The sequence below is a fragment of the Cavia porcellus genome, unplaced genomic scaffold (genome assembly GCF_034190915.1).
Source record: "Cavia porcellus strain 051 isolate PalLab524CR breed Dunkin Hartley unplaced genomic scaffold, mCavPor4.1 scaffold_61, whole genome shotgun sequence".
Taxonomy (NCBI): Eukaryota; Metazoa; Chordata; class Mammalia; order Rodentia; family Caviidae; genus Cavia; species Cavia porcellus.
This window is the reverse complement of record NW_026947544.1, coordinates 3,239,073-3,311,161: the sequence shown is the minus strand read 5'-3', so window position 1 is coordinate 3,311,161 and position 72,089 is coordinate 3,239,073.

The following is a 72,089-nucleotide window of genomic DNA, read 5'->3' as shown; positions in this document are numbered from 1 at the left end:
AGGTAAACAAAATCAACCCATCAAAAGTAAAGCTTGATTTTAGTCCTGCTGGTATTAGTAAATCTTTTCAGAGCTTTCCTAATAACTGGAACATGCAACATGTTACAAGGATGTGCTATAATTCCCAAAATCAATCAATGGTTGATCAAAGTCAATTTACATTAAAAAATCATTTAGTGAAATAAAGCCAAGGAGTAATACAGAGTCAGAACTCAAATATATTCAGATTTTGCTACTACCATTTTCATTGTCTTACTGGTTGACAATGATTTTACACTGCTGACAGAAAACTGACCATTCTCTAAAGTCTCTCCCCTCCATCTTGCTGTGATTTTCAAACAATTTTTGGAATGTTCCAGCATTAATCTTAAATTGAGACTGAGAAGATGTTTGTATGTGCATAGATACATAATGGAAGACATGATGTCTATCAGGGTTATGATAAGGACAAAATCAAACTCACCTGCACAATATGCTAAGTCTTCTTCCAAGACCAAAAAGAATGAAATTGACAGCATATTTATGCATTATCCTGGGAAGGTCTTTGGTAGACCATTTGTGAGGCTTGCCACCTATTTTACAGCCAGGATTTGGTTCAATCACCTGATGATGTTTTCCTTGTATTATTTGCTATCTTAGCTCCTGCAGCATGTATTCCTAAAGTACTAGGAGAAGAGCATAGGATTTACATACCTAACAGTGCTTACTTAAACTACTTATGTGGATATGTTTCTGGCCCTCATATTTTTATGTATTTACAAGAACAAGATAAGCTAACATAAATTGTCATTTTAAATATCTTTCTTTATAGGTAGTTCATCCAATGCAAGATTCTAACCATTATGTGTCAGCTGTGACTCTGTCTTGGAAAGTACAATTATCTAATGGAAAATTCACATTAACAAAGTAATTTCCATTCCCTCAAATGATAACCTTGTAATAGATTTTAAACCTAGCATTCCCATCTGTATTCTAGAATCTCACAATACTTATTTCGAGGAAAGTGATTTGCGTACTTCTACAGACATGCAGGAACACATACTATATGCAAATTTAGTAATTTATTTGCACAACAGTAATTTATTTGCACAGAGAGTTCTGTATGGGAAAAGATTTATATTGGCATCAGATTTCCCTAAAAGGTTCCCCTAACAATATGCTAAATTCAGAAGCCATTTGTAATGTTACATAGCCAGATACAGGTTTCCATTCTCAGATTTATTATCAATAAGAGAGATAGACCCATACCCCATGCATTACTGAAATTAGTCATGTTTTCTGTTGACTGCAGATTGAATATCTGTAGCTGTTAGATGTAGGAAAAGTCAAAGTAACATTAATATGAATTGGTGAATAAAGGTAAACAGATGTGTTTATGATCCTTATATACCCGTTGGCAGGGAAGATAGAGTGGCAACAATATATGTTCTCAAGTACTAAATGTTATTTAAGCCTTGTATTATACCTACTATTCTTCCTAAGAATTTCACAATAGTCATGATTAGCAAGATACAGTTAGGCTTCTAATCTACTGAATGGCGTCTATATCATTCATCTACTTCTCTTTGTACAAACCTTAATTAAAAGATTTAGCATTAGTACCAAGAGGATAGTTGGACTATTTATTGCAGGAAATACATTTCCTTAGTTTTTTAATAGCTAGAATAACTACTAGCTTCTTGGTATTAGCTAATTCAGTACAAATAGCTCCCTTTTAGACAACTGAACAAGAATTGCTGATGAAAGCTGGATAAGCAAGAAATTGATATAAAGTCACAAATCTAAGTGAGCATTTTGGAAACTTTCATTCTTTGGATGGGGATAAATTTGAAAATTTGTAATTGCAATAAAATTTAAAATGTCACTATGATATATCTTACTTTTGTATCATTACATTAACATATAACAAAGGCCTTAATCCTTGGAGAATGATCATAAAATATATACAAGGGGCAATCCATCAGAGTTTATAGATGTTTTTCAAATAGATATTTTATAGATACTAGTGATATCTATGTCACAACAAACATCTACATTTGCTACCCAAAGTATTGAGTTGGGACAAGTTTTCTGACACTATATACATAAGAATCCTGTTTTTTTTACCTCAAGATTCACTTTTGACATTTTATTATAATTAGTGTGCTCATTCTTTTGTTTATACTTCTTTTTGCTAAAGTCTGTCATAGAGAACATACAACCCAGAATTAGCATGAGATTCCCTGCCATGAAACTGGAAGCCATGTAGCCATTACTGACAATTCTAGTTTCATCAAACAGGCAAGGGGGTATTGTAGGGGATGGCTCTCCTTCAATAAATAGTGATTACTTCACCTTTAGATAGTTCTGACCCTATCTCCATGTACTAATATGAACAGATCTGGCTAAACTATTTCTCTTTTCCTTCACCAGGCTCTAAACAATGTAAATAGGACTAGCATAATTTTTGAAGTCAGACTGCAGTTGTTCTTTCCTTGTGTCAATGTTTTTCTCTAAAATGTTAAACCAATTGAGACAGAAGAGACAATGCTCCAGATTTTGAACTGTGTTCAAGTCTTGAGATAAGAGGCATCAACTTTCCAGAGCAGAAAGTTTTGCACATCAGGATTGAAGTACAACCATCTAGACACTGAATATCACCTCAAATGTGTTATGCAGGTTTTTCTATATATTGTCTCTCTTTATGTTTCAGAGGAGCTTCCTACCCCTTAGAAAGGTCTGAAAGGTCCTACCCTCTTAGAAAGGTCTCAGAAAGGTATCCTAAGCTAACCGTATTCATGTAACCCCTGCCATTGTTAGAGTTGTGGAACCTCTAGGTACTCCCTTTATCATTAATTAATGAAATCCAGGTTGGGTCCTAAGTCATGAACTTTATTCCATGAATTCTTATTGGGACTGAACTCAGCATGCCTTAGCTGAATATAATTAAATGTACCATAATGTCTTTATTCTTGTGGTCATTTCATTGGAGGTGGCAGGTTGGAGTTAACTCACCAGAATTCCAATGTTTCAAGTATAAACTTCCTAGATTAAGATAAGCATGGAAAAAATACACTATATACTGGCTTAAGAGTGGATGCTGATGATTGTGGGGAAATATTAAGACTTACCATGAACATGCACCAATTTCCTAAATGTTATCATATGCTACAACACATGTTCAAAAAAGAAATAAAGGAAGGATTTATGACTCAGCTATCTAAAAAGCTTTGTTAAGAACATGAGGAAGGTTCTTTGGGACTAATGGTGAAATTCCTGCTGTATCCAAATTGGACCATCTGCTTCATGATTTACTCTCAGAATATTTTATTGAGGTCAGGAGGCTTAAAGATCTGAAGGAGACACTAGGCAAATTTGGGCTTGAAGTGTGTGTGACACTTGAAGGCAAATTACTTCTACAAATTCTCTGAAATTTAATTGCATAATATAATACACATCTTAAGACAACTGCTCATTTTAACAGATCAATATATTCTCTATACTAGAAAACCGTGTTTGCAAATACTTGTTCATGATTTCAACATATTAGAAAATCTAATTACCATCAGTGTCCACTCTTAAACCAGTATAGAATGCTTTTCCATTCCTTGTCTCAATATGGGAAGTTTATCTATTTTCTTTTCTTGTTTATTTTATTTGATTTGTTTTATTTCTTTTCCATGCTGCTTGATTATTAATTATTTTTTGAGTGTGAGTGAGTTTCCTAATTTACCTGTGGATGTGGTTTTGTTGTGTTCAACCTTTTATATCTCTTAGCTCTGTTTTCCCTCAGTTTTCTGTATCAGATTCCCCAAGTTGGTGGGTCCATCTTTGTTATTCAAATTAATTATAATCTTTTTCTCTTTTCCCACTTCTTTTTCTCTGTAATCCATTTTGAATCTTAGCCATTGAGGAAAGAATTTACATATTTCTGACATATATTTCATATAGTTGTTTTACATTCTGTTATATGGTCATGGTTCACTTCATATGGGTAAAAGTTGCAAATCAAGGGCTGACTCAGTTTAATGATTTATTGGTTGTGTTTGATGCTATTATTACAACTACAGCCAAATTTGTTAAAATATTCTAAATAGGTGTTGCCTCTGATAATTCATGACTGATATTGACAAGGAGTCATACAGATTTCTGTCACATGGTGTCAACTAAAAAAGTACTAGGCTAAGTGAGGAATAATTTTTCATCTCTAACGAAGAAACATCTTCCAACAGACTCAGAGACCAAAAATGAGTTACATCTGGAAGATAACAAGAAAAATGATCTTCACCTTGGTGTACTAACTACCACCAGTAAACTAACTCATGATAGGCAACTAACAAATATCACTTCAAGAATTAAACTTAAAAAAGAAATGAAAAGACATTTAAATAATACACAACTCCAGACACCCAGTATAATAAAGGCAAATGCAGGGGGAATGAGGCTGGAAGGCCCTACCAGGAATACCTGAACTGATAACAAAGAAACTGAATGAGACTCTGGAAAAAAAATGAAACCAGAAATAATCACTCAAATAACTACAGAGATTAGTACAATGTACACTATGATGAATGATGTTAGAACAAACAGGTACAAAAAAATAGGTGAGGTTAACCAAATTACAGAACCATAACATAGGAAACAAATGAATTATAATGAAGATTCAAGCAATATCCAGGAGAATAAAAACCCAATTTTATTAATCAAAGCAGGTTAGGCCAATATGAGGGGAGTCTCAGACATAAAAGACAGAATTGCAATTAATGACCATGAATAGTAGAAAATACGTAGGAAGAACAAATATAGTAAAGTGTTCATACTTGCAAAATTTTTAAAATCCAATGCAATTCCTATCAAAAATTCAAATCATATATGTTACAGAAGTAATGAAAGTGACACTAAAGTTCATCTGGAATCATAAGAGACCTAGAATACCAAAAACAGTAATAGGCAACAAAAACAAGACAGGGTATATCACTATACTTGACTTGAAATTATAATATAAAGATACTGTGTTAATGACTATGTGGTAAGAGCAAAAAATAAAAACAGAAAAAATAGCATTGATCAAAAGATGCAGATACAAATGTGGGCACACTAAGCTACTTTATCTTTGATAAAGGTGCTACACACATTCATTGAAAGAGATAGTTTCTTTTATAAATGATGTTGGAAAAAGTGGCTTTCCATACATCAAAGATTAAAACTGCACCTATATGTTTCATCTTGTACTAAGCCAAAATCTAAATGGATCAAAGTTTTTCATATTAAAACAGAAACATGAAATCTGCTGGAAGATAGAGTAGGTAAAAATCTATAAGACATTGGTGTAGGCAAAGACTTTATGCTTAAAACCAGAGTGCAAGACTTATTACAACCTTGTACTCTGTTCTACATCATGTGCTATGTCTATCCTTGGTTTTGACTGACACCTTTGTTTTGAAATATTTGACTTTATTCTCTCCCCCCCGCAAAAAGTAATAAGAACTAAGGAGTAATAAAATCCAAAATGTGTAAATTTTGTTGTAAAAAGAGAGGGAGGAAAAAAAAAGAGCTCTAACGGATATAACAGCAAGTGTGTTTAGGGGTGTTAAATAGCTGACTATATTAATGTTTTTGGATCATTGAACACAGCTGTTTGCAGTCTCTCTGTTTGAATGTCCACTTTGTATCCTTTGATACTGTGATTTGAGCAACTATTTCCAAGATGATAATATGTAATCTATTAACAGGTGATTTCTTACTGTTAGGTTTTTTTGGGGTTTTTGTTTTTGTTTTTTTGTTTTGTTTTGTTTTGTTTTTTTGTAGTTCTGTATTATGTGTAACCTTACACTGCTTTGTTTTGTTTTGTGTTTTTCTCTTTTTCCTCTTAAATAAAATTTTAAAAAAGACTTATTACAAAGAATCAACTAATGGGAACTCATTCTAATGAAAAGGTTTCACCACTAACAAAATGAAGAAACCAACCACAATGTGGGAAAAACTGTTTCTCAGCTGATCCTTAGATAAAGGATTATTATTGAGAACACATGATGAACTAAAATAGCTACTTGTACCAGATTTAAAGATCCAGTCCAAAATAGGAATCTGACATGAACAGACACTCTCAGATGTAGAAGTACAAACAGCAAATAGATACATGAAAAAATATTCAACAGCACTAACCAGTTGAGAGATGCAAATTAAAAGGAACACTTGTTGTTTGGAGACATAGACTACCTCAAAGTGGATAGTCAGTGTTGTATGACATTGTTTCCCATTTCAGCTTCTTCCTCACTCCCTCTCTTCCTAGTCACTTTTACTTTGGTATTTTTTTTCCAGCACTGTGCTTTCCTGCCATACCAATCTGACTTGGAGATGGCCATCTCTATGAACTATGAGCTCAGGTCAACCTCTCCTTTTTTAAGTTGCAGATATGGAATATAATGACTTAGCAACAGAGATAACCATCCTAATTCTAATGGGTAAATATTGAGTTCAGTAAAATTTATTCTTCATATTTTAAAAATATTTATTTTATACAGTACAGAGACATATAGCACAAAAGATATAAATGATAATAATAATTTCCCATACTTAAAAGAATGATTCCTCAATAAGTCCATTTTAATTATAATTTCAATAAGTAATTTTATGTGAAACTATTTATACTTTAAGTGTTATTAAAAAGTGGTGGAAAAATTAATTTTGAAATATTCATAAATAGCAACATAACCTAATTACCATTGGAATATGATACATCATATATCCTCATAAAATTTTGAATATAATTGAATGCTTAAATATTGAATCTATAGGTTCTTATTAACCACATAAATATTTATATTAGATTTAAAATCTAGCTAAATATCTAAAGATTCTGTATTATCAGATTTTTATTTAATAAATAAATAATAAAATATAAAAACTACATGCAATTAGATTGGATCTACAATAGAATTCATAGTATCTTTTAAACTATTAAAAATTAAAATATGAAAATGTTGTGATGATGTAATAGATGTTTCTCTTTTCCTATGGCATTCAGCCAGTTAGTGGTGCTTACCCTGAGTTTTCAAAACCACTGAAGTAGATATTTTTCCAAATCCTCTAACCTCTACCTGGTTTTCACAGATTTCTTTTGGCACCTCAGTAAAATTATAGGTTGAATAAATTTCTGTGGCTGTATTTTTGTTCTTTTATTCCAAGGTTAAGTTATCTATCTGGCACTAAAATTATTATATGTTGTATAATATCTTTATGTCTAGACTGATTGTTCTTTCTTGTTGTGCCTCTTGATTTCAAGACTGCTTAGTTAGCATAATGAGGTATGAGATTAGATTTGGGCTGTTGGAGACCACTACGAAGTGGATATGAGCAGGATTTAAATTTTACTAATTGGCTTCCTATGTTTATCTGTGAGTTTGTCCTAGGCTTAGGCTCCTTGTCTGGTGATGGGAGTTGGTTCATAGTTGTGACTGTATCTTCTAGTCTATTCCATTAATCATCAGAACTGATTTTATTCCAGCACCATGTTGATTTTACTACAGTTGCTTTGTAGTATAACTTTAAGTCAAGGATTGTGGTGCCTACTGCCTTGCCTTTGCTGCTTAGAATTGGCTTTGCTATTCTAGGTCTCTTCTGTTTCCAGATGAATTTTAGGAGTGATTTCTCTATGTCCATGAGGTAAGTTGATGGTATTTTCATTGGGACTGCAATCAATCTGAACAGCAATTTTGGGAGATTGATCATTTTCACAATATTTAGTCTCCCTAGCCATGAACAAGGGATGTCTTTCCACATTTTGAGATTTTCTTCAATTTGTTTTTTCATGCTATTATAGTTTCCCCTGTGTGGTTTTTTTCTTCCTTCATGAAATTAACTCCTTATTATTTCAATCTTTTTTGAATACTGGCGTGAACATTGTGGCTTCTCTTATTTCTCTCCATAATTTTGTTGTTAGTGCATAGAAATGCTATTGATTTCTGAGCACTGATTTTGTAGACAGCAAATTCCTGAATTTATTTATTGTATTTAGTAGTCTTTCAATGGAGTTTTGGGAGTCTCCTATATAGAGTATCATGTCATCTGCAAATAATGATAATTTAACCTCTTCTTTTCCTATCTTTACGCCTTTTATTTCTCTCTTGTCTAATTGCTTGGGTTTTATTGTTTGTGCTGAGAAGTGTGCTGTGATTCTGATAGGTTTTCTTTTATAAGTGATCTGTCTTTTCTCTCTGACAGCTTTTAATAATCTATTCTTGTGTTGGATTTCTGGGATGGTGATTATTATATGTCTGGATGTAGTTTTATTTTGGTTATGACTATTTGGAGTTCTATATGCTTCACTGATCCTGATGTCGGTTTCTGATCTCATGCTTGGGAAATTTTCAGCTATTCTCTAAATATCCTCTTGACATCCCTTATGTTGTCTCCTTCATTTTCATTAATCCCTATCATTCTTATGTTATTTTTCTTTGCATCACCTTACAGTTGTTGAATTGTTGTTTCCTGATTCCTTATTATTTTTAATTGATCTTTCCTTTCTTGTTCACTAGCTGCAATCCTGTTTTCAAGGTCTGAAATTCTATCTTCACTTTCATTAATGTTGTTTTTACAACTTCCAGTGGAGTTTGTTTTCCTGTATATTTCTGTGCATCTGCATTATGTATTCTGTTTGTTTCTTATATTGCTCATCTAGGGATTTTATCTTTTTGTTTAGTTCCTCCAATTTTTTATCTGTGTTTTCTTTAGATATATTCAGAATCTCTTTCATTTCTTTTATCATTTCTTCTTTTACCTGGGTGATTCTTTCAAGTGTGAATTTTTTTAAAGCTTCCCGGAGTTGCTTGTTAATTTCAGTAGCTATTGTGTCCGATATTTGAGGTGGATGGCATATATTTTCTTCTATATACATTGCTCCTAGGGTTTCTTGAGATGGCCTGGAGGTTTGAGGTTGTAATTTGGTTTTTTGTTTTGTCATTTTCCTATATTTTTGTGTTTCAAGTGTTATTTGAATGCTTCCTCAGTATCTGTTGGAAATCCCCTTCTATGTTTGCAGCTCCTGAGACTCTGGCACCACGTCACCCCAAGCCACTGGGCCTGCAGATCCAATGGCTGTCATCTGGCTGTTCAGAACTCTGCAGTTCCGGATAAGCTGGGCCTGAGGGACACTGTGCATCCACCAGCCTGTTGGAAGCTCCACAGCTCTCCATTCTCAGCCGGGATGTGGACGTGCATGCAGACACCTCAAACCCACCTCTCCACTTCACTGCACCCAGAAGCCTGGAGATATCCGAACAGTCTGGGCTTTGGGCAGAGTGCACTGAGCACTTATCACAGGCTGCGTTGCCTCTGGAACCTGCGATCCTTTCCTGCTTGCTGAGATATCCACAGTCCTCCAGACATACAGAGAGGCTGATGCAGGTGCCCCAGATCCACCCAGCCCCTCTTCTGCACACCGATGGCTAGGTGTGCAAGTCCCCAGAACTGCAATCTTCAATGTGTAGAAATTTATTTTCTTCATGAGATTGATTTTCAAGTATTTCATGATTTAGGTGCTGCTGTGAAGATGTAGTTTCCTTAATTTCTCTGTCAGTAAGTTTGATTTTTTGCATATGGTTATGCTATAGATATTTTAGTGTTGACTTTGCATCCAGTTATGCTACTGAATTTTTTATTAGATCTACAATTTTTCTATGGAGATTTTGGGGTCTTCAAAGTAGAGTATCATGTCATGTGTAAATAATGAAATTTTTAACTTTTTCCTTTCTTCTCCCTATTGTTCTTAGTTCTCTCTGTTGTCTAATTGCCTCTCTTAATGTTTCTAGAACTACACTGATTAGCAGTAGTGAATACGGACAACCTTGTCTTGTTCCTGATTTTAGGTTGAAAGTCTTCAGTATTTATCAATTTAATAAGATAAGATATTGTCTGTTCATTTGTCATATATGACTTTTATCAGAATGAGGTAAAGTCCATCTATTCTGATTTTCTGTAGGGCTTTCAACACAAATGAGTGTTGGGTTTTATTAAAAGCTTGCACCTACTGTGATGATCTTGTGATTCTTGCTTTTGCCTCTGTTGATATGGTATTATATTTATTGATTTGCTTATGTCAAACCATTCATAAATTTCTGAGGTAGCCCTACCTTGCTGAGGTGTATAAGTCCTTGGTTTGCTCTAATCTGTTCACTTGTACTATATTGAGAAGATTTTTACATCTATGCTTATCGGGGAGACTGTCCTATAGTCCTCTTTCTTGGTTGAATCTTTACTCTGGCATTGGTATCAGAGTTTCTTACTTCCATGAATGTGTTACAGAAAACTGATTCCTTTTTCAATTTCATTAAAGAATGTGAGGAATATTGACATAAAATCTTCTCTGAATTTCTTGTAGAATTCATCTGTGAATCCATCTGGACTTGGTCTTCTCTTCTTTTTTCTTTTTGAAAAAGCAAAACAGAAACATGGATAGAAATAAAATAGAATATTTTAAAAGGTAAGAAATCAACACTAGTCAATATATTGCATATTGCTATTTTTGAAATAGTTGTTGAGGTTACAAAAGCTGAGCATAAAAAATGATCAAACAGTCAAACACTGACAGCACAAATTTTTCTTTTTGATGAACTAACAGAGAATTACTACTATAATTATCCATCTTGCACACATATACATACATACAATTACATACATGCAGTGTATCTACATACATATAATTTTTTCCTTTCTTCCATTTCTCCTTTCTCCTATCCCAGTCACTTTCCTTTTGAGCACTTTCCTTCATTATTATAATATTTATTGTACATTTTGAGTGTTTTACACTTTCATCTGTTTATGATGATGATGATGATGATGATGATGATGAATGTTCTATATTAGGGGAACAATATGATATATACAAATTTGAGTGTGAATATAGTCTCAAGTTGCCTCCATTTACCCATAAAGGACTGAAGATTACCCTTTTTATATCCAAGTAATATTCTTTTGGAGAAAAGTACCACATCTTTTTTATTCAGTCTGTGGTTGATAGGCATTTTGGTTGTTTCCAAGATTCAGCTATTAAAAATTATGCTGCTGCAAACATGGGTGCACATATATCACTGTGACATAGCATTTTAAATTTTTTTTCTGGGAAAATATCCAGGATGGATATAGCTGGATTAAATTGGACTTCCAATTCTAGTTTTTTGAGGAATCTCTGTACTTTTTCCACAGTGGCCAAACCAGTCTAAACACCCCCTAACAGTGAAGTGTTCCCCTCCCCCAGTCTAGCCAACATTTGTAATCAGTTGATTTCCTGAGGGCAGTGAGATGGAATCTTTCTGGAGTGAGATAGAATCTCAATGTTGTTTTAATTTGCATTGCTCTAATGACCAGTGATAAACATTTCTTCATATATTTATTTGCCATTTGAATTTCTTCGTATGAGAAGTGCATATTTATCTGAGATGCTCATTTTTGGTTTGTTTCTTTGAATTTGGGTACTTGATGTTTCTCAATTCTTTATATGTTCTAGATATAAGCCCTCTGTCTGAAGGACAGCTGGCTAAAATTATTTCCCATTCTGTGAGTTTTCTTTTTCACTCTTGGAGATTTCTTTCCAAAAGTGCAAAAACATTTTAATAAGAAGAAATCCCAGTTGTTGATTCTTTGAAGTACTTTCTATGTGGTTTGCATTGTGTTCATGAACTCTTTGCCTATCCCTATGTCATGATTTCTACGTGCCTTGTCTCCCAGTTGGTTTAATGTTTCTATTTTAACATTTATATCTTTGTTCCATTTTGACTTTAGTTTGTTGTATGGTTAAAGTGATAGACGTGGGTATACTTTCAGTCTTCAGCATGTGGAAAGTCAATTTTTACATCAACAATTATTAAAGAGGCTATCTTTTTTCCAGTGAACATGTTTAGCCCCTTTGCCAAATATAAGATGACTGAGTGTTATTGTAGTTGTGTTTGCATTTTCTATTTTGTTCCATTGACCTTCTTTCACCTGGTGTTTTCTTTGTGGATAAGTTTGATATTATATCTTCAATTTCATTCACTGACAGTGGGCTTTTCAGAATTTTTATATCTTCTTGATTAAGCTTTGGTAATTCACATTTATAGAATTTTTCCAGATTTTCAGAGGAGATATTGTGATATCCTGTATTTTCACAGGATATGGAGTGATTTCACTCTTTCCATTCCTTACTGCATGGACTTGAGTTTTTCTTTAATCTTTTTTGAAAAAAATCAGCTTATCAATTTTATTTATTCTTTGAAAGAACCAACTCTTCAGTTCACTAAATTTTACATTGTTCACTTAGTTTCAATCATGTTAATTTCTACTTTCATCCTTAAAATTTCCTGGAGACTTTTGGCTTTGGCCTTGAATTGTTTATCTTTTTCTAGAAGTCTGAGGTGTAGCATCAGGTTGTTTATTTGTGCTCATGTGTTTTCCTGATGTGAGAATTCATGACAACAAATATATTCTGAGCAAAGCTTTCAATGTGTCCCACAGATTCTGGTATGTTATGTTTGCATTTTAATTAGACTGTGTATGTTGTTTAATTTTTACTTTAATTTCTTTTGGGTTCTATTGGGTTTTCAGTAGGTTGATATTTAATTTCCATGTGCTTATCAAGTTTTTGTCATTTCTTTTGGCATTGATTGACTGATTTGTCTAGTACTGTGGTCAGACGATATTTATGGGGAAATTTGATTCTTTTGCATTTAATTTTACATGTTCTAAGCACTAGTATGTGGTCTATGTTAGAGAATGTCCCCTGGACAGCTGAGAAGAATGCATATTCTGATGTTGAACACTCTATACACATCTGTTAAGTTCATTTATTTACAACTTTGATTCAGTACTGTCACTTGTTTGCTGATTTCTTTCTTTTAAGTTGCTCTATCTCTTTCTGACAATAGGCTGTAACTTCCCCTGTTATAATTGTTATTGATTATTTGATTTTTAATGTCTATTAACATTTGTCTCATACAGTTGGGTGCCCCTGAGTTTGGTACATATATATCTAGAATATCTCTTATTCTTCAAAATTTGCCCTAACCAGTGCATAGTATTCTTATTTATCTGTTTTAGGCATTCTTGGTTTGAAGTTCATTTTGTCTACCAACAGAATCTGTACACCCCCTGTGCACTACCCTTTTTCTGAGTTCCTGTGTCATGGAGTATTTTTTCATCCACTGATTTTCAGGCTATGAATTAAATTGTGAGTTAGATGAATTTCTTGTATATAGCAGAGTGTTGGATCTTGTTTCTTGATTCTTGTATGCTTGTCTGTTTGTCTTGATTAGGTCACTTATATTAATAGTTCTGTTATAGACACCTGAGTTGGATGGAAATATTAAAGGCAGTCAGACAGAGCTACGTCCTCAAAGAAGCCAGTGCAAAATAACAGATTCTTGCAACCTTGGAGGAGACCAACACCTCTACTGTATGCCAGATCTCAAGATAGAAGGCAAATCAAATGTAACCACACCTTAAGTATAAACATCAGGAATTGATATTCTAAATAAGGAATTGATATTCTAAATAAGCATCAATCACCTTGAGAAAGGCAGAAGAAAACAATAACCCAACCCCTGACTAGCAAAGACCCTATTTGCTATTCATGCCTGTTTATTATGTGACTCACCTCCCCATTGGATCTGGATTTAATCAATTTTACCTGAGCATTTAACAGTCATACACTTATTGTTTGACTATAGTTCTGTCCTATCTCATGCCTGCCTGCCCTGTGACTTTTGAGTTTTCCTCATCTTGGACTTCCCTCACCTGATGGTTTTGCTTTATAAAAATCCCTGGAAAAAGCAGGATCCTTGGCAACCCACTTGGGACCCCCCCCCTTCTCTTTTGGTTTCTCTATCATTTCATTCCCTCTCTCTCTGTTTCCCTATCAACTCTGTTTCTCTGTCATCTCTGTCTCTCTATCACCTCCGTCTATCACCTCTGTCTCTGTCTTTCTCTGACAGAATCTTTCTCTCTCAATAAATATATTCTGTTTGTAACCTCCATTGTTACTAAAAACTTATTCTTTGATTTTAGTGATCATGAACTCATACCAGGCATCTAGAGAGCACAAACTCAGACCAGGCATCTAGCAGTTTGGAGTTTCTTTCCCCTGTATCATTTACAAGTGATGTGTAATAGTTTATATGGCCATGCTATCTTTCTGTTGTTGGTTTTTACTTCTGCCCTCTGTAAAATTGTTTTCCTTGCTTGGTGGTTTGTTTTTGCTATGATTCTTGAAATTGTCATTACTTTTTATCTCTTTCTGGAGTATTTCTCAGTAATATTTGTAGGGTTGTTTTGGTGGTCATGAAGTTCTTCATTTGTTCTGTGACCTGGAAGTTCCTTATTTTTCCTTCAATTTTGAAAGATAGTTTTTCAGAGTACATCAATGTGGGTTGGAAGTTGTTTTCTTTCAGGACTTGAAATACTTCACTCTGTGCTCTTCTTGATTTGATGCTGTTTGTTTAGAAGTCTGCTGTGATTCTGATAAGCTTTCCTTTAAAGATGACCTGTTTCTTTTCTATAACAGCTTTTAATATGGTTTTTAATATGCTCTTATGCTCAATTATTATTATATATCTGGGTTTAGACCTACTTTTGTTTTGGCCAATTGAAGGTCTGTGTGCTTCACTTACTTGTGTGTCTGTTTCTCTCCCCATGCTCGGGATATTTTCTGCTGTTACTTCTGCAAATAATCTTTTATGTCACTTATTTTTACTTCCTTTTTTGACTGACATCTATCAGTTGCATATTGTTTCTCTTTGCATCACATTGCAACTATTAAGTTGTTACTTCCTTATTCCTTGTTACTTGTAAGAGATCTTTTCCCTCCTGATGACTATCTGCAACCTTGTCTTCAAAGTGTGAAAGTCTACTTTCACTTTTATTCAAGTGGTTTTGCCAGCTTTCGATTTATTTTCTGGATATGTCTTTGAATGTGTTTCATGCATTCTGATTCTTCCTCTACTGCTCAGGCAAGGTTTCCATCACTTTCTAATGCTCCTATGCTTTAAAATCTGTGTCTCCTTTAGCTATGCTCAGTCTTTCATTATGGTTAGCATTTATTTACTTTTACTCAAGAGACTACTTGTGGTCTGATTTCCTTTACAACCTCCTCTAGTTCCTTCTTTTCTCCGGTTGCTATCAGACATTGAAATATTTTGGGCATGTGACTTCCACTTCCTTATATGTCTACAACTCTTGGACTTGATTGGAACTGGCTGGAGGTTTGATATTACATTTTGCTCCTTTGTTTTAGCAGTTTATTGTATTCCTCCAGAGAAACCAGATGTCAAGTCCCAGAACACCAAGCCAGGAAGGTCCCCAGCTGGATAGGATTCTCTGGACTGGCCTTTTACTGGGCCCAGCTGGCTCATCAAGCATCTCCAGCTGGTTGGGGAACAGTGTTATATTATTTTTCTTTGAGTCATCTTGAAATTGTTGAACAGTTATTTTCTAATTCTTTGTTAATTTAAAGAGATCCATCCTTTCATGACTGCTAGTCACACTACTGTCTTCCAGGACTGAAAATCTGTCTTTACTTACTTTCAAGTGCTTTTGGCAGTTTAACAGAATTTTTAATTTTATAGATATTTGTTTCCTACATGCTATTTATATTCTATGTTGATCACTCTTGGATTTCAAAATTTTTCTATTGTATGCTGTTGCTTTTTTCTATTTCTACTCTAGATTTACTGAGGAATTCCTTTGTAATTGTTGCCATTTCTATATTTACCTCAGATATTATTTCTGATGTTCTTTCCTCTATGCACTCAAGAATTTGTTTCTTTGCTTTGGTTGCTATCATTTCACAAATGTCAACTGTGTGTCTATCATTTTCCTCTGCCTCATTATCTCTTGGACTTGTTCTGGATGGCCCACATGCCTGAGGTTGCATTTTATTTCTACATCTTGTCATTTTCTTTTCTAGATATTTTGTTCTTATCCATTTAAGTTTTTTGTAGCAGAAAGCTTTATCATTAGTATGGATGCCTGTCTAGTAAATTCTGCTCTTCAAGGGTGGCATCTGTGTGTAGGAGGTTCTTGGTTTGTTACTGTTCTAAGATCCTATGTTCCCAATGAATTAAGAGCAAGGTATAGGTGTATGTTTGGCTTAGTTCTCAGTTATCTGATGCTTGGTTGTGGTGAGATTATTACCCCAGAGCTTCACAGTGTTGTTAAGCTGTGAGAACAACTGATTACAACAGACATGCCATCCTCATTGCTATTACAGTATAATTAGCAATAACAATAGCCTCAAATACATGTCAGTGGAGATTTATCAAAAAGCTGGGGTTGGAAGTCCCATTTGTTCCATCTTTTCGAGTTCTAGGCATATTCCCAGAAGAACTGGAAGCATCATACCAAGTGATATATGTACACCCAGTTTTATAGCACCACAACTAGTAATAGCCAGACCTTGGAAGCAACCTAAGTGTCCATCAGTGGAGGAATGGATAAAAAAGTAGGGGTATTTTTATACAATGGAGTGCTACTCAGCTATAAAGAATAATCACACTGAGAAATTTATAAATAAATGGGTGCAGATTGAGACCATATTCATAAGTGAAATAAATCAAACTCACATGTATAAATACCAAATAGTTTCCCTAGTGTAAAAAATGATAAGAATACATAAAAGTATATGGTAATCATGATTCCCATTATATTGCTTTAAAGCCATATAATCATTTCTTTCATTAATTGGAATTGCTTTATTCTAGGTTTTTTTATTTTATTGTCTATGATGATGTGAACAGCTATTTTGAAGAAAACAGGACATCATGATATCTAGTGCGAATTTAATATCATCTTGCTCTGAAGTCACATCAAGCTTTTATTCTTCTGTCTGCTTCAGTTGTATCATGTTGTATCTTATTGGATTTTATTATATGTGATAGTGTAAACAAAAAAATTTATAGACAAGGAGACAATATAAAAAACATTGTTTGTTTTCTGTTAGTTGGTTCTAAATACCCTGTAATACTTTTATTTTGGTGAATGATTTTACACTGTCTTGATTTGTTTTATGTTATAGTATATGAAGTTATACTCCCATATTCAAGGAAAGAGTTATTTTGGGTTATCTTGTGGTGATACACTATGTTATTAAATTGTTATATTTTGACCTGTGTTGTTATCTTGTTATGTCACCTTTTATTTCAATCTTTCTTTTTTAAAATTTTTAATTAAAAATAAATTAAAAACTAAAAAAATTGAGATTATCTCTCATTTTATAAATATGAGCATCATCAAAACATCAGGCAATAGAGTTAGGTTTGGGGCTATGAGCAAAGGGAAACCCTTATGCAATGTTAAAGGCAGCCACTGTGGAAACAAGGGTGGAGTTTTCTTATACAACCAGCATTAGAGTTCTCACAGTGACTAGCTATTTTCCATCTGAATATATTTGAAAAGCATTGACAGTATCATATCAAAACAATATGAGTATCCATATTTAGAGTGGTAAAATGTGAAATAGCTAAATATTGGAAATAGCACTATGGCCATCAACTGAGGAATGAATAAAAAATGTGATATTTGTATGCAATGGAATATCACTCAGCTATAAATATGATTTATAGATAAATGACAACTAGAGAGCATAATCAAAAGTGAAATAAATTAGATTTGTATGTATAAATATGTTGCCTCCCTAGTGTGAGAAAATGAAAGAGTGAATAAGATCCAAGTGGAATAATAGATATATGAAAGGGAAAGAAATTGATTCAAAAGGAAGACAATTGGAATGATTATAAAGGGAAATATATATGAATATATGTACATATAAAAGTATCTAAGAAAATTGTACTGTGCATTTAGTACATTAAAAAGAACAGTTACTGCATATGTAGTTTGAACAATTTCACTTGCCTGTATCTAGTAATCTGAGCAAGAATTTTTAAGGCAAAAATGTGCATTATATTGACTGTTGTTAATTTCCCATCATCTTTTTAAAAATTTTACTTAAAGAAAAACAAAACAAAATGGTAAAAGTGTAAAAGTAATAAAGAATTTCAAAAAATAAACAGTAGGAAATCACTAGTTAATAGATTACATATTGTCATCTTAGAAATAGTTGTTCAAGTTACAAAACTAAAGCATACAAAGTGGATATTCAAACAGTGAGACTGCAAAAATTTGTGTTCAGTGATCCAACAAAAACTTAGTAATATGGTCATCTATCTTACACACCTAAACACACTTGCAGTTGTATCCTTTAGAGCACTTTCTTGTCCTCTCTTGTAATTTCCCATCATCTTGTTTTGATATTCTCTTTATTTATTATCAATTTTTATTTATATTCATTAAAATAAAAAATTAATGGTTCATATGTTTCCATAAGGAAACCGCACTGTGGCAACCTCAATATGGCAAATGCAACATATTGCACAATCTTCCTCACTCAGTGTGTAAAATAACTGTCACAAGTACAGTCTACATTCTTCTTAGAACCCACAAAGAAGTAGAAACATATCATGAAGAGAACTGGTAATATGAATTTTCTCTTATGCCAGCAAGTGTAAGGATATAAGCAATTATTATGTTAATAATATTTTAATGTTTGCTCTAACACAATGTATCTATGGAGATTAGGAAGGTAGTCAATGTGTTCTACAAAACAACCACCCCCAGGATTACACAAAAGACTAGAGATTTTAGCTCCTTTGTATGGAAGTGGGCACATTTTACATCATAATTAACATTGGCTTTATGGATAGAGAACCATATGCATTTTCAGTGATAACATCTGCTTTGATAAATTGACTGAAACACCAAATACCAAGATAAGGTCTAGGAAAACTCTGATTATTGTCAGGTGTCCATATACAGATTTGGAAAACCTCCAAACACTAAATAAAGGCCCACTTGAAATGTTACATGGAAGACATTCTCTTTCTTCTGATTTGGTGTTAGACACAGATGTCACTTGACAGTATCAGTGTTCTATTAAACTAAATCAAACACAACAATTTATCCACTTATATAGAAAAATCCTACCAGATTTGGATCCTGGGAGATTACCTACTCTTTTTCTTGGAAACAAGAGCTCATTAAAAAATGAAACTCTTCCAAACAAATGAGAACTAAAATTTTAAAGATGAAAACCGACCTCATCATTTCTGTCTGAGGCAAAGAGAAAAATTTCCTGTGATCCTCAGTCAGATTGGTGATAGCTCTTCAAAAAGTAAGAAATCAGTACTGTTTCAAGTCAAGAGAAGTGAGTCAGTAATGTTGTCTGATCCATTATAGTTTTAATAGGCACCATTGTTGAAATTTCTGATCTTACTTAGATTCACAGCATGGTCAATCTTGTGAGAGAAACAACTGTAAGCTTCTTGGTAGCTTATCTGATATCTCTTGTGGTGATGACACATTTTTCTCCACATGAAACCTAGAAAAGAAGCTCACTGAAAAGTTAATCCAAATAACAACATGGTATAAAGAGCCTACTTAGACTTTAGAATGATCACATCGTTTTATATTTTCAAACCTATGGAAAAATTATTGGAAGTCATTGGAGTTAATTTGAAACTACTCCTTCAAGTGGAACTTAGGCAAAAATAATGACACAGAGGCATATTTGTAGCTGTACAGATTCAAGGGTATTATGTCCAGCTTGGGAGAAGGATAACTGGACAAAACACATTTAAACAGTGCCAAATCTGGATTTTATTCAGCCATGAAGAAGGAAGCATCTCAAGGTTGAGTGACTGTGAGAATGGTGGCAAGTGCCTTACTGCTGTGAGCCAGCATTAGTAAGTGGTCTGAAATCACCTCTGCAATGTGAATAGAGAATATGCAGGCAGAATAAAATGAATAAGCCTGTTTAGGATAGTATCTGATGCTTTTGTGGTCCATCCTTCAGCATGGATGGGTAACACTTTATGGCTTGGAAGTCATAGCCTCTTAGATCAAGACTCAATATTCAGCCAACAGTGTGGAGGATAGCTTTCCAAGACACTCAACTCACAGAAGTTTTTTGAGACCTGCAGAGGTATGTTAAAAGTGACCTACCTCCTTGCTTCAAAGAGTACCCATCAGCAATCAACTATCCACTTTGCATTGTTCAAGGTTAACTGATGGATTAAAAAGTGTCTTAGTCAGCTCTTTATGTAGAAATACATGACAATAACCAAATGGAGATAACTATTTTTCTTCAAAAAATTATCCAGTTGGTCTTCCACAACATGGGAGACTAATAGTCTCTAAATGCTGGCCTGTTTTCAGGCCAAGTATGAAATATTCTGATGTGCTCTTTTAAAAATGTTTTTATGCTGATTCCTCAACTAAAAGTGAAGTTTTTCCAGTCAAGTATTCAGATGGTGATTCACTATCATGATCAATCTCCTGAAAAATTCATCAAGCTTTCTCCCATTGAACAGGAAGCTCAACAATTTTTGAAACATAGGCATTCATTTACCATTGTTTTTTGTCTGGTTATCTTCAATGTCCATTTAGGTGTTCACAGAATATTACCATGCAGAACCAACATTGGTTTTCAGCAGTATGCAGTTGTATAAAGAGAGGAATTTTATACCCTCATACACCATGAAAAATTAAAGTGTTTCTGTCACTTAGAGGGGAAATTAGATAAAAAATTAGGGCTGGAAGAAATGGTCAAAGATCTGACAAGCAAGTGTCTAAGTGCTGAGACTAAGAGGACAGTCACTGAATATAGGAATCAGGATAATTATGAAGTTCCTGAGACCCATATGAGAAACCAATGAGAAAAGTGCTAATTTAACTCTTCAAAAATATCAGGTATAAAAACAATTTGATCTTTAATATTGCTCTTTCAATCTGGTGTCAGGCCAAATTAGTTTTTGACAAGTAAATCATTTCAGTGACTTATTTTCATGAACCACCTTTGGAATTACAAATGCTAAAGACCCACTCTCATTATCTTATTGGCTGATATTACTCTGTTCTCCATTGGCTCTGACCTTGCAAAGTAACTTTCTGACTTTCAGTGTATTTACACATTTCTTTTGGGTGTGCTTTGTGTAATTGTTTATTCAGGGCACCAAGAAACAGGACAGAATTTCTATGATGATTGCTCACTATTGGACAATACATGATTACAACAGTTTAAAAGTGAGTTGTTTCAGAATAATCTCTAGACTTCTGTTAGAATGTTACCAACTCTAAAGGATGAGTTGATTTTAGTGATTAATAATTTTTTCTTGGTTATTCTAATCAACAGAAGTTGACTAAAACAGAGTCTCTACAACTTTTTTTTTTACTATAAAGAATGAAATTAATAGGAACTTTCTGTTTAGTAGGCCTTGTCTAAATAGTAAGTAAGCCTACTTGCTAAATCCTTGAGAAGGAATAGGTAGCTTTGTCTAATGTATTACAACCTATATCTCAATTAATTTGGCCTACCTATTGTCTCAATTTCCTGGGCCCCTATTTTCATGGGTATTAATATGACTCTGGATGATGAAGCCAGAGGCACTCACCTGGGATGATTATTTCTGTCTTCAGCTTTTAGATATCTGTTATAACTTGGGCCCCGGTATAAAATCCAAGGAGGCAAGAGACCAAAAATTTAGGTGGCAAAGGCTTTATTTTCAGGCCTGGCGACCAGTCTCTGGGAGCCAATTTGGAGACTGTCCCCCAGAGGCTGAAGGGAGGACTTTAAAAAGGGGCTGGAGGAAAGGGTGCGGGGGGGGGGGGGAGGAAGAAACAAAGAAACCTGTAGAGCCATCAAACTTGTTGACCCGAGTCTGGAAACTGTATTGCTGTCCACTTAGCTCTGACAATCTAGGGAGTTCCTGGTGTTTTTTTAAATTACTCCCATCCTGCAGACTGACATTATCTCAGAGTGGCACATCTGCAGCAATATTTGGAGAAGGAAGTGGAGAGTTAATTATCTCAGGACAGCTTGTCTTCACTAGTGAGTGCGAAGGGGTCACGAGTTATGAGACGCTGGAACTTAAGTTTTACAAAGACCTGATATCTAACTCATTTGATACATACAGAACAAAAGGAAAGCACCGATTGGGGTTTGGGCCATAGTATTACCCGGTAATTTCTTTAAGCTAAGCAGTTCTTAAAATTGGGGCAGGCTCGTTTTATGACAGATCACCACCGGGTCGGGGGGAGGTCACCAGAAACCCAAATTCTTTATGGCCTAGATAGATAGGTGAGGGGAGAGGGAGGCAATAAGGGGCCATACAGAACAGAAAATGGTGGTAATGTGTCAAGGTCAGGGTAAAGGGTTAAACTCACACGCAAATCTCTCTGCACACAAGCAGGTTACTTTAAACAAATGTAAATTAATTGCCATTCTAGTTTTCCTTAGCTCTTTAGCGGAGAATAGAGGCGCCTAGCAGTGATTAACAACCCTTGTTAGCTTGTTTTAGCACAGCTTCTGTAGTTTGTAGAGGGCAACAATGGTTAACATATCAATTAGGTGAGATTCTTGCAATTCTTTACAAGGGAGAGTGTTGCTCAACATATCAATTAGGTCACTTAACATATCAGTTAGGGAAAAAGGATAAAACAAACACATTTAGTAAGCCCCTATACAGGTTTGCTATAATACACATATAACGAAGCTATTTTCTTAGAGTACAACAATATCCAAAATCTTCTGAGACTTGCAGTTTTAGATGCCATAACTAGAACATCCTTTTGTTGTCTTGTAAGAAGACTCATAATGACTATACTTATTACATAGATAATTTCCTTTATTGACATTAGCACTGACTTATAAAAACCTTCATGTATACATTGGAGTTATTGTATATATCCAGGATCAAAACACAAGAACACACTCAATCATATTTAAATAGCACTCTTATTTTGTTGTGTTTGCATGTTCTTTGCATATGTATTGACTGAAACTTATGAAATTTTTCCCTCTGGAGGAAGAAACACACTGAAACTTTAACATGTTTCATGAATCATGATCGATGTAAAGATAACTTTAATATGTTAAGCAGATGGGTATGTAAGTAAAACATCTACGTTATTTATAATGCCTTTAAATTGCTAACACAGGGCAAGACATGTTGGCCTTCTCCTGTAATCTCAGCACTCCAAAGACGGAGGCAGCAGGATCATTACAAGTTCAGGACAAGCCTGCTCACCAAAATGAGTCCAAGGATAGTCTGAAGCACATAGCGAGAGACTGTCTCAAATACTCAAATAAATAAATAAATAAATAAATACAATTAAAATTAAAACATTAACACAACAAGTAAGCATAAATTTATGTATTGTATGCTTCTTTAAAATTATTGGTCTAATTGTGTAACTATATAAATATCGACGAGTTAATTTTACATAACTAAAGTTATTCTTGTATCTGTATATGTGTGTATGTGTATATACATATGCATGTCTGTGTATGTTTAGATGCATAAGCAAGTGAATAATATTGATATAAATTCAAAAGATATCTGATCAATTATTAAATTTCAGAGTAATTTTTCTAGTTGAAAAATAAGTATATAACAATGCAGGCTTATGTCGAAATTTATATAATTAATAAATAATGAAAGAATACACAATGGATATTTTGTCTTGATTTGGTGACCATTTCTTCTTTTTATTTTAAAGATATTAAGACAAAACAGGACATAACACAGCAGATCAGAACACAACAATGTAAGCAAAACAGTATTTCACCGGACTGCCCATTGTTAACAGTAACTACCACGATATTTCTTTCTTTTAAATACTTGGGTATAACTTTCACCTTACAATAGTATCAAACATAACAAAACAGTTTTAAAACATTCAAGAAAATGGAGTATTACAGGGCTTTCAGAACCTAGTAAGAGAAAACAATGGCTACTATATTGTCTCATTTTCTATAGGAAATTTGTTTATACTTTCACACATAATATAATCCAATAAGTACAACATTTAGAACCAGCTAGCAGAAACCAAACATCAATTTCTATATTACCTCTTTGTCTATAAAAAAACTTGCTTATACTATCGCATACATTAAGATATAATAAGGTACCACATGTTAGAACCAATGGAAACAAATGAACAAAAACTTGATGGGACTTCAAAACCAGATGATATTAAATCAGCGCTAGCTATTATGCTCTTATTCTCTTCAAAATAGTCATTTGCAGTATCACAGACAATAAAATAAAAACACCCAAATTCTAACCATTCCAAGTAATGAGTGAAAACATTATATGGCTTCAAACCAGTGTGACTGGGAATCATGATTACCATGTACTTTCATGTATTCTTATCGTTTCTTACACTAGGGAAACTATTTGGTATGTATACAGGTGAGTTTGATTTATTTCACTTATAAGTATGGTCTTGAGCTGTGTCCATTTATTTATAAATGTCTCAATGTGATCATTCTTTATAGCTGAATAGTACTCCATTGTATAGAAATTTTTACCACAAAAAAATTTGTACCACAAATTTTTTTATCCATTCCTCAGTTGATGGACACTTAGGTTGTTTCCAAGATCTGGCTAATACAAATTGTGATGCTATAAACATGGGTGCACATATATCACTGTTGTATGATGCTTTCAGTTCTTCTGGGAATATGTGTAGGAGTGGAATTACTGGATCAAATGGTGCTTCCAGTCCCAGCTTTGACCTCCACAATGGGTTGCACCAGTCTACACTCTCACCAACAGTGCAGGAGACTTCCTTTTTCTCCACAGCCTCTCCAGCATTTGTTATTGGTGGTTGTCTTGATCTTGGCCATTCTTTCAGGAGTGAGATGAAATCTCAGTGTGGTTTTAATTTGCATTTCTCTAATGACTAGTGATGCTGAACATTTTTTCATATATTTATTTGCCGTTTGTATTTCTTCATCTGAAAATTGTTTATTCATCTCCGATGCCCATTTTTGGATGGGGTCTTTGAATTTTGGGGGTCTGATTTTTTAAAATTCTTTGTATGTTTTAGACAGAAGTCCTTTGTCTGAGGGACAGGTCACTAGGATTTTTTCCCAGTTTGTAGGTTTTCTTTTCACTATGTTAGAGATTTATTTTGATGTACAGAAACTTTTTAATAAGATGTGATCCCAGTTATTGACTCTGGGAAGTATTTCCTGTGCTGTTTGAGTGTTGTTCATGAATTCTCTACGTACCCCTATGTCTTCAAGGTTTTTACCCAATTTGTCTTCCAATAGAGTTAGTGTTTCTGTTTTAATATTTAGATTCTCTTGAACGGTCTCACACTGTCTTGATAAATTTGATGCTATAGTATACGAAGTTAGACTCAAATATTTCAAGGAAAGAGCCACTATGGTAACTACTATTAATGTCAAGCTATCTGGGAGTGAAACAAAATGATGATTAAATTTTTCGATTCTGACTGGTGTTATATTGATACATTTTTAAAAAAATCTCAGTCTCCCCCTTTTTCTTTACTTTTTAAAAAAAATTAATTTACTTCTTAGTATCTTTTAACTAAGGGAAAATTAAATTAAAAATAGTGTGAAAGATTATAGTAATTTTTTTTGTTTCCCTATTAACCTGATTTGAACCCCTGTAATGTTCTCCATATCTTGTTCTGACTGATTTTATTATATTCTGTTTCGTTTAATAGTATCAAGTTTGAGGGTATAGGCAACCATTTGGAAGGCAACCAGATATTCTATGATGCCCTTTAATATTTGACTATTATCTTCTTTGGAATCCTGTAAGCTCTCTCATGTGGTTTTATTGGTTTTATGTACAGTTTTGTTCAATTCTTTTATACTAGCTGATATAGGCTACTCTTTTTAGGATAACAAGAGGCATAATGGTAACCATTGTAGATCACCTAGTAATCCCCCCTTTATTTTTTTATTTTTATTTTTATGTTTTTTCATTTTATGCTATGTCCATCCTCCTTCTAAATGACTCTGTTTTGCTTTGTCACATTGGGTTTTTCTTTGGTCCATCTTGTTTTGTTTTTGGCCTTTTTAAAAATCTTTTTTCTTTTCCTCTTCAAAGAAAAAGTTAAAAAAAAACCATGGAAGTAATGGAAACTAAAACGTGTGATTGTTAGTGTAAAAAAGAGAGGAAGGAAAGTGATCTCAAGGATATAACTGGAAGTTTATTTAAATGTGTAGGAAAGAGAACCATATTGCTAAGTTCTTCTTGTATCATTGAAAAGAACTGAGTGCAATCTCACTGTATTAATCTCCACTTTGTATGTTTTAATTTTGTAATCTGGACAGCAGTTTGTAAGTTGACAATGTGTGATCTATTAACTGGTGAACTCTTACTGTATGTATTTTCTCTTGAAATTCTGTGTTGCTTCTAGCCTTTTACTGTCTTGCTTCATTTAGTTTTGTTTTTCTCTTTAAATAAAAAAAATAAGGCACAACACGATAGAGCCAATGGAAACAAAAGAGCAACAGCATGGTAGGACTTCAGAGTAAGATGATATTATATCAGTACAGGGTATTCTAATGTCTTGTTTCTCTCAAATTAGCTGTTCATATCATCACAGCTAATAAAATCAAACAAACAAAGACAAACCCATTACAACTAACCAATGCAATCATTATGAGGCTTCAAAACAATGTAATGTGGAATCATGATTACAATAAACTTTTATGTATGCTTACTATTTCTTACACTAGGGAGACTGTACAGTGTTTAAACATGTGAGTTTGGTTTATTTCACTTATGAGTATGGTCTCAAGATGCACCCATTTATTAGTAAATATCTCAATGTGATCATTCTTTAGAGCTGAGTAGTCCTCCATTGTATAAAAATATCACATCTTTTTATCTATTCCTCAGATGATGGACACTTAGATTGTTTCCAAGATCTGGATATTATAAATTGTGCTGCTATAAACATGAGTGCACATATATCACTGTGGAATGATGCTTTCAGTTCTTCTGGGAATATGCCCAGAAATGGAATAGTGGTGTACAATAGCACTTCCAACACCAGATTTTTGAAGAATCTCCAGACTGACCTCCATAGTGGTTGCACCACTCTGTAATTCCACGAACAATGGAGGAGTTATTTTTCCCCACAGCCTTTCAGCATTAGTTGTTGGTCATTTTCTTAATGCAGGACATTCTTTCTGGAGTGAGATGGAATCTCATGGTTGTGTTAATTTGTATTTCTTTAATGACTAATGATGATGAACATTTTTTCATGTATTTAATTTCCATTTGTATTTCTTCATCTGAGAACTCTGTATTCATCTCTGATGCCCATTTTTGGATTGGTTCCTTGAGTTTCAGGGATCTGATTTTTTTTTAAAATTCTTTATGTTTTAGACAGAAGTCCTTTGTCTGAGCGATAATTGACTAAGATAGTTTTCCCAGCTTGTGGGTTTTCTTTTCACTATGCTGGAGATTTCTTTTGACAAGCACAAATTTTTAATAAAATCTGATAATAGTTATTGATTCTGGGAAGTAGTTCCATGCTGTTTGATTCCTATTTATGAATTCTATACATACCCCATTGTCTTCAAGATGTTTACCTATTTTGTCTTCCAATTTAGTGTTTCTGTTTTAATATTCAGATCTTTGATCCTTTTAGATTTTAGTTTAGTATATGGTTATAGGCATGGGTCTAGTTTTAGTTGCCGGCATGTGGAGAGGCAGTTTTCCAGCACCATTTTTTAAAGAGGCTGTCATTTTTCCAGTGAACATGTCAGGCCCATTTATCAAAGATAAGGTGGTTTAGTGTGTTAGTTGTGATTGTATCTTCTAGTCTATTCCATTGATCATCAGAACTGATTTTATTCCAGTACCATGTTGATTTTACTACAGTTGCTTTGTATGATAACTTGAAGTCAAGGATTGTGGTGCCTACTGCCTTGCCTTTGCTGCTTCAAATTGGCTTTGCTATTCTAGGTCTCTTCTATTTCCAGATGAATTTTAGGAGTGATTTCTCTATGTCTATGAGGTAAGTTGATGGTATTTTCTCTGGGACTGCAATTAATCTGAACAGCAATTTTGGGAGATTGATCATTTTCACAATATTTAGTCTCCTTAGCCATGAACAAGGGATGTCTTTCCACTTTCTGAGATTTTCTTCAATTTGTTTTTTCATGCTATTATAGTTTCCCCTGTGTGATTTTTTACTTCCTTCATGAAATTAACTCCTAATTATTTCAATCTTTTTTGAATACTGGTGTGAACATTGTGGCTTCTCTTATTTCTCTCCATAATTTTGTTGTTAGTGTATAGAAATGCTATTGATTTCTGAGCATTGATTTTTGTAGTCACCAAATTGCTGAATTTATTTATTGTATCTAGTAGTCTTTCAATGGAGTTTTTTCAATGGAGTCTCCTATATAGAGTATCATGTCATTGGCAAATAATGATAATTTAACCTCCTCTTTTCCTATCCTTACTTTCCTATATTTACTTTTATCTCTCTCTTGTCTAATTGCTCAGGCTAATATTTCCCATACTACATTCCAATACTACAAGAGTGATACTCAGGTACATCCTTGTCTTGTGCCTGATTTTAAAGTAAAAGCCTTCAGTTTTGGGCCATTTAATATGAGTCTGTCTGTTGGTTTGTCATAGAATTTATCGTATTGAGGTAAAGACAATCTATTCCAAATTTCTGTAAGGTTCTTATCATGAATGAGTGTTGGACCTTATCAAAAGCTTTTTCTGCATCTATAGAAATGATCATGTGATTCTTACATTGTCTTTATTGATATGGTGGATTACATTTATTGAATTACCTAATTTGAACTGTCCCTGCATGCCTGGGATGAACCCCACTTTGTCATTATGCATAATCTTCTTGATTATTTGCTGCATCCCATTTGCCAATTTTTTATTGAGGATTATTGCATCTGTGTTCACTAGGGAGATTGGCCTGTAGTTCTCTTTTTTAGTTGGGTCTTTCTTAGGTTTTGGTACTAGAGTTATATTGGCTTCCAGGAATGACTTAGGAAGAATTGCTTCCCTTTTGATTTCATTGAAGAATTTGCAGTGTCAGCATTAAGTATTTTTTGTATTTCTTGTAAAATTCCACAGTGAATCTGTCTGGGCCTGGGCTCTTCTTTGTAGGTAGGGACTTAGTTATGTTTTCAATTTCATTGATAGAAATTGGGTTGTTCAGCAGTTTTACAACTTTTTGACCCAGTTTTGGTACTTCATATGTTTCTAGGCATCTGTTCATTTCTTCCATGTTATCAAAACTATGAGAGTAGTGGTTTTTGAAATAGTTGTTGATCATATTCTGCATTTCCACAGGGTCTGTAGTGATTTCACCTTTTTTTTTTCCTTCTTGCATGAATTTGAGCTTTTTCTTTCCTTTTTAAAATAAGGTTGGGTAGGGGCTTATCAATTTTTTATTCTTTCAAATACCATCTCTTTGATTCACTGATTCTTCAGATTCTTTTCTTGGTCTCTATTGCATTGATTTCTGCTCTGATTTTTATGATTTCATCCCTTCTTTTGGCTTTGGGATTGACTTGCTCTTCTTTTTTTTTTTTTTTTTTTTTTTTTTTTAGATGTTTGAGGTGTACCATCAGGTTATTTATTTGTATTTGTTCTGTTTTGCTGATGTAGGAACTTTTTAGTGCAATAAATTTTCCTATGAGGATAGTTTTCACTGCATCCCACAGATTCTGGTAATTTGTATTTCTGTTAGCTTGTAGGTGTTGTTTAATTTACACTTTAATTTCCCTTGTGGCCCACTGATTACTCAAGAACGCGTTATTCAGTTTTGCATAATTCATGTTATTTCTTTGTGATTTTAGGTCTGGTTGATCTGTCTGTTGGTGTCAGTTGTGTGTTAAGTTCTCCTGTTATAATTGATTAATTGTTAATATGATTTTTCATTTCTATTATTACTTGGTTTTTATAACGGGTGCACTGGAATTTGGTGCATATATATTTATGATTGTTATTTCTTCCTCTTGAAGTTTTCCCCTAATCAGTGTGTAATGACCTTCTTTATCTCTTAGGATCATTCTTGGTTTGAAATTCACATTATCTGCAGATAGGATAGCTAGCACTGCTTTTTTTGGAGTTAGTATTGCATGTAGTATTGTTTTCCATCCTTTGACTTTCAAAATGTGAACTTCTTTTTGGCTTAGATGGGTTTCTTATAGACAGCATATGGTTGTATTTGTTTCTTGTTCCATTCTGCAGTCTGTTTCTTTTAACTGATGAATTGAGATCATTTACCTTAATGGTTGTAACTGTTATATATTGGTTTATTGTTAACATGTTCTTTTTGCTGTTGCATCTTTATCCTTCCATAATGTTGAGTTGTCTGTCTTGTTTACTGGGTTTTTTCTATCTGCATCTAAAGTGTCTTTCAGTATTCTTTGCAAGGGTTGAGCTTGGTGATCATGAAGTTCTTCAGCTCTTCTTTGTCATGGAAGTATCTTATTTCTCCATTAATTTTGTAGGACAGTTTTTCTAGGTACATTAGTCTAGGTTAGAAGTCATTTTTCTTTAGGATCTGCAATACTTCACTCCGTGCTCTTCTTGACTGCATTGTTTGTGCTAGAAGACTGCTCTGATTCTGATAAGCTTTCCTTTATAGGCGATCTGTCTCTAACCTCTGATAGCTTTTAATATTCCATTTTATATTGGATATCTGGGATGGTGATTATTGTATGTCTGGGTGTAGTTTTGCTTTGGTTATGGCTATTTACAGTTCTAGATGCTTCACTAATTGTGTGAGTTTCCATTCTCATGTTTGCAAAGTTTTCAGCTATTACTTCCATAAATAGTCTCTTGATACCAATTGTGTTGTCCACTTCTTTTTCATTTATCCTTATCAATCTTATTGTGTTTTTCTTTGAGTCATCTTGCACCTTTGGATTATCTCCTAATTCCTCTTATTTTAAAGAGACTTTCCTTTTCTGTTCACTAGTCGCAATCTTGTTTTGAGATCTCAAATTCTATCTTCACTTTCACTGAGTCACTTTTGAGAATGTTCAATGTCATTTTTGATTTCCTGTATATCTTTTGAATCTGCTTTAATATTCTGTTTGTTTCTTATATTGTTTATCCATGGACCTTATCTTTTTGTTTTGTTCCTCTGATTTTTAGCTGTGGCTTCTTTACATGTGTTCAGCATCTCTGTACTTTTATCATTTCTTCATTGACCTGGAAGATTATTTCTTGTTTGAATTCATTTAAAGCCTCCTGGAATGGCTTGTTTATTTTAGGTACTATTATTTCAGGTATTTCAGGAATATGGCATGTATTTTCTTCTATGCACATGGCTCCTAGGCTTATTTGGGATGGGCTGGATGTTTGAGATTGAATTTCCATGTTTCAAGTGTTGTTCCAAAGTTTCCCCTGGGTGTATTGGAAATTGTCTCCTATGTCCTGGGCTCCTGGGACTCCTTTGGTAGCATAGCCCTCTCCTTGGGCAGTGAGGCACCCAGATTAAAAGAAGGTTCCCAGGCTCATCTCAGGTAGGCCTAAAGCCTCATGCTGCACAGCTCCCCCCTCTGACAGCAAAGTTCTGCATATGGAAAGAAGGCCATCAGGAGTGGTCCAGCCCGGCCTGAATCTGGCTAAGCCCAATCTAGTGTGGCTACAAGCCAAGTGGGTCCCCAAACACTGAGAACAAATTCTCCCGGGGTTTGGGTGTTCTGCAACCATCTACTTTCTTGGGTATCAAAGTCTCTGGGCTGAAAGAAGGTCACCCCTATATCCTAGGTAGGCTTCAAACCTCTTCTGCAGGGATGCTCCCTCCTCTGGGACAAGAGAAGGTTGCCAGTATGGCCAGGGTCATGTGGCTCAGCTCAGCTTCCTCTTCCACATAGGATGGCCACAGAGTGCTCTCCAGGAGGAGAGAAGGTTGCTGGCAAGGCCCAAGCAGGTTCCCATGCCTGAATCAGCTCCCTTTTCCCCGGCAGGGCAGCTGCAGCAGGCTCTCCAGGTGGAGAGAAGGTCACCTGCAAGGCCGGAGCAGGATTCTGTGTCTCAGCCCAGCTCCTTCCTCCAGGTGGGGCAGCTGCAGAGTGCTCTCTGAATGGAGAGAAGTGTGACCATTTCTTGAGTTTCATACTTTTTTGTGGACTGTTATTAAAAAACACATTAAATGTCAGAGTTTCCATAATGTATATTATTGAAATCATGTTTTTGTGTATTTTGTGTTGTTTTTGCATTTTCTTTTCCTCTGACTTTCAGTGTCTGTTAATGAACTTCAAAGCCTTAGTGCCAGTTGAACTTCTATTAGGTAATACACCAAACACTAATTCATAGAGTGGAGCATGAGTGGCAGAATTACGCTACCAAAAGGCAGCCTGGAAGATGATGGTAGAATAGTCTGTTCCCATCTGTTGAAACTACATAAGTTATTTGCTGCTGTTGAAATTCACATTATTTTTTGTCCTCTTAATAGGCATGCCTTAATAGACATTTATGAAGCCTATTAAATTTGCTTACTGGACAAAACATTTCAGACCAAGGAGCACTTAACCTCTTAACAAGAAAATTTGTATTAACACAGGATGGAGCAGAGATCTGATATCCAAAATATGATCCGCAGACTTGGTCCTTCATTTCCTCATTCCCATTCATACTTCATAAAAACTTGCTATGTAAAAGAGAGCTATTGGGATACATTGGTTCCAACCATCAATTTGACATGCACCTCAAGAAAGATTTTTGATGATTCTTATTACATTATGTGTTTATGATTCACAGGGCTCTATTATGTGTATGACATACTTCAGGAATAATATATGTTACTAATTTTTTAAAGCTACTGGCTACCTATTGTAATCAGCTCCTTTGGACTTCTTGATTTGTGGCAAGTTTGACAAAGTTTGTAGCTCACAAAACAGAAAATAGCATGTTGTGGGATGGCAAAATACATATTTATTAGAAAGAATAAAAGAAAAGTGTCATGCTACTTTGGGAATGGTTCTGTGAAGCTCAGTGCATATAGATTTTTCTTTTTTTACAGCACAGATATTCTAAGTTTCTCAGGTTTCTCCCTAAATTGTTTTTAGGAAAACTGAACAGAATGCAGGGATTCTCCTAGTTGACAGTAGGTCTTTGATGTCTGAGTGCAAGTTTCTTCATTTGCATTTTACAGGGTCCAAGGTCATTCTCATTCTTTGCCTTGCTTTAGGCCCTAAGAGACAGTTTGCTTAGCTGGTATATTATCTCACTTAAAGCTCAAACTTAACTTTCTTTTGATAAACTCAGAATTTACACTCTATCTACCTGATTTATCTGTCTCCTCACTTCATTTCCCCACATCAGTGATGCTGACTGGTGTCTGGGTGTAGTTAACTAAATCTCTCAAAACTTATTTCCTGCAATGGGGCTGTGTGGTGGGGACCAGAAATCAGGCAGTAAACTGTGAGGTATATATAATGGTCCTGATTAGAAACTAGGAAACACACTTGGAGAGTCTAATGAAATCACCATTTGTAGACTTAAAGGCTTCAAATAAGGGAAACAAATTTCACAAACACATTGAGAAAAGATATTACAAATGAGAAGACTCCAAAAAGATTTAATATTGATCCTTCATGAGAGTAAATAAAATGTACAGTTTTTATGTATCTAAATAAAATCCCAGTATTTGCAAAATTTTAATGGATGTAGGTAGCATGCATGGCTGGTTTGCATGTTGATCTTTCATTGTATCAGAATAATTAGCATGAAAGTTACATTATCTTCAAGGAATAGATACAATCTTTTCCATTTGACAGTTTAAAGGTTATCAATATGTTTGTTGCTTTTTAATCTCTTTTTTGTAATCAGTTGTACTTATTTAAAGATAACATTTTACTTATAGACATAAGCATTTAACCTAAGAATACAGAACCCTTGTGATTTTTAAATACAGTCAGGTAAGTAACTAAAACTATTTCTTTTGGCCAGGTATTATGGTACCTGCCTACAATTTCTACATGCAGCAGGCTTAGGCAGGGGGATTGTTCTGAGTTTGAGGTAAGCCTGGCCTATGGTAGCTAGTTCCATATCACCCTGCTACAGAGCATGAACCTGCCTCAAAAATTTACAATTATGTTTCCATATTTTTGAGAACTTTTATAGGTGTTTTTGCAGCTGTTGAATTTCATTGAAACACAATAGTGACAATTTGTGACTGTAACTGATATAGCAGGCACCAGTATATGGAACTTAGAAACACTCTGTATTTTTAACTATTATTATTAACAGTATTTTAATGTACCTTGCTGGTTAAACTTTCCTGAGTGTTTAACACCAGTAAACTATTTTAAATGAGTTGTATAATAGAATTAAACCTGTCTGTTAGTGTTTAAAAAATAATACTTTTTAAACCATGTGTACAGTCTGTCAGTTCTACTGCCCACATTCTCTGTCAGGATGAGTCACAGTCTCACTTGATCATATGGCTTCTCTTGTAATCATGGGAGCTGCTCCTCCGCTGCTGACCTTCCTTTTAACACAAATATATATTTGTTGACTCCTGTCCTCTGAGAGTCCTATCCATTAGGCTCTCTGTTTAATAGGTTGGGTGATTGGTGGAGTGGTAGAAATTTATAAAGGTCTCCTGAGTACTGTTGCTTGTTTACATTGAAGTGCTATTACTAAAATGTTGACTGTTTAGTCCTGATATGTTTTAGGTCTTGGTGTGAGAGTCTTAAATATTGAGCATACCAGAGGTCACATTGAAATCAGAGTGAGAATGATTGACAGAATAAAAATTCAAGTAGAGCAGTACCAGATAATAGGCATAGATATTTTACACAGAGCATTGAAATCAAGATCAATACAATATTTTAATACAATTATGCTGATGGATTTATGTGACAAACATGATTCTTTCTTAAATGTATTTTCAAATTTTTTATATTAGCATAGAATATCTTATAGAGATCTATTAATTGTTAAATGGTGTATTTATTTGTTATTTATCCTTACTACAAAACTATTTTCAAGTCTGTCTTTTTTCAAGAGCTGAGTCTATAGGCACTTGCCTGCAGAAGTTGCAACAATCCCTTAAACCTAGGAAAACACAAGACACAGGAGCTTTACTATTCTTTTCACAAAACAAGTACAGTTGAAACATTTTACTAGAATTGATATATTCTTATACTGGTCAAATTTCATTACCTCATATATTCCCATTCATGAGCAATAAAATAGTTGATCAAGTTTACCATCTTCCAAAAGATATCCTGCCATGACTGTCTGGAGAAGAGAATTGACTTTCTTTCTCAATAACAGAATAAATAATCCAATTCACAAGGGATACACTAAGGTGGAATTCATGGAAGTCAAGCTGGTTAAAATTCCCACTTCAAATGCACATATGAAGAAGGTGGGAGGCACGAATGTGTCCCCATCATAATTCCTGACAAATTGCTTTCTGAACATCCCTTTTCTGGCAAAAATGGAAGAAGATGACAGTTCTCTTATTTTATAAGTAGAATCCAAAATGTGACATGAGTTAATGGCTAAAAGTGAGCATGATAGTAGGTATCTTCTTTCTTGTATGCTTACTGCCTTGTTTCATGGTTACAATAAGAAGCTCCTTTGTTTCCCCTATGCCTTGTGACAAGAGAAGGAGGTGTCTATTTCCACTAAAGATCTTGAAAGCAATAACAATGTGACCTCAGAATATTCACCTACGAGTTAATCAGGCACCACTGGTAATGTAGAACATTGAAGTATGGACGATGACATTGATAGAAGGAATCTAACTTTCTTTTTTAGTTTTAGAGGAAAAAGAACAGAAAAGAAATAATAACTGTAAATATGGCATTCTAGGAGAACAAAAATTGTTAGTATTTTGCTTATTATTTTTTTCAAAATAGTATAAAATATATGCATTAAAAGTTGATCAGACAATGTAGGTACAAACTTTCCTTTTCACTGAACTAATAGGAATTAATAGGACAACTATCTCAATTATTTCATGTACACATATATATTTAATACATATATTAATATACACATATATATACATATTTACTTAATTTTTCCTTGTCCTTCCTGTGCTTTTGTCCTTTCCTATCATTCTCCTTTTTTCCTTTTGAGATTTTCCTATTTCACAATATCTACTCTACATTTTGTATCTCATTTACTTTTCAACTTCATGTATTAGAGAGACAATATGATATTTACAGAAGTGAATCTGATATAATTTCACTATTTATACATAATTTCATAATTATGAATATGGTCCCAAGTTTCATGCATTTCACTACTAATGTCTCAGTCTTATTCTTCTCCATAATAGTAGTACCCTATTGTGTAAAAATAGTACAATTTTTTAATCTACTCCCTTGTTCATTGGCATTTGAGTTGTTTCAAATATCAAGATTTTTAAAATTATGCTGTTATAAACATGGGTGAAAATATGTCACCGTGGTACAGTGTGTTTAATTCTTCTAGGAATATACCCAGAGGGTGAATAACTGATTCAAGTGTGACCTCTAATCCTAGTTTTTTGAGGAATCACCACACTGATTTTCATAGTAGTTGAACCTCTCTACATTTCCAACAAATGTGAATAGTTCCATTTTCCCCACAGCCTATCCAGCAGTAGATATTTGTTGATTTTTTTTTATGATAGGCATTGTTACTAAAATGAGTCTCAGGTTTGCCTTAATTTACATCTCTCTAATGTTCAATGAAATTGAACATTTTCAAATATATTTATTCACTATATTTCTTCACCTGAGAAATGTGTGATTTCAGCAGTTTGTTATTTGATTGGGTCTTTGAATTTGGGAGTTCTGAATCAATTTTATAAATGACCTATATAGAAATCTTTTGTCTGTAACACAGTTGGAAAACATTTTTCTGCTGATTTGTGTTGTTTCCTCACTCTGTAGGTAATTTCTCTTGATGTGGAAATGTTTTTGATAAGACTAGATTCCAGGAGTTGACTCTTTGAAATATTTCTAATGCTTCTTGGGTTTCATTAATGAATGCTCTGCCTACTCCTTTGCCTCCCAGATTTTTACATACTTTCTCTTCCACCCACTTTTTCCATGGTCAGGGAGTTAACTCTGCCAGAAAGAACCTGCCTGACACCACAGTTGCTAAATTCTATTCTCAGTTCCAAACAGGTAGATAGATAGGTAGGTAGGTAGGTAGGTAACTAGCTAGCTAGCTAACTAAGTAGTTAGCTAGGTAGATACATACATACATACAGACAGACAGACAGACAGACAGACAACATACAGATAAACAGCCATATTGTTTAATCTAACTTTTAAAATATTTCAAGTGGGCCAAAATTAACATGACCTTTTGATGGCAAATAATGAGACATTTATTAATATGTAAAAAATGTGTTGTATGTCTTTAAGATCTCTGTTGTATATTATTGAAGAAAGAAAATAAAGCAGAGAAAATGCAGGTAGCTTTCTGAGTTGAGGCTGTGTGTGCCAGGTGCCTCATCTTGAGGTCATACTACATTTACAAGCCAATGCAGTTCATAGCTTGTCTCAACTTTTTCTTTGACAAGCCTAGCCATTTTTGTCATTCGTATAGAAGTAAATTGTTTATACACAGAAAAAGCATTATTGTTTCTGCTATCTAGTTATCTTAGTCTTTTTTTAAACAAATTATGAGAGTGGATAAAGGTGTTACCCAATAGCTGGATTTCTGCCCAAACCTTGAATCTTTAAGATTTTTATGCCTAGATATCTGAGAACTGGGTAAAATACTCAAAAAGGATTTAAAATATCTAGAAATGTCATTAAGCAACCATAATTTATGTAAGATAATCGTATGATTTTAAAAGTATTTAGCAATCAAGCAAATTTAGTCACCATCTTACCAGCATAACTTTTCACGTTAGCTTTGTGTACTTGAAGCCTGTATGCTTGAGAAATCAAATACACTTAATAAAAAGTGAGATCAGAAAGAATTAGCATTCCATCTGTGTATAGAAAATGATCTCTATTTTTAGTTAACTTTAATACCTAAGGCAGAATTTAGAAACATCAAATAAGTTTCATAGAGTATAAGCACACTGATAAGAGCTAAAGCATATCTTCACATCTTACATATTTAGAAAAACATATTGATCAAAAATAAACTTACTGCCCATTATTAAAAAGGATCTCACCTATAAAATAACAAATTGTTTTATGTCAATATGTGCAAATAAAGCTTTATATGATAGCACCAAACTGACAGAGATATTAAATTGTGAAAATATCTTGTTTAATATCTAGATGTCAGATGTATGCTGTGTTTAGAGCTCGGTAGCATAGAGAGTGCCTGGAAAGGGCAAATTCCTCCTTTGATTTCCAGTACCAAATTAAAAAAAAAGAAAACTAGAATTTTATTTTATAGAATACAACACTTCAATAATCATTCTGTAGGCATTAAATTGATTATGTATTAATTCTATAAATTTAATTCTAAAGACATATATTTTATTTATTCTTGTTAAGGAGGATTCTCTCTTTTTCTATCTGGCTGTCTTTGTCTCTGTTTTACTCTTTTTACTCTTTCTCTGTCTCACTCCTCATATATGTATATACATATAATATATATGTATATTATACATAATATGTATGTGTATATTATATATATACATACATATAATATTTATACATATCATATGATATATATTAATATGTAACATGGTGACTAAATATATTATATATTAAGATATATCACTTTATATGTAATATATATGTATCAAGAATTGTTTACTTACATTTTGTAAACTATTATTTGATTTAACTTTTGAAACATAAGTTAGTAGTGACAAGCTTAAAACACAAGTAGCTTCCTAAATTAAAGAATACAGTTTTTTTAAACTAGCATTGCTGCTTTAACCAATAAAATCTTATAATTTTATGAAAACCTAGTGGCTTTATTCATGGGAAACTTTTTAGTGGTACCTACAGTTAAGTACCATCTCAAAAATATATTTATCAATGTTTTTGTTGCACATTCTTCATAAGGATTTGGCAAAGGAAAGTACTTACAGTCCCATCTGTGAATAAAGCAAAAAGGAAAAGATTTCTGGGGGCCTCCCTTTTGTCTCTTCAACGTGAGTCTTGTTCAAAAGTATGTGTTTCATCAAGGGTTACTACATAATTATATTAAAGACTTTTCCAGATGATTTCATGATACGTCACATTATTAATGACAAATTCTTAAACAATTTTACATAGGCAAAAGTAGGAATTGTATTTACAACACCAGCTGTTTATATCATTTGATTTATTGACAATTTGGTTAGAAACATATCAACAAATTTAAAGATAGTTTCACTCAAACATATTGAATTATGTTAACTCATTTTTAAGCCAAACAGAATAGTATCATGAGCATTTCTTTAAAGGCAACTTAAGTGTTCATGTTTTTAAAAATTTACCTACAAGCCAATTTAACACATGAATAGAATTTACATTCTAACAGACTAAGTATTTTATTTTCAGTTGAATCCTTAAACCCTTATTCCAGAACTTGCTCAAGTATGCAGCTATTTTCACATGGCAAGGCTAACCATTATCTTTGGTAGGACACTAGAAGAGATAGAGAAATAAATTTTAAAAAAATTAAAATTCATATGAATTCAATAATCTTTAAGGAGCATCACTAAATAAATTAATAATTTGAAAAATGTACAAGAGTAACACTTTTTACAATGTTGAGCAATATTAGAAATATTGGCTAACATTACACAAGAGGTATAAAGATCTATTGAAAGATTACTATAATTAGGCTTATCTGAATGCTTTAAGGGTAACTAGTTAGTGCAGGGATCTATTACAGTATAGAACAATTACTCATTGTGATAACTGAGACCCTGGAATAAAATCCAAGGAAGGAAGAAATTAAAATTTAGGGAGCAAAGGCTTTATTTTAGTCCAGTGCTGGTAACACAGTCTCCAGGAGCCAATTTAGAGACTGTGCTCCTGACAGCTAAAAGTCAGGGCTTTTATCTTGTAAAATCGCAAACAGCTGCTGGTCTCACAATGCAAGGAGGGGGGTGGGAGTGTGGCACACTACAGAACACAAACATAGCGAGGTTACATTTCTTGGGGAGAGCAAGATCAGGTAAGAGTTGTGCTAACAAGCAAGTTTCCCTGCAAACAAGCACATTTAGATTAGGCAGAAATCCTGTTTTCCTCAGCAGAGAATAGAAGTCTAGCAGTAATTAACAACTCCTGTTAGCTTATCATAGCACCACATCTGTTATTTGTAGAGGGCAACAATGGTTAACATATCAATTAGGTAAGATTTTACAATTCTTTACAGAGGAGTGCATTGATTAACATATCAATTAGGTCATCCAGAGGGAGAAGGAAAGCATATGTACAGTATGGCCATGTTACAGGTTTTGCTATAATAATGAATTTATTTCCTAGAGTACAGCATTCCCCACTGATTTTAGTTTGTGAGTCAAATCACTGACTCATAGGCATCTGTTTATAACTTTGTGTGTGTCTTTAAACTCATCATCTTAAAATCTTTGACATAGTTTATCAACTTGTTTACAATACAAGGCCCAGTAGGAGGATTAGGTCTTGCAGCTGTCATTAGTAAAAGTGTTAACCAAAAGGAGAAAGAAAACCAACATTTAAATTTACTCTGTTTTACCATACATGTAATAATTTTCTTTTAAGTCAGACAGAGGCCTCCTTGGGGTTTCTACAAGGGAGAACACAAGATTACCAGTTACATTTGGCAATTTAAGCTTCAAAGAGTCCTTGTAAGAAAAGACAGTTCACTTATCTGCAGGCTGATTGCTTTTGGAAGCCAGGACCAGCTTGCAGTAGGGACAATGAATCCAGGCAGGCTTTGGGCTTACTTTGACAGTCCATTGCGGCTCAAGAGATTCATGGTGATGTTGCTTGATGAGGACCAGTGGTGGTGTCTCAGGCGCTCTACAGCTTGCAGTGGCAGCAGCGAAATAACCAGTGGATAGAAGTCAGAGCTAGCTGAAAAGTCTGGGGGGGGGGGACTTAATAACATTTTGATTAGTTAAATCATCTAATAATTTTAGAAACATTAGGGATAAGACAAAGAGGTCCCTCATACAAAGCCTCGAAAGAGGAAATACCTGCAACATAGAGGGTACATCGCACACCCAGAAGGGCAGAAGGACAGAGACCCACCCAGTTTTCACCAGTTTTTAAAGCCATTTAGTAATTACTGTCTTTACAGTCTGACTTATCTTTTCTACTTGTCCTGAACTCTGAGGTTGGTAAGCACAATGGAGTTTCCAATTGATCTGCAAAGCTTAGGTTAATCTGAGTTACTAGGCTATAAAAGCCGGGCCATTGTCGGATCCCACGGATAAAAAGGGAGGCCAAATCAGAGAAAATGATGTCAGGGCTGACTCAGACTTTGTAGGTAACTCTTTTGCTCTTGTATGAAAGTATCAACCATTATAAGTAAATATTTATATCCTTGAAGTCCAGCCCTCTTTATTTTTGCAAAGTCTATCTCCCAGTGTTTTTAGGCATAGTCCCACGATGATGAGTGGTTTCCATTTGTTGTAGTTCTTTGGAGTTTACCAGTTGGCACTGAGGGCATATGAAGCTCACAGACTGGGCTAGCTTGATATTAGCGCCCAGGGATTGCCCGGTACCAGATGCAGATCTTTTTAAGTGCAAATAGGATCTGACAAAGAAAGTTGGTGGGATCAACAGTAATGTCAAGCTTATCTTAATCCCCACTGATTTTGCAGCTGTCTGGCTGTCTTTTTGATGGTGGCATCTGCCAAATTATTTTCCTGGATAACAAGATCATTTTTTGCCCAGTGGGCTATGCAGCAGATAATAGCCACTCTCCTTGGCATCTAGATGGCAGCCAACAAGTTCAAATTTGGGGAGCAATTTTAACCCTTTGACCCCAGAAGTAAATAGGCACCATTCTTGATAAATGACCCTATGATCCTGTGTAGTAACAAATGTATACTTTAACAACTTGAGGCCTCAGTGAGGGCAACTAGTTCAGCCCTCTAGGCCAAAGCCTCTGGCTCCAAAATTTGTTCCTATAGAACCTGAGAGTCTGTATAATGGCAGCTCCCATGACCCACTTACTTTGATAGATGAAATTGTTTTCATCAGAGAAATACAAAGGAACTCTGAATGATGGCTCATCTATCAAGTCTGGTTCCCAATACAGTCGTTGAGGGGCAGTATCAGGCAGCAGAGTAGCAGAGTTTGAAGCCGCTGTCCCTTGAAACTGATGGTAGTCAGATCCTGAAGTAGTGCCTGATAATGCAGACCCAGGAGTTAGACATCCATCAGTCTGGCAGGGCCTTGAGGAGAGTCTCCAGAGAATAGGAGGAAACAACTAAGAGTTTTTGTCCAAAAGTCAATTTTTAAGCCTCCTTACCAGGAGGGCCACTGAGGAAATCACCACAGACAGGGTAGCCATCTGGCTGCCACAGAATCGTGTCTCTTGGAAAGATAGGCAACAGGCCTGTGTCAGGGTCCCAAACTCTGGATCCGTCCTATGCCTCCTAGAAATTTTCACACTTGCCTTTTAGTCACAGAGACTGGAAGCTGTTGGATGGCTCACAACAACCAATATAGATTTTCTGCCCAGCAGAATCTTTTTAAGCCTGGTCTTTAGGGTGCTCTTGATTGTCAAATATCTTTTAAGTAACCTCTAATAATTGACTGAAGGGCATTTCTTCAAATCTCTCAAACTTTTGCAATTTTTGTCTAATATGTGGGGCTGACTGAGTTACAAGGAGAACAACTGGTGATACTGGGAAGTCTCCTTACCTCAGGTTATCCAATCGGGGTTGGGCAAGAGGAAAGCATGGTTCTGGCATTCCAGATCAGACAGCAGGCTTCAGCTGGATGGCACACGGCTTTTTGTCCCAGCATGTCACGTGGTAGGCCATCATTTTACTGAGATTATATACTTTAACAAAAAAGGGCTTTTTCATAGGTAACAAAATTGTGCTGCATAATCTCCCAGATATTCACAGCACATGCAAATAATCACCAATCACATTAGGCATAATAGTTATTTCTTTTAAATTTAGATCGGCTTCTTTCTGTCTTTACAATCTATAACATTCCTGGAAATTCCCCTCTCCCAAACTCACAATATTGCAATTTATCCTGTTGGGCTCTTTGTGCTCAATTTACAACACAAAGCTGCTTAAGAGCTTCCAACAAGAACATGTTGGAACTTAGGACTCTGGGAAGTCAAGCAAGCACCTCCCCTCCCTGGTAAGCGGTGGTGGTCTGGCCAACTGCAGCCCTTCCAGGGGGAGATCCAGCAGTGTCTCCTGAGATCCATGCCATGTTGGAACTTAGGACTCTGGGAAGCCAAGCAAGCACGTCCTCTCCCTGGTAAGTGGAGGCAGTGTGGCCGACTGCAGCCCTTTCAGGGGGAAAACCAGCAGCAGCCTCCTGAGATCCACACCATGTTGGAACTGAGGATGCTGTGAAAACAAATGACCATCCTGTCTCCCTGATAAGCAATAGTGAACCTACTGCTACATGGCCTAGAATCAAATATCCCACTTCCCCTATTCTCCTCCTCCCCCCCCCCCCATTACCAAATGGGAACCAGAAATCTGAGCATCTCCTGGGAGATTGATCATAGCAAATAAGGGGGACTTCCTTCTACCATTTCTTTGAAGGCAAATATTTTTATTACTGTTTTGCTCTTTTCTGATTAATGGTATATGAAAGGTTTTGGCCCAGACAGGACACTGTAGCCAGGAAAGCCACAACTGGAAGCAGGAAGCCCCATCTTGCCCTGCCCCTAGGAAGTTACCTGTGACGCCATCTTCTCGCCCCTGGGAATTTACATATGGCGCCAAACCTAGGACCAATGGGCTACCTGTGTATCCCTAATGCCCGCCTTAGGTTCCACCCCAAACCGAGGTTATTTACAGGCACCCACGCCGCGTGTCTGCCAGAGAGATCGCCGGACGCCAGCGGTGGGGTGCAGGTCATCTCTCTCCGTGTTCTCAGAATAAAGGCCGCTTTGTATTTTATATTTCTCATCTTTTGTTAATATTTTTCATCTTTTGGAAATAACTCTATCATTTGTTGCCGTGACTCGATCGGCAGGCAACTGACTCTTGGGCCACATACCCAGAGTTTCCTTGCCGATAACCAGATAACATCCTGGATTAATCCCGAGCTTTTTCCTCTCCCGAGACGTTCGTGTCGCCAGCCGCCTGCACTCCGCATCGGCCAGACTGATTTCAGGTGAGCACTCCCCGGGGAACTTTTCGCACTGGGCAGCCCCAGTGGAATGTTCTCCCCGTCTGCGTGGGTCTGTGCATTTTCACGTCCTTAAGGACCGCCCAGGGCAGGGTTCTTTCTGGGCAAACCTGCGCCCACAAAATCTCTCACGTTCTTTGGGTTCGGATAGCCCAAAGCAGAGATTTTTGGGACCGCCCACACTGAAAGAATGCCTCACTTCCCTTAAAGCCTTGCGCTTTCACGGGCAAAACTGTTACTGACCCCACGTAGACTCCATTCGTAAATCTCTCAGTGACGACTGGAGTTTACGGTTTGGAACCCCGTAGCCACCGCGTGGTACCACAAATAAGTGATGACTTTTTTCTGGACCTCCGGTTTTTTTCTTGCCTGAATCAGTCATGGGGAACATATTTTCTAACTCCCAAAAGACACCTTTAAAATGCCTAATTTCCAATTTACGTACTCTAAAAATTAAAGGTACCATAAAAACTAAACAACTAACTTTTTACTGCCAGGAGGTCTGGCCAACCTACCCGCTTATCGGCAAGCCTTGGCCCAAACAAGGAACATTTGACCCCTGCATTCTCAGGAACTTGTATGATTTTTGTCAAGCTGGCAACAAGTTATTAGAACTCCCTTACGTCCAAGCCTTTCTTATTCTGAGAACACGCCCATCTCTCATTAAGTCTTGTGCTCCCGCTGAGATACTTTTAGCTAACTCTACTGCGCCGCAAACTTTTCCGTCCTGCCCTCCAGTGTTTTTCCGGCCGCCGCCTGCCTACCACCAAACTCGTTCCCTGCTGTTACCTCCCGCCGGACCACTCTCTCCTCCCTCTATGCCTGATTCTCTCAGCAGCTCTAATCCCTCTCCGTTGTTGCAGATACCTCCCGCGGTGCGATCATCTCCCTCTCCACCTTCCAGGACCCATAACTCTCCCAGCAGCTCTAATCCCTCTGTGTCACAGTTATCTCCCTGTGTTCGATCCTCTCCCCCTCTGTCTCCGGGGACCCATATCTCTCCCAGTGGCTCTGATCCTTCTGTTAGCGCTTCCCCGCAGTCTCTGACTTCTTCTCCTGAGAATTCTGTATCCCCTACAGCATTCTCACCGCCCGCCCATACTAGGTCTCGGTCGCTATGTCCTTCCAGCAGGTCGCGTGATTGTTCCAGCTTGCGCGGGGAACAGTCGCCATGTTGCAACCCTCTGCCATGTGGCATGGCGCCGCCATGTTCCGGAGGGCCACATGGCGACAGGGCGCTGCCATGTTTCGGGCCACGTGACAGGGCGCCGCCATGTTCCCAGGACCCTCACTGTCAACAGGCGTCTCCTTGTGGCTCCTCTTGTGAACTACAACAGCCGCCCTGTTGCAGTGCACATGACGCTTCATTGTGCTGCCAACAGCAGTCCTCTGGCTGCAAGGCACACAGTGAGACGCCATCTGCTCGTGTTTCCCAGGGTGACTGGCAGCAGCTCTGTAGCTGCTCTACAGATGATTGCTCACATGCGCCTACCGGAAGGATGGCTGCTCAATGGCCCTCTGCTCCAGAATCTCCTCAGGCTCTGCTACCTCTTCGGGAGCAAGCTGGCTCCGAGGGGCTTGTTAACATCCATGTGTCTTTTTCCTTTTCTGATCTATCCCAGACTGTCCATAAATTAGGTAGCTTTTCTGTTGACCCACAGAATTATATCAGACAATCTGAATTCATTACTAATTGTTATGATTTACATTTTAAGGATGTTTATGTGATTCTAGATACCTCTCTCATCTCACAAGAACGGAATCAGCTGTGGCAAGCAGTTCGAGAAAAAGCTGATCACAGACATGAGGTAAACACCGCTGGTAATGACTCTAGGCCTATAGCTGTGCCAGAGCAGGACAAGCATACTAACTATAACAAACTTTTAAAACAGGTCCAGGAGGCTAATCAAAACCCAGCTGTGTTCCTTTCTAATCCTCGAGCCCCACAAGCAGTTCCAGCTTCGCGAGCTGTGTCAGGCTGCCTCCCAGCCCCTCCCCCATGCGCCGTCCCAGCCCCTCCCTCCCCTGTGTGTCGCCGTCGCCGCCGCTGCCACCTTACACGTTTCCGGGGGCAGTCCGAGCCCGCCCCTGCGCGCTACATCCCAGCGCTTGCCCCACCCCCTGGGCGTGCTCTGCTGGAGCGCCGTGAAACAGCAGCTCAGCGGCTCCGCTCAGCCATGCTTTTTTTTTTTACAATTTGGCTCCGCTCAAAAGATGCTTTTTTATTACAATTCTCAAACCATTTAATCAAGGTTATTGGCCACCTGATAATTTTACCAGCCTTGTTTATCAAGCAAAGCCTTCACCAATCTCCTGTTTAACAACTAAGGTTATAAATTCCTTTTTGCTGGGAACCACTAGCTCTATTTCAAGACAAGGGTTTTCTTCAAAGTTTTATTTTATTTGTCTTGGTTCATACTACTGCAAATAACAACTTTAAAAGTAAATGTATTCAGAATTTGACAGTATTAGATCAGTTTTGATAGATTTATTCATAAGATTGCTAAACCTTTACTGCAAAATGTTTCCATTAAAGCCTGCTCTCTAATCCAAAATGCCAATATTAAATTCCTGCATACTTACTTAATTCTACTATAGTCCAAATCCCAAACAAAAAGGCAAAACTTGACCTTCAAACCTTATAGAGATCTTAATATGTTTTTTTTATATTTTTAACACTTGTGACACTTGGAGTTCTGAGACAGGTAAACCTACACAAGGTGGAGCTGCCTGCCCCCTCCATGGACCATGCTCAAATGTAGCAGAAGATACTGTGCAAGAAAATGCCCCATCCTGGCATTCTTTGAGACCTTACTCCAGGGCTACTGGACTGTCCTAGCCACCAGAGAGTGGGTAAGCCATCCTAAGTTCTAGCCCTCATAGGAAATGTCGACACTGCGATTCGTCACCGACAGAAAATTGCTGCTGAAGACTGAGGAAGTTCAAGGCAACAACAGCCCCCTTTAAGGTGTCCTTCTCAGATTCCAAGTCTCACTAAAGTCTCAGGTAAGACATTCTCTATATTTGTGGACATAGAGGCCATATATACAGAGGTCTTCCTGAGTATTCAGGCTGCTATATTAAGTCCTCAATCTCTGGGGGTATTGATGGTCAACCTATGCCATTTACAAACAGGGCCTATTTTGTGCAGGTCCCAGTCGTAAATCTTAAAATGCCTTTTATACAGGCTGACTTAGACACACTGAGGCCTCAACAGCTTCCACCTGTTGTTGCTGGTGGACCCTTCCTCAGTGATATAGACCACCCCCTTCCTTTCTTGTTCACCAATTTGTCAGACAACCCTGGTCAAGACTCTCAGATACATTTTTGTCTTCTCACTTGGTTTATACTTTTTCAGGATACATAAAAGCCTTTCTCATACTTGCTAAATTTCTGTTACAGCAAATCATTCCAAGGACTACAACCAGGTTACAGTGACCCATGCCTAAGTCAAAGTTGCTGGACTCCCAGCCCTAAATCTCATCATTCTGAGTGGTCATCTCATCTTCTGTTGCCTACCCATCTCCGTCTCACAAAGGCCTCGCAGCCACAGTTAACAGGCTAAGTCATGTTTTGTTATCCACTTTGGTTCCTAATTTCTTACATTCTATTAATGATCATTTTTACAGCAGGACTCTTTAGCAGTATTGCCTACAGACTCCAACGTCATGCATACCAGAGACAAGCCTTACCAACCTACCGTCTTAACTTTTATGCTTTCAGATGGGGGAGAAAGCACCACTCATAACTCTACTCCTCCTAACCCCACGTTTAATTTTCAGAATTCTGCCTCACCATGGAAATGTTTCTACCTCAACATGGTCCTGATAGAATGATATGTCTAAATCAAAGGCACCTTTCCTTCTACCTCACCTGGGTCCTTAAATATGACAGTGCCATATCTCCTCATAACATCTTGTCTCTTTGTTTTTCCACTCTGACATACGTGCATTCACCAGTGAAGCTGTCCTGGCCAAAACACCTGGCACCAGCATCTACCTGGGCATCAGCCTTCATCCCGTCGACTCCCCTAGGCTCCAGTGCAGCACCCTTTGCCAGCAGGAAGTAGTTAAAGAGAGAAGTCTTCGCCCCTTTTCATAATAATAACCATAAGACGGGATATGAAAGGTTTTGGCCCAGACAGGACACTGTAGCCAGGAAAGCCACAACTGGAAGCAGGAAGCCCCATCTTGCCCTGCCCCTAGGAAGTTACCTGTGACGCCATCTTCCCGCCCCTGGGAATTTACATATGGCGCCAAACCTAGGACCAATGGGCTACCTGTGTATCCCTAATGCCCGCCTTAGGTTCCACCCCAAACCGAGGTTATTTACAGGCCCCCACGCCGTGTGTCTGCCAGAGAGATCGCCGGACGCCAGCGGTGGGGTGCCGGTCATCTCTCTCCGTGTTCTCAGAATAAAGGCTGCTTTTTATTTTATATTTCTCATCTTTTGTTAATATTTTTCATCTTTTGGAAATAACTCTATCAGTATAGCTCTATTCAATATTCTGTTTTGATAAGTTCTATATTTCATCTCATTTTGATATACATGATTGAAAGAACAACTATTATAAAGATAACAAAATATACTGTGATACCTATTACTGTTATCCCGGTAACCTGCTGTGAAGTTCTGTATGAATTTCACTGGACAATCTTAGTTGACTTTATTCTGACTTGTTCTGTTGTATACTTTCAAAATAGAATCTAAAAAAAAAATAGAGCCTCCAACAATAGTCATGTCACAGAAAGCATTTTATTTTACATTTTAACTTAAAGACCAAACCACCTCTTTTTAAATTTATTATCAGCCAATTACCTTTTTTTTTTTTTTTTTTTTTTTTTTTTTTGCTTTTTAGACAACTTTAAAACCTTTAACAAAATCCTTGAAATGACCTGGCTTTTACTTGGTAAAGTTAATATGACCTCTAAAAGCCATAAATATACATGTATGTGTACATATGTTTCCATTTTAACCAGGAAAAAAATACTTTTAAAAAGGCATGCTGAGGTTGCAAGTAACCAATTGAGGACTAAAACATTAAACAAGACAGCACAATGTTACAGACACAACAAAGATTGATTCAAACAGGCAGACAGTTCCAAAGTACAATAACACTGAACATAAATACACATGGGCAAAAGGCCAAAGCTCCAAATGGGCCAGAGGCCCACACAAAAGGGCCGGGGCCCCAAATGAGCTGAAGCTACACATTACAAATGGGCGATAGCCCCCGGAGTCCAGTACAAAAGGAGCCCTCGTTCATGTGCAGTCATTGCGCTCATCCAAATACAAATGGGCCAGAGCCCCAAACAGGCCCACGCCCAAACAAAGTTATGAATGGGCCCCAGAAGCCCTAAAATATGAAAAAAGGGGGAAGAGGCTCCCATGTCATGGTGGAGTTGTGCTGAATTTGGTCGCGGTCTGCTTCAGATCAGACTGGGAGGATGGGGGAAGGCCCAAATACATACCAATGGATAGCCTGGGCAATACTCATGTCAAGGGATCCAGCCAGAGGGCCAGATGCCATTTGTCCCTATCAGCCACTCCTGAGAAGCAAAACTCATTAGTCTTCCTTTGAAAACAGGCTTCCCTAACCTGCAGCCCACCTCTCAAATTTTTCTTGAAGTGATCAAGCACAAGGTTAAGGGACATGCTGGATTTAGATTTAGTTTGCCCCGTGGTCGGCAGAGATGTCAGTTTTGCTCTCCTGTGGGAGAATCTAAGAGACAGAGATAAGATTGGGAGGAAGAGACAGAATAACAATGAGATGCCATTTTGGGTTCATAGAAGGAGTTTCTAGGAAAGAATGTTCTGTTAGATTTGGGGTAACAAAAGGGAGAACAGTTAGACCAAATGGACACACAAACAGACATACAAGACAAGACAAGCTGCAGCAAATGGCCTTTGCTCAAAAATTGGTCAAATTTTGGGACCTGGAGGAATGTACAAATTGACTGCAGTCCAAACAAACCCTGCAGAGTATTTACTCTTAGGTGTTCAGAATTGAGTCTGGGGTCTTGCTCCCATCCCAGGGGAGTCCCAAAATGTGATAACTCAGACACCAGAATAAAATGAAGGGAGCAAGAACTTATTTTATTTTATTTTATTATTTTAGGCCAGGCCTGGTGACACAATCTCCAGAAGCCAATTTGGAGACTATGTGCCTGACAGTTAAAAGTCAGGGCTTTTATCACAAACAGCTGCTGGTCTCACAATGCAAGGAGGGGGGTGGGCATGTGGCACACTATAGAACAGGAACAAGGAGATTACATCCCTTGGGAAGAGCAAGAACAGGTAAGGGTTGTGCTAACAAGCAAGTTTCCATGCAAACAAGCAAGTTTAGATTAGGTAGAAATCCTGTTTTCCTCAGCAGAGGATAGAGGTCTAGCAGTAATTAATAACTCCTGTTAGCTTATCTTAGCACCACTGTTGTACTCTAGGAAAAAATAGCTTCGTTATATGTGTATTATAGCAAAACCTGTAATGCGGCTTACTGTATGTGTTTTCCTCTGGGTGACCTAATTGATATGCTAATCATCACTCCCCTCTGTAAAGAGTTGTAAATCCCTAAAAACCTAGCCTAATTGATATGTTGACCAGTGTTGCCCTCTATAAACAACAGATGTGGTGCTAAAAGAAGCTAACAGGGGTTGTTAATCACTGTTAGACTTCTCTGTTCTCTGCTGAGGAAAACCAGGATGTTTCCCTGATTTAAACTTGTTTGAAGTAACTTACTTGTGTGCAGGGAGACTTGCTTGTTAGCATAACACTTACCTGACCTTGTTCCCCCTCCCCCAAAAGAGGAGAAATAATGTCACCACTTTCCTGCTCTGTAATGTGCCACACTGCCTTCCCCCTTTCCCTACCTGATGGTAGTCTGTCATAAAATGTGCTAATTACACTGTTCTTAAGAAATACTTAACCTCGGGGCTGGGGATTTAGCTCAGCGGCATAAGCACCTGCCTTGCAAGCAGGCAGTCGTGAGTTCGATCCCTGGTACCGATAAAAACGAAAAAGACAAAAAAAAAAAAAAAAAAAAAAGAAATACTTAACCTCAAAGAAATTACAAAAATGTCGTGGCTTAACCCTAATGCACCAAAAGGGTTAAGTTCCAAATCCTTGTAAAAACTTAGGTTTCAGCTTCTTGTAACTTTTGATCCCTTCACACCTGTTAGTGATAACAAGCTTTCCTGAGATAATTAACTTTCTACTTTCTTTTCCAAATATTATTGCAGATGTGCTATTCCAAGTTAATGCTTATCTGCAGGATGGGAGTAACTTGAAAGGCACCAAAGGCTCCTGAGGTTGTCAGAATTAAGTGGATAGCTTTACAGTTTCCAGATCTGGGTCAACAGCTTAATAGCTTTGCGGGTTTCTCCCCCCCCCCCCAACTTTTCTTGCTTTTAAATCCCCTTTCTTCAGTCTCTGGTTCACAGTCTCCAAATTGGCTTCTGGAGACTCATTGCCAGGCCTGGCCTAAATAAAGCCTTTGCTCCCCAAATTTCAGACCCTTGCTTCCTTGGACTTTATACCAAGGTCTGAGCTATCACACCACATCTGTTATTTGTAGAGGGCAACAATGATTAACATATCAATTAGGTAAGATTTTACAATTCTTTACAGAGGAGAGCATTGATTAACATATCAATTGGGTCATCCAGAGGGAGAAGGAAAACATATATACACTATGGCCATCTTACAGGTTTGGCTATAATAATGAATTTATTTTCCTGGAGTACAACATCATCCTTTACAATTGAAACAGGCAGGTACCACCATCTTTAAACTACAGATGCTCTGAACACTTGCCTGCAACATCTGTATCCTCTTTGCCTTGATCCTGTGACATTTTGGCTCATAATTAACTAAAGATTTTCTGTTTCATTGTTACTTAATATGTGCAAGACACAAGTTTAAATACTTTTTTTCTGTTACCACCTTCCTTTAAGGTAAAGTGTTTTTTGAAACTACCTTGGCCAATGCCCTGGCGCAAGAGTTAGTGCTACCATTTGGTTTTTCATTAGAGAAGGTGTCACAATGAGATAATACCCCATGAATTAGAATTAAAATAGAACTGGCTTGGGCTCTCTTTTAGTTTAGACCTTTGGGGAAAACCAATGATATATATTTTATAGAAGCTCTTTGTACTATTGAAAACTTATAAAGTTCACCCTCACATATTTAGGAGTTTATTTAAGCATACCTTCCTTAGCACATCTAGGACACAATAATTTTCATCTGTTTCCAAATGTGCAAATTCATCAAAACATCTGCAGAGGAAGCCTACTATCCTCAAAGAAACAGTAAATTTACAACATGTGTTACAGGGCTTGAGAGAACAATGAGAGCTCTAACATGAGAGCTTAAGTCACTCTGGGCCAGAGAATAACAAGAGAATAACAAGAGAACACCTAGAGAGTTTTATCTCTCACTCATGGAGGTATGCAGGAGTGGACAATACATAAGTGATAATTTCTTTACTGGGTTGGCTGTTGATGGCAGGTTAGTTTGTCAGGATCCACCTTGCACTGAGTTGGGCTGTAAGATTGCAGTCCCTAGTTGATGTAAGCATGCTAAATGACATAATAGAAATGTTAAAACTCCCAACACAGTACATATATGATGAATCAAATTTCTTTTGCCTTAATTGAAGAATGCATTCTAAGCACCAACCAAGGTTAAAAGTAGAAAAACTTATTAAGTGTGAGAGACACAACTCCTGATAGTTTGGTTGGATTTCAACCAGAACTCCAAGGAATCTACTTTTCAGGGTAGACATGATACAGAAAATAATGAGGTGTGTACAAAGTCAGGAGGTGGGAACAACATGGGACAAAACGATGATTAGCTAATAGATTTTAAGTATTGTGAGTTGGTAATATTGAACACGCAGAGAAACAAGTCCTGCAGCAAGTGTACACATGAGGAACAAAACAGTTTCACAGTGGGATGTGTCCAGGGGTAATTTGTCATCCACCAAGTTCATGATTATCTATGTAGACTTTATTGGAATAAGTGTTACCCCATTTCTTATCTCTAGGGAGAGTAGAGAAATAGCCATTCCATCTTTGTGTTAAGGCTTGACTCTAATAGATGCATTTCTGTCCACAATTGTAATGTGTATTCATATGTTCTATTGATATTTTCATATTTTCTATTGAGAGACTGTGTTTGTTTGCCTATAATACTTCTATTTGATTCAGACATCTATAGTACAGGGACAGGACTTTGGGTGAACACAAAGGTGTCATCCTAGCAATGGCTTCTCAGTTTACTTCTCAGCTTTCAGCTTACTTGATCTAGAGTATAGAAGATCACCAGAATGGTTCTTCTTGAATAAAGGGCAATTATTTGCTCTTTAGCTAAACCTTCTCCTATCTCCATTTGCAAATGTGTATACAGCTGGCTAAGCTAGTTCCTTTACTATTCAATTTACTCTAAGCAAGTAAATAAGGCTAAGAGAATTACTGATATGCAATGCTTGGAGCCAAGTAACAGTCCTGTTTCCCTATCTCAATGGCTGCCTCTAAATTGTTGAACTCAGAGGGATGGCAGAGCCAATACTCCAGGACTGTCAACTGTGTTGCAGCCTTGAGATAAGAGGCTATGACTTCCCAGAGCAGAAAACATTTGCACATCAGAAGCTGAAATCACAGCCTCCTAAACATTAAGTACAGCCTCAGTTGTGCTCCTCAGTTGTGCTATGCAGATTTGTCTGTCCTCATCCTTCTCTTTGCATACTGCAGACATTCTTCCTGCCCTCCTACCCTGCTGAGCTCAGATTACTCCATTCCTGCCATTCACAGCCACTCAACCTTAGCCACTTCCTTCTTCACAAATTATTAAATTCCAGATTAGGCCCTGGATCATGGTGTTTGTTCAGTAAACCCTCATCTGAACTGGACTCAGCTCCCTGTAGTAGTCCTTAAGTGTACATATACCTGTCTTCATTACTTTTCTCGTGTTCCACAGATGAAAGGACTGACACCCAAATTAAAGAAAGGAGGCTTATTTAGCTCACTTTGTGGCAGTTTCAGTCCATTATCAGATGCTTCCAAGGCAGGGTGGCGTGGCACCACTACTTCAAGGTAGCAAAAGCAGCATGCCACCCCTAAACAGCAAAGAAGTACTTTTCCATCTTTATATTGTACATAGATGTGCCCCTCCCCAGGGTGAGGGTAGTATTCACAAGATCTCCCTGCTTCATCTCACATAAGCTGAGGATGTTTACCAAGGTAGGATTCTGGCTCCCTGCTGAGTCACTGAGCTATATTTCTAAATTAAGAGGCACTTGGATAATAGTAAACATCTGTTAATTCCCAAAAGCTTGTTTTATTTGTTTGGCTTATTGTTCTGCATTCCAATACTACCTTCTCCAAGTGTGACATTCATTTCTCCTGCAATGAAGCTACACTCTTGGAGTAACCTTCACTATTAAATAAAATAAAGGTATATTCCTATTCCATCAGGAGTATTCTTGTATTTTTTTCTTGAAATAGTCAAGAGTCTAGAACATCTCAGACCCATGTCACACTATATCTCAGACCTATGACACACTATATCTGTCTTGAAGATATATGCTTGAGCTAGCAGACCACCCATAAAGAAGTATAATTCCCATGTTAGAGGTGTTTACTTCTCTTTATCCTATTTATATTTGTCAATGAATGTGATAGTCCTGTGGGGGCCTGGCAGCGGCTGCAAAGATAAGAAGTATGAAATGTAAATGACCTTTATTTTGAGAATGTGGGGAGAGACATCCTGATTCCCTGGGGCACAGCATCCCCCCACCCTGGGATCAGCGATCTCTCCGTGGAACACATGGAGTGGAGGCATACATGTAGCTTAGCTTGGGGGTGGTGCCTGAGGGGCACTAGGGATGCACAGGTAGCCCATTGGTATTCTGTTGGTGCCATAGGTAGGTTCCTAGTGGTGGGGGAAATAGAGCTCCTTGGTTCTGCCTGAGGCTTTACCAGCTACAGTGTCCTATCTGGGCCAAAACTCTTTCATATCCCATCTTCTGATTATTATTATGAAAAGGAGCAAAGATTTCTTTCTTTACTGCTTCCTGCTGTGAGGGAGCTCTGTATTGAGGTCTAGAGGAGTTGACAGGATGACAGTTGAAACCCAGGTAGAAACTGGTGCCAGGTGTTTTAGCCAGGACAACTTCACTGGTGAATGCACATATGTTAGACTGGAAAAACAAAGAGACAAGATGTTATGAGGAGGCATGGTGCTATCATATTTAAGGACCCAGATGAGATAAAATGAAAGGAGCCTTTGGTTTAGGTATGTCATTTTATCAGGACCATGTTGAGGTAGAATCATTGCCACAGTAAGGTAGAATTCTGAAAAATAAATGTGGGGTGATGAGGAGTGAAGTTTATGAGAGCTGATTACTCCCCTATTTGAAAGGGTAAAAGTTGAGAGGGTATGCATGACATGGGAGTCTTTAGGAAATACTGTTGAAAGTCCTGCTGTAAAAAGGATAAGAAATTAGAAACCAAATTGGATAACAAAACATGACAGCCTGAGAGTTGTGGCTGTGAGGCCTTCATGAAAGGGAGATGGGTGGGTGACAGAAGATGAGATGACCACTCAGAATGATCAGATTTAGGGTGGGGAGGGAGCCGCTTAGCCTGAGTGATGTGAAACCAAGATGGCAGTCTAGCAACTTTGATCATTGTTGAGGTTGCCAAGAATATCAGGTATGGATCACAGTAACCTGGTTGTAGTCCTTGGAATGATTTGCTGTAATAGGACTTAAGCAAGAATGTCAGCAGACTCCCTTGTTGTGCAAAAGGCTTTTATGTATCCTGAAAAAGTATAAACAAAATGAGAAGACAAAATTTATCTGTCAGCCTTGACCAGGGTTGTCTGAGAAATTGGTGAATAGGAAAGGAGGGAGGTGGTTTTATATCACTGAGGAGAGGTCTACTAGCAATAGCAGATGTAAGCTGTTGAGGCCTCAGTGTCTGGGTCAGCCTGTATAAACACAAGGGAATAAAAAGCATTTTTAAGATTTAGGACTGAAGAGTGAGTGGTGGAGGGAAGATTTGGCACCACTGAGTGGATTGGGAAGCAGTCTGGGACCTGCACAAAATAAGGCCTGTTTGTAAGTGGCATAGGTTGACCTTTAATACCCCTAGAGTTTGAGGACTTATTATAGTGGCCAGGAAGAACTCTGTATATATGGCCTCTATGTCCACAAATATAGATAATGTCTACCTGAGACTTAGTGGGAGTTGGACTCTGGGACAGACACCCATAAAGGGGGCTGCTGTTGGCCCTGAGCCCCATCAGTCTTTAGCAGCAAGTTTGAGCAGATCTGTTGGTGATGAATCTGGCAGTGTTGGCATTTCCTGTAAGGGCTAGAAGTTAGGACGGCTTACCCACTCTCTGGTGGCTAGGACAGTCTGGTAGCCCTGGGGTAAGGTTGCAAAGGAACGCCATGATGGGGCACTCTCTTGCCCAATGTCTTCCACTGCATTTGAGGCATAGTCCATGGGGGGGCCCAAGCTCCACCTTGTGCCGGTTTACCTGTCTCAGAACTCCAAGTGTCACAAGTATTATTGTTATCTCTGTTGTTGAAAACATGAAAAGCCATATTAAGGTCTCTATGAGGTTTGAAGGTCAAGTTTTGCCTTTTCGTTTGGGATTTGGACTAGAGTAGAAGGTATCTGTAATATTAAGTAAGTATGCAGGAGTCAAATATAATCAACAGGGTATTTATGACAGGTCCAGAGAATTTTAGGAACTTACATGTCATTTATGTCATATATATAAGTATCTCTTTATGTTATTACAATGTCTAGTGCCACCTGAGTTTTAGAGGATGGCTTGTTTTATTAATTTTTAGCTTTTTATTTAGGAGAGAAATAAGCTATGGTGTTATTTAATATCAGTTGAGTATAATTATGGCTTGGTGGAGGGCTGAGCCAGGGGAGGCAGATAGGCTGGGAAAGGTTTAAGTTTGGCTTCTGCCACAGTGTCAGTTTTGTTGTTTTGCATGTATCATATAACCTTTGTCTTGGAAAAGAGCTAGTGGTTCTTAGCAAAAGGAATTTATAATATTTTTAATTTTAGTTGTTAAACATCTAGATTGTACATTTTTAAGTGTATATCTGGATCTGAAAGAAAACACTTTTCATGGATGGAACACAAAAAAGGCAGCAGAAACAATCTGAACTTTATATCTGAAGACACGAATACAGCATCAGATCAGCAACTATGAAGTGTCCTAGTCATATGCACTTTAGTTTAGGTATCTCATATAACACTATGGAGATTAATGAAGGCTTTAATTGATAAACAAGGCTGATAAAATTACCAGGTGGCCACTTTCCCATTTATCAGCCAAAGTCTTTTCTACCGCCAGCTGATTTAACCTTGATTAAATGGTTTGAGAATGTAAAAAATAGCATCTCTGAGCAGAGCCACCGAGTTGCTGTTTATCTGTGTTTGTGGTTTAAAGTGGTGCTTGTGTTTGGGAGAGGCCCAGTGCATAAGGCAGAATGGAACTCTGAGGCTGGGCGGGGCATGCCCAGGGTGAGGGCAGTGCACGCAGAGTGAGGGTGGGGTGAGCGCCAGGACATAGTGCATGGGGCTGGCTGGGGCTGCCCCCCAAAATGCATGCAGAGTGGCTGTGGCGGCGGCAGTGGCATCATTGGTGGTGGTGCATGGGAGGGCGGGATTGGGACACGGTGTGAAGCTGGGGCTGCTCCCGGAGGTATCCAGACTGACTCGGAGCTGAGCTGCCATGTGGAGCTGGAACTGCCCACAGGGTGCGTGGATTAGGGTGCAACATTAGAGCCGACCCCCATGTGGACCTGGAGTGCCGCATGAGAGGCGACATACCGCACAGAGTTGGGGTGCGGCGTGAAAGCTTAAAGCAGCAGTATCTCTCAACACTGTTTGGGCGTACCTCCCCCATTCCAGTGGGGAATGCGTTGCCACATGGCAGGGGGAGGAAAAGCGGCACTGAAACAAAGGGACGCTGGCAGGAAAGGACACACATACTCAAAATAAAGGCTTAAAGATAGAGAGTTTTGCAAACTTGTCGTCAGTGTGATAAGCTATAAGTAGGTAGGGTTTTTTTGAGAGGGGGACAGGAAGTGGTCCCCAAGATAAAATCTGGTGTGAGGTCTGGCCCCCAGAGATATAGCCAGATGAGGCAACAGACCATGGTCTATTAAGTGTAAGTCATCACTTTTTACTCTAGACCGATCGGTATTATATGGTTTCAAGGCTCGTAATAATTTGCCGCCACCGATATATGAGTCGATTTCACGTGGGTTTAGTAACAGATCTGCCCATGAAAACTTTAAAAGCTCTGAAGGACGTGAGAGTCTCTCAGTGTGGAGATGGGCTGGCCCAGGAAAACTCTGGCTTGGGCTCTCTGAACCCAAAGGACATGAGAATCTCCCAGTGTGGACACAGGCTGGCCCAAAAAGACTACCTTGGGCTATCTAAGGATGCAAGAGTGTCACATGAACCTATGAAAAGGGGGAGAAAACCTGCCTTGGGCCTGGCCCAGCAGCAATCTCTGGGGGTTGCTCACCTGTGGTAAATTGGGTCAGTGTTGTTTGCGAGAGAGCATCGACAAGTTTATAGCTCCTGAGTGTAGAAGTGAAGAATTAATGCAAGATGTAGTCCAGTCCTGGTCCTGAATGACAGGAGACTCGAACTGGGAAAGCCCCAGGAGTCTCTCGTCTGCCATTCCTGGTAAGGGAATCATATGATAGAACTGCGGGGGACTGGCAGTGGCTGAAAAGATAAGAAGTATGAAATATAAATGACCTTTATTTTGAGAATGTGGGGAGAGACACGCCCAATCCCCTGGGGCATGGAATCTCCCCCCACAGTTTGTGATCTCTCCGTGGAACACGTGGAGTGGAGGCATATGGGTTGGGAGTGGAGCCTGAGGGGCATTAGGCATGCACAAGTAGCCCACTGGTATTCTTTTGGCACCATAGGTAAATTGGTATTCTTTTGGCACCATTGGGGTGGGGGAGATGCAGCTCCTTGCTTCTGCCTGAGGGTTTACAGCTACAGCGTACTGTCTGGGCCAAAACTCTTTCAGAATGATTACAAGCATGAGATAGATGAATGATCTCCATTTGGTAAATTTACCATGGTGTAATAGCCGCTCGAATGGAAGGGAAGGTGCAAATATGGAAAAAAGAGCTTCAGTCTTCACTGAGTGAAGAAGGCTTCCACATTTTTGGATAGAGTTATATTTCTATAAAACCATCTACTGGACATCTACCGGCAGACTGTGATACAGGACTAAAAATCTTTAGAAATTTGTTTAGCCTTGTCACACAAAGAAGAAAAGCTCTTATTATGGCCTATCTGAACCTGAGTTATTGTTATCTCCTCCAAAACAGATGTGGAGTGATCTATAGTAGATCTGGGAGATTAGAATGGGCTGTAGTACAAATGTTAAGCATGAATCATCTCTGCTAAAGTGTAGGTTTCTGCAATTTATTTTATTTTTAATATTTCACTTTATGTAAAGAAAGAAAAGAAAATCTAAAAACAAAATAGAAAAAAATAGAATACAGAATTCAAAAAATTAACATCATAAAATTGCTAGTTGTTGCACTACATATTGTCATCTTAGTAGTTATTAAAGTTACAAAATCAAAGCATAAAAATTGGCTACACATTCAAACATTGACAGAATAATCACTTCTGTTCAATGACCTAATACATTTAGTAATATGATCCTCTATCTTACTGACTACATACCATTGTATCCTTTAGAGCACTTTCCTTCCCTTTCAATTTTATGATATCTATTATATATTTTGATCCCATTATTCAGCCAATTCTTATTATCATTAACACTAGAGTGACAATGTGTTATTTACTAACACGAGTCTTGTTTATTTCACTAATAAAGAAATTCTCAAGTTGCTTCCATTTACCTATAATGGCCTCAAGATAATCCTCTTTCTGGATGAAGAGTATTCGATTGTATGAAAATACCATTTTTTCATCCACTCTGCAGTTGATGGGCATTTTGGTTGTTTCCAAGATTTAGCTATCACATACTGTGCTGCTGTGAAGATGGGTGCCCATTTATCAATGTGACATGACATTTCAATTTTCTGGCAAATACCCAGGAGAGGAATAGCTGGTTTGAATGGAACTTCCAATCCTAGTACTTTGAGGAATCATCATACTGATTTCCATAGTGGTTGCACCAATTTTCACCGCCATCAACTGTAGAGAAGTGGTCATTTTTCTCTTGCCAACATTTATTACAGTTGCTTTCCTTGATGGCAGATATTCTTTCCGGGGTTGAGATGAAATCTCAATGCTGTTGTAACTTGCATTTCTCAAATGACCAGTGATGAACATTTCTTCAAATATTTATCTGACATTTGTATATCATCATTGAGAACTGTGTGTTCATCTCCGATGCCCATTTTTGGAGAGGGTCTTTGAATGTGGGGGAATTGACATTTTTCAGTTGTGCACTACAATTCTTATCGGAGTAGGTGGGTTTTCTTTTCACTCTGTTGGTGATTTCTTTTGAAGTGCCAAAACTTTTTAGTAATGAGATCCCAGTTTTTGATTCTTTGCATTAGTGCCTGTGAGATTTGCCTTTTATTCATGAATTCTCTCCCTACCCACACGTCTCCAAGATTTTTACCTTCCTTGTCCTCCAGTACATTTAGTGTTTCTGTTTTAATATTTAGATCCTTGGTCCATTTTAACTTTAGGTTAGTGTATGGTGATAGGCATGGGTCTATTTTCAGTCTTCACCGCATGGAAAGCCAATTTTTCCAACACCATTTATGAAAAAGGCTATCCTTCCACTGAACATGTTTAACCCCTTTGTCAAATATCAGGTGGCTGAGTATCATGGTAGGAGTGTTTTCATCTTCTAATCTGTTCTATTGATCATCAAGTCTATTTCTTTGCCAGTACCATGCTGATTTTATCACTATGGCTTTGTAGTATAGTCTCAAGTCTGGAACTGAGATGCGTCCTGCCTTGCCTTTGTCACCCAGATTGGTCTTTGCTATTCTAGGTTTCTTCTGTTTCCATATGAATTTTATGAGTGCTTTTTCTAGGTCTGTGAGGTATATTTGTGGTATTTTGATTGGAATTGTATTATGCCTATATAACAGTTTGGGGAGTATCATGATATTTACAATGTTGTTTTTTTTTTCTAGCCAAAAGTCATGAACATTTTTCCCTGTTCTAATATTCTCTTTAAACTCATTTTTTTAAGTATACCATAATTTTCAACATATAGGTCTTTTATGTTCTTAGTTTGATTCCTAAGTATTTCATTTTTTTAGATGCTATAGTGAAGGGCAACACTTATAATTTCTCCTTCAGTTGTTTGTTTGTGCATAGGAATGCTATTGAATTTTGGTCACTGGCTTGATATCCAGCTCCACTGCTGAATTTGTATTTTAATGGAGTTTTTTGGGTCTTCTATGTAGAGTATTATGTTATCTGCAAATAGTGGTGATTTAAGTTCTTCTTTTCCTATCTTTATTTCTTTCAGTATCTCTCTTGTCTGATTGCTCTGGCTAGTGTTTCCAGAACTACATTGAATAGGAGTGGAGATAGTGAACATCCTTGTCTTGTTTCTGATTTTAGATGGAAAGCTTTTAGGTTATGTCCATTTAGTATAATTTTGACTGTTGTTTTGTCATAGATAGCTTTTATGAGATCGAGGTACATACCATCTGTGCTGAGTTCCTGTAGGGATTTTATCATGAATAGTGTTGGGCTTTGTCAAAAGCTTTATTTCCCTCTACTGAGAAGATCATGTGATTTTTATTTGGCTCTGTAGGTGTGGTGTATACATTTATTGATTTGTGTATATTGAGCCATGCCTGCATTCCTGGAATAAATCCCACTCAATTGTGGTGTATAATCTTTTGTGTGACTTGCTGCATTCCATTTTCCAGTATTTTATTGAGAGTCTTTGCATCAATGTTCATTAGTGAGATTGGTCTATAGTTCTCTTTTTAGTTTGGTCTTCCTCTGGTTTGGGTAGCAAAGTGATACATGCCTTCACAAATGAGTTCTCTGTATTTTCATTGAAGATTTTATGTTACTAGCATTAAATCTTCTCTAAATTTCTTGTAGAATTCAGCCATGAATGCATCAGGACAAGGGCCTTTTTGGTTGGTAAGTTGTAAATCTCATTTTGGACTTCAGTAGCTGATACTGGGTTATTCAAAGCTGTCATATCTTCTTGATTGAACTTTGGTAATTCATATGTTCCTAGAAATCTGTCCATTTCCTCTTTATTTTTCCAGCCTATGTGAGTAGAGATTTTCAAAACAGTTGTTCATGATCTTTTCAATTTTCATGGGATGTGTAGTACTTTCCTTCTTTCCAGTCCTTATTGCTTGGATTTACATTTTTCTTCCTTTTTCTTGAGAAGATTGGCAGGGGTTTATCAATTCTGTTTATTTTCTTAAAACAATCACCTCTTTGATTCATTAATTTTTCATATTTCTTTTTTAGTTTCAATTGCATTAATTTCTGCTCTAATTTTTACAGTCCTCTCTCCTATAAGCTTTGGGTTTGACTTACTCTTTCTTTTCCAGAGGAGTGAGATGTCAAATTAGATTATTTATCAGCATTCATTCCATTTTCTTGATGCAACTATGTATTGCTATATATTTCCCTCTTAGGACTGCTTTCATTTCATCCCGTGGGGTATGCCCTGTTGCATTTGCATTTTCATTGTATCGTAAGTATTGCTTTGTTTCCTCTTTATTTCGTCTGTAACCCACTGGTTATTCAGAAATTTGTTATTTAATTTCCATATATTTAGGCACGTTTTGGCATTTTGTTTTGTCATTGATTTTCAATTTTAGTGCACTATGAACAGATATCATGCATGGGATAATTTTCCTCCCCTTGCACTTAGTTAAGAATGCTTTATATGTTAATATAGGGTATATTTTGGAGAATATTCCATGTGCAGCTGAGAAGAATGTATGTTCTGCTGTGGTTGGTTGAAACATTCTGTAAACATCCACTAAGTCCATTCACTCACAGGTATAATTCAGTACTCTTATTTCTTTGCTGACTTTTTGTCTAGCTGATCTATCTCTTTGTGGCAGTGGGTGTTAAGTTCCCCTGTCAAAACTGTGTTCTTGTGTAGTTGGCTTTTCATGTCCTCTCGTATATTTGGGTGCTCCTGTATTTGGTGCATATATATTTATAATTTTCAGTTCTTCCTCTTGTAGTATTCCACTTACAAGTATGTAGTGACCTTCTTTATCTCTTTTAATCCTTTCACGTTTGAAGTTCACTTTGTCAGCAAACAGAATAACCACCCCTGCTTATTTCTGGGTTCCTGTTGCATGAAATACTGTTTTTCACCCTTTTATTTTTAAACTTCAAGTCTATTTTTGAGTCAGATGTGTTTATTCTACACAATATTGTTTGACTTTGCTTCTTGATCCATTCTTTCAGCCTGTTTCTTATGTTAGCTGAATAGGACTCACTGGATATCACTGATACAAGCTGGTTTGACATTGACATGCTGTGGTTCTATTTTTGGTTCCCTGCTTTTCTCCCTTGTTCAATTTCTTTTCCCATCTGGTTGTCATTCGGTTCTTTGTTCATTTGATGGTGGTCACTTTTATCTCTACCTTGCATTTCTTTCTGTACTCTTTCTATTGTTGGTTTTGTGGACATGAATTTCTTCAGCTGTTCTTTGTCATACATGTATCTCTTTTCTCCACTAGATGTGAAAGGCAGTTTTGCTGGGTACATCAGTCTAGGTGGAATTTCTTTTAGGGCTTGAAATACTTCACTCCAAGCTCATCTTTACTTGAAGGATTGTGCTGAAAAGTCTGCCTTGACTCTAAAGGCTTTCCATGATAAGTGAGCTGTGTCCTTTCTCGAATAACTTTTCATATTTTGTTTTTATGCTGTATGTCTGGAATCTTAATCATTATATTTGTGTGTAGATTTATGTTGGTTGTCACTGTTTGCCATTCTGTATGCCTGAGCTGAGAATATTTTAGTTATGTCACTTGCATTCACGCCTGCATCTTCACTGATGTCTTATTAGTTTTATATTGTTTGACTTGGCGTCATTTTGAAGCTGCTAGATGGCCATTTCATGGTGCTTTGTTGTTTTTATAAGTTCTATCCTTTTGTGATTGCTATCTGAGATCCTGTTTTCAAGCTCTAGAATTCTGTGCTCAGCTTTATCTAAATGGTTTTGCTAGCTTTCAATAGAATTTTATGTTTCTTGAGCATCTGTCTGAATTTGTTTCATGGATTCTGCATGTTTTCTCAATTGTTCAATCAAAGTTTCAATCAAGTTCTGATGCTCCTCTAATTTTTTTAAAATCCATTTCTCCTCTAGCTATGTTGAGCAACTCTTTTACTAAGGTTGTTATTTCTGTGTTACATAGCACATAATTTCTAATTTTATTTTCTCTATAGCATCATGGATTTTTTTCGTTACTTCGTTTGATTTGATATCTTTTCAGAGATTCCTGGTGTATGACTTTTAAAGTCCTCTATTTCAAGGTCCCCTGTACTTGCTCCTGATGGACTGGATGTTTGAGATTACATATTGCTTTTTTGTTTAGTCATTTTCAGCTTTTGGGTAAATATTTTTTCTTTCAATCCCTAAGGGCTCAATTGTCTGTAGTGTGAATTTTGGGGTCCTACTCTGTGTTTAATGTTTTTCCAATTGCTGGGTACCGCAGTGAAGTGGAGAGACATGAATTCCTCCTACAGGTCCTTTTGGATGAGTCCAATATTTTTTCTGGGCTAAGTAGCCTAGAAGTATTGACATAGGTCAACTCTTTTCTTTCTGCTGTTGCTGTCTTCAGGTTGTTGCAGTCACCAGACATCTCTGTCTATCGTGTTTTTGTCAGTAAGGCACTTTTGTGTCACTGGGGTGTAATATTCTCCAAGTTGGGGTGGGAGTCTTATTGGCAGACTCTTCAACTTTTCTGATGTTCTTTGTGGAGATATCCTCTTAGGACAGGATTACCCACTCTCTTGCCAGGTTTGTCAAGGTCTTACAGTTGGAGAGAGTTTCCCTTCTCACTTATTTCAGTTCTGCTCCCACTGCAAACCTTTATTTTAGGGCCACAGTCATCACACTGACTGGAGCCTGCTGAAGTCTTCTGTTTGGGTGAAGCATTCCAGCCAGCATGGTCATCCACTGTAGTCCATGGTTCTGGAAGAAGGAGTTAAGTCCAAAGATCAACTGTAACAGTAGGTCCAGGAGGCCCAAGGGATGGGCCTGTGCAGCAGTCAGGGGCATGCCACACATGCAGGACCATGGGATGGATTGGCATCAGTCTGAGGTGGGTCAGGCAAGCCACGGGAATCTCAGGTGTTCCTGGGTGTGGGTTAGTCCCAGTTGTGGCATTCAAAGGGACCCAGACCTGACACAATATCCCAGCTGTTCCTTGCTGAAGGGTGGGCCCAGCAGCAGCAGTACATGGTGTGTAGGTCATGCTTGGAGAGGCTCAGGTGTTCCCAGCCAAGGGGCAGTTCCTAGATTTCTGTAATTTTAAAAACAATGATAACAATGTAGGCTAAATGATGAAACAGCTAGAAGTGCCATCAGGCTAGATATATTGTGTAAGAGGACTCACTTAACACAAAAAGAGATTGGTCTGCAAATTTTCCTGAAATGTATAGGTTAGCCTTGATCTCTAAATGCTATACCCATTCTTTCTTCATAGAGAAAAACTGCCAGGATGAGCAGCCCCAAGTCACTGTTTTCCCTTCAGCAGAACCATTTGTAAGATAAATAAGAACCCCTCTCAATGGCTGGAAATGAATGAACTTTGAATGAATAACAAAAGTGCAAAGGAAGAATTGCAAGAGAAGGACATATAGAGAGCAATTATCTATTGTCCCTAGGAATTGAGCAAATGTTTCCTGCTAGAGTAGGGCAGTTTGGAGCAAAATTTTTCAATGTTGATAATCTAGTGATAGTATAATAACAGCTGAGTCATTTCCAAAAACCTGACATGCTCTGTTTCTTCTCATAATCACTATTTTTGCCATTTGTTCTACATATCACTGGGGTAAATATACTAGTTGATTTAGCAACAATCACATTTCCATAGAATAAAATAAATTGTTCATCCATTGCCTTAATGTTCTTGTAGGAGAATGAGGTTCTGCAATATAAATAGATAAAGAAGTCAAGTAACACCAACTCTAAATCATTTCCTAGAATGCAGATATTATTTCTGTTGTACTGTAAGAAAAATAGCTTCATTATATTTGTATTATAGCAAATTACCTGTAACATGGCCTTACTGTAATGTGTTTACCTTTTCCCTCTGGTGACCTAATTGATATGTTAATCAATGCTCTTCTCTGTAAAGAATTGCAAAACCTAACCTAATTGATATGATAACCATTGTTGCCCTCTACAAATAACAGATGTGGTGCTAAGATAAGCTAACAGGAGTTGTTAATTACCCCTAGGCTTCCCCATTCTCTGCTGAGGAAAACAGGATTTTTTCTTATCTAAACTTGCTTGTATGCAGGGAGACTTGCTTGTTAGCACAACCCTTACCTGACCTTGCTCTCTGCAAGGAATGTAATCTTGCCATATTTTCTGTTCTGTAATGCACCACACTGCCTTTCCCCTTTTTCTACCCAGTCCTCCTAAAATGTGCTAATTGTGCTGTTCTTAAGAAATGCTTAACTTCAAAGAAATTACAAAAAATGTTGTGGCTTAACCCTAATGCACCAAAAGGGTTAAGTTCCAAATCCTTGCAAAAACTTATGCCTCAGCTTCTTATAACTTTTGAGCCCTTCCCACATGTTAGTGTTAATGAGCTGTCCCAAAATAATTACCCTTCTACCTTCCTCTCTGAGTGTTATTGCAGGTGTGCTATTCCAAGGTCATGCTTATCTGCAGAATGGGAGTAATTTAAAAGGCACCAGACTCCTGATGTTATCAGAACTAAGTGGACATCTTTACAGTTTCCAGACTTGAGTCAACAGCTCAATGGCTCTGTGGGCTTTTTGTCCCCACCCTCATGCTTTCTAAAGCCCTTCCTTCAGTCTCTGGTGCATGCAGTCTACAAATTGGCTCCCAGAGACTCCTTGCCAGGTCTTGCCTAAATAAAGCCTTTGCTCCCAAAATTTAATTTCTTGCTTCCTTGGATTTTATTCTCGGGTCTGAGTTATCACAATTTCAACTATTTTCAGCATCCTCATAGCTGCTTCTGAAGTTGCTGGTGTGAACTTAAATCTTTACCACCCTGAACAATATTATATCCATAACTGGTAAGTTGCAATGCCTAATTTGGACTTGAGGCAATTAATATATCCCAGAAGTTTCTGGAAATGATTTAAAATTTGCTGCTTATCTATCCTTTTCTGAGTCTTTCATAATGACTTTCATAAATGAAAGAAGTCAAATAACTGTAAAGATTTATTATTTGTATTTTGTCAAGGACTAGTTGAAAGCCAAAAGCAAGTAATTCTCTCTTGATTTCCTCAAATACCATCAGTAAGTTAGATATAGAGGACACAGCATGTAAGACGTTGTCCATATAGAGGGTAATATAAGCTCATAGGTATTGAGTTCTACGTCTTTGCAAAGCAGTGCTACAAAGAAGTGAGACATTCGGGCAAATCCTCTATTTGCCATTTCTTGTAGGAAACCTGTCCATTGAAAATATCTCATTGGCTCATAAAAATTAATACTAGGTACTAAAAATGCATAAAATGATCCCGAGGAGAGAGGGACATTTAAATAAAAACAGTCTTTAAGATGAATAACTAGGAACTTTGTGGCTTCCAGGTGCACTGGACGAGCACAGGGAGTCCTGAGTGGGCCTGCAAGCCCTCCCCAATCCTGGATATGCTTGGCAGACTCTGGAGTTCTAAGCAAGCAAGCAGGCACCATCAGCTCCACAGCGTGAGTGGCCTGGGGTAGGTCTCCCCCCTGCATTTTCCCCCAAGTCCAGCTAGTTTGGGACCCTCGCTCATCCCTGGACAGTGAACTTTGTGGCTTCTGGGTGCACTGGACCAGTGCAGTAGGTCCTGAGCGGGCCTGAGGAATGGATTAAAAAGTTGTGGTATTTTTAACATGTGGAGTACTGCTCAGCTATAAAGAAGGATCACATTGAGACATTTATAAATAAAGGGGAACAGCTTGATACCATACTCACAAGTGAGATAAATCAAACTCACATATATGAGTACCAAATAGTTTCCCTAGTGTGAGAAATGATACAAGCCATAAAAGTATGTGGTAATCATGATTTCCCATTATATGGCTTTGAAGACATAAAGTTTTCACTCATTAATTGGAATGGTTTTATCCTGGGCTGTTTGATATTATTGTCTGTGGTGATATGAACAGCTATTTTGAAGAACACAAGACATCATAATAGCTAGTGCTGAGTTAATACCATCTTGTTTTGAAGTTCCATCAAACTGTTGGTCTTCTGTCCCCATTGGTTTTATCATGTTGTAGCTTATTGGATTTTATTACATGTGATAGTATAAACAAAAATTTTTACAGGCAAACAGATAATATAGAAACCATTGTTCATTTTCTGTTAGCTGGTTATACAAACCCTGTAATGCTTTCATCCTCTTGAATGGTTTCACACCATCTTGTTATGCTATAGTATATGAAGTTAAACTCAAATATTTTAAGGAAAGAGACACTATGGTAACTACTATTAAGTAGAGTTATCTTGTGGTGAAACACTGTGTTGCTTAAATTGTTCTGTTTGGACCTGTATTGTTAGTTGCTATGTCCTCTTTTTTCTCAATCTCCCCTCCTTTTTTAAAAATTTGTTTATTTATTATTATTATTTTTAATTAAGGAAAAATTAAAATTATTAGAAGGATATATTATAGTAACTTTTTGATTTCCTATTAACTCTGTTTGAAGCCCTGTATTGCTCTCACCATCTTGTTTTGACTGATTTTACTCTATTCTGTTCTGTTTGATAGTACCAAGTTTGAGTGTTTATGCATGTACTTTGAAGGCAGTAAGATTCACATAATAAGAACAGTGGGAGTAATAAAACCCAAAATGTGTAAATGTAATTGTAAAAAAGAGAGGAAAAGTAAGTGCTCTAAAGTATACAGCTGCAAGTGTGCTTAGGTGTGTAAGATAGATGACCATATTAATAAGTTTTTGTTGGATCATTGAATACAACTGTTTGCAGTCTCGCTGTTTGAATGTCTACTTTGTATGCTTTAATTTTGTTATGTGAACAACTATGTCTAAGATGACCGTGTTAATAGTTAATCTATTAACTAGTGATTTCTTACTGTTTATTTGTTTTGAAGTTCTCTATTACTTGTACCATTTTATGTTTTATTTTGTTTTTATTTAATAAAATTAAAAACAATAAGATGAATTATTAGGCTAGTGTTGAGGGACAGAAGTACAACAAGGTTGATCAGGTTTTAGTGCCTCCATTTGCAGCATGCTGGAATTTACAGCTCCTAAGTTTCATATTATTCTCCACTTGATTGATCTTGTTGGGACTACAAGTACAGGGTTATTCCACGAGTTAACAGGTGGCTCAAGATGAGATAATATAGCTGATTTTCTACAAATGTTGATAAGATCTTTAATTTCTCCTGATTTAGAGTCTATTAAGCAGCCCATTTCAACTCTGTAGTTTTCATTGGGTTGACAGTACAAGAATAGGTAGAGAAGTGCTCTTTTGGTTGATTCATTGTGTCAACTTGAGAAGACCAAAGTTAAACTGAGACACCTAGCATGGAGTCGGGGTTCTTATACAGTAAATGTCCTCATCCTGTGCAAAAGAGGGCAAGGAAATTTTAAATGCTATTCCTGCCCTGAAGGGAGGATGTGTGGTGGCCTCTGTACAATACAAGGGAGTTGAAGAGATTCATTTTCTCCTTTTTCTCTGGCTGCTGCCCTGAAGGGCCAAGCCACCCTGAATGGCAGCCAGCTTATTATGGAGGGTGTTGTAGTCAGGGGTTGTGCACAGAGAACAACTAGGTTTAGGACATGGAGTTTATAATATTTCTATAATGGTCACCACAAGTTAACATAGGAAAATGCAGGAAATGTATCCACAATCCCAAAGACATAGATTATTTAGTCAAGAGCCCAAACCCCACAGCAAAGTCCCACATGAGTTCAGATAAAAACCCAGAGCTCAGGACAGTGCCTCCCATGAGTCCAACTGGAAGTCCAGAGCCCACAAGAAGGACTCACACCAGTCTCTTTTACAGATCTGTGCCGGGATGACTCAAGGGTCAGTGGTGGAAGCCAGAAAATCTATGCCAGCAGGATGAAGGAGCTGTGCTAGTGGGATGAGAGTTCTATGCTTGAGCCATGAAGTCACACTCACAACAAAGACCAGGGCTACCCTGAAAGGCAGCCCAGCTGTCCTCAGTGACATGGAGGCCCCGAGCTCCTCTGATGACAAGCACAGTTGGGTACATGCCAGGAAGCAGCGTGACGAGTTCATCCTGGAGGCCAAGCAGCACACGTCTTTCCCTCCAGAGCCAGGAAGCAATGCTCAATGTGAGGACCAAAGCTTCTCCAGGAGAACCAACAGCTCAGACAGCAACTCTAGGAGAACCCACAATGCCTCCTTAATGCCTCAATCCCTCTCAACACCTCCCTTCTTCTCCACCTATTTATCCTGGCAACTTTCCTCAGGTGGGGCTTCTTGGCTCAATGCATGCTGATGTAATCCAGCTGGTGTTAAGTTGACCACCAGTTCTCAAACCATAACAGAGGGAAACTTCTGTAATCAGTGAGTGAAATAAACATTTCCATCCTTCATTTGGGGCGTCAGGTGCTTTGTACCAGCAACAAGAGAAAATAACTAAGAAAAGTGCCAATGACCCCCACTATACATACGAGTGAAATCTAATGCCATATCTAGTTTCTTTAATGAAAAGGCTTAAATCGAAGTGCTCAGTCCTGTAAATTCTTACCCAGCCCAGCGTTTTTGTGCTATTAAACAGTAGTAATCATCTTTTTAGAAGGTGATATGCAATTTGGAGAGACAGGTGTAACTACAACAGTGCCCCGTTTTTTAAAAATAAGGTTTGTGCCCCATAAGTTAATGGGAATAGGTGCAATCAATGGCATTATAGTGCCTCTCTGCATCAGGACTATAGGGAAGTGATATAGCACTGTGTGAGACAGTTTGAGAGAAGGCTACCTAGGCATCGTAGGCAGTCAAACAAATGGCCAAGATTAGCTATTAACTATAATGACATCAGTTCCTGTGTCCAACAGTCTTGTAAAAGTTTCCACTTAATTTGATACTACCAGTAGGTATATGTACAGAAACTGTCTAAGAAAAATTAATTTGCCTTCTCAGATGTTTATCTTTGTCAGATTTGTGAAAGGCGGAGAGAGAAAGAGATGAATACATTGTGGAAAGCAGTAAGATCTGAGCCATGAGGTCAGCAGGTTTCATCACTCACTTATTGGTGAAACAGATTGAAACTGAAAATTCTTGAAGATAATTCCAATTTATAGTAGCATGAATTTATAATAGTAGGAATTACCATAAGTCCTTTAGTAACTGATTTTCCAATGAATAATCACATAATCCTATCCATTGGTGGCACAAAGATGCCAGTGGGAATTGAAATTGGTGTTCCTTCCAATAAATGGTGGAAGTCTAATTCTGCTTTCAGAGTGTTTCCTTGTAGGAGTGGACATAATGTCTCATCTTCTACATATACCTGTAGAGAAATGAAAGTGTGCTTGTTTGAACTGAATAAAACTGATTTAATTGTGCCTGAGGTAGTAGAATATGGTTTGACACTGTCCCTTGTTTATTTCTGACCTTGTAAGAGTCAGTTTTCCATTTCCTTGAAGAAGGAGTATGCCATCATTATGAAATCTAGTAAATAACTTTCATGCAACATAAACATGGGATACATGGTAAACTGGAGCCTTCTTTAGTAACAGGCCACATAGCTGAAGGAACTGATGCCTCTTTTGACTCCACTAGGAAGTGTGTTCTTACTTGTATAATTAAAAAAAATTAAATATATTGGC